Genomic DNA, 60,948 nt, shown 5'->3' with positions numbered 1-60,948 from the left:
TGTGCTGAATTCTGCCTCCCATTCATGTGCACGCTAGACAAACAGGCTACAGATTAAATAGTTGTTTCTGTTTTAAACATATATCTTCAGTTGAAACATTCAAGATTAACAGTTATTTATAAACAGAAAAAACAGAAACAGTAATCTGTGTTGTCCATAGGCCTGCATGAAATGCACACAAAGGCAGAATTTGGCACAACAGGTGTTGTCTACTGCAGTGTTTTCTACCATTTGCACCATGACAAACTCTGTTTTGTGTCAAAAAGTGGTAATTTACTAAAAAAGCATGGCAGTCCTTTAGCGCTTATAATGAGATCAAAGGGGTGGTTGCTGCTCTCTTGTGCTTTTCCCTCATTCATATGTATTTTTAGGTGTTTCCCTCTAAAAGAACAAAATACTGGGAGGAGATTATTGTAATAAAGGACTTACTCCAATTTACCAATGCTGAAATCAAACACTGACTGTGAGTTATGTAACCCTGAGAAAAGCATTATCCCTAATTTGATGAAGGAAATAAAACCAAATAGTTTTATAAATAGTAAAACTAAATAGTTTTAGAAAAATAACATTTTAAACTACTATTTCCTATAACTTTGGGGATACTGTACAACACGATCAAAGAGCAGGTTTTGAGTAAATACATACATACATACATACATCATCTAAACCGCTTATCCTTCTGGGTCGTGGTGGGGTGCTGGAGCCTATCCCAGCTGTCATTGGGCGGAAGGCAGGATACACCCTGGACAGGTCGCCAGTCCATCACAGGGCAGACAGACAGACATACACAGTCACACACACACACTCACACCTAGGGGCAATTCAGCATGTCCAATTGGCCTAACTGCATGTTTTTGGACTGTGGGAGGAAACCGGAGTACCCAGAGGAAACCCACACAGACATGGGGAGAACATGCAAACTCCACACAGAAATGACCCTGGTCGCCTGGTTTTGAGTAAATAGTGTTTTCCAAAAAAGCATATGTTAAAACACTTTCTCTGCAGTCCCAGGCTGTCATACAAAAAGCATATTAACAAAACATGGTTGTATTGTGCTAACTAACTAGATAACTCACCACATTGGCCAACCCCAAAAGTGTTGGTAGACTGTTGGTAATTAGTGCCTCTCTTAGTAAACATTCCCCTTGGGTGACTACTGAGGCCTAATGTGCTACCAATGCTGGCTTTGTAGCTACATTTTAAAAATGAAGGGGAAAAATATTCAATCAAAGCATGTCTTGATCGAGTACATCTGGAAGTGTGGAAAACTGTATGTTTGATTTTTCACCATATCATTTCTTTAAGGGGTTAACTACTTTTCACTTAATGAATACAATTTAATAAAACATTAATGTAGAATAGTGTGTGCACTTCCAAACGTTTGCTTTGTCCAAAGCAAAGGGAGAGCATAGAATAAAGTCAGTGAGGATGATTCAACCTTTACATAACCTTACAGCAGGCATAATCATAAGAGATTTTGTGACATGGCCATTTGAGGCCATAAAGAGAAACAGAGAGAGAGAGAGAGAGAGAGAGAGGAGGCAATGAATTGAAGGCCAGGGAAACACGACATGCTGTGAGTTTGTCACAAAGATTGGTATATAAAGGGGAATTCCCTTTCAGCAGCCAGCAGTCAGTCAAGATGGATGTTAACCTTCTGATGACAATGAAACTCCAACTGTAATCTGCTGGCAAGCTGTGGCTGATTCTGTCGTCTTTTACCGCACGACAAGTCACTGCTCCTGCCACGTCCAATACACACTGGCAGAGGCGTGGGCGAAACAGGTCACACGAGAGTCACGCAGAGATAAACAGCATGGCCTGGATTCAGGCAAGACTAAACAAGCAGAGTACCGACATGTGATCTATTCCTGAGATTAGCTGTGTATTTAGACCAATACTGCATTTCAATCTAGGGCAGCATCAGGTAACTTAGGAAAATAGGCTTCATGAGACAACTTGCCTGGAGCTGTAGAGGGGGCCTGCAAATACCAAAATCTGATACACCCCAGTTCTCCATTGTTCTGTATGAAAGTCAGTCTTTCCACACAATGTGACATTTAAACAAGCAAATTTCTTCATTAAAAATGGTCTTAGAATGATCTATCCGTGTTATCCCTTAATGCTTTAAGGGACTTATGGACAGAACCCTGTTAAATGCTAATAACACCGTCATATGAAAGAAATACATGACCAAATCAAAATACAAATGATCTTTGTTGAGATGCTTGGCTGTTTGTATGCCAGTTTTTGCACTTAATCTTCAAAAAGAAACCTGAACCTGAGTGAAAGCAACTCTTTAGTCAAAGGATTCTACACTAATTACATGAAAACAGTAATTTTATTTCAGCTTTACACTAAGAATCAAAATCATTAAGTGCATGCCAACATAGCAATGCTTAATATAGAAATGTATTCATTTGCTTAAGTAGAACAACAAAAAAGTGCTCTGATAATGCTATTTTTGCTAGTGACCCTGGCATTTTCACCGTCTGTTAGCACCAAACCAGACCCACTTTATTGGATTTTGAAATCAGCTCTACTTTAAATATGGACATTAAGGTCATAGCTGGCATGTAAGTGGCATTCTTTGCTTTGTAAATTTCAGTAGTACAATAACACCTTCTATAAAGGCTTGAACTTTAAGTTTGTCTTTTCTTATTGGAGCATCAGCCTGTTAGCCACTTAACTTTCTGCTGTCCTGCTCAACCTACTCTAGTTAAGGTGGAATATTGTTATGTTCTCTTTATATACTTATAAATAGAATATAACGACCAGTTAAAGAGAGTCTGTTAGCAGCAACCACCCTCTCTTCAAATTTGTCATCTGGTTGTAACAACTAGGCTTTTTCAAGGAGCCACATTGTCGTCTGAAGCACTGTGATTTCTTGAGAAGTTTATGCTTGTAAGATTTCTGTTCTTGCCATACTTTCATCTTCACTAAGCTGTAATAACAGCTTCAAACTGCACATTGTCCCAGAATGTTGCAGAGACATTTAATGGGGTGTATAACAATACCCAGATAACTTAACAAGTAAGCACACTTCCTTTTACTTTGCTAAAAAATAGCAATGAATGACACTTCCCTTGCCGACCAGATATAATCGGCAATAATCTCAAAAAACAGTGTTCATGTGAAAAATAACTTTTAGATAACTGATCCTTAATCAGCTCACGAATGCATTATTTTTAGCCACTGTTGTGAGATTTGACAAGCTGTACAAAATGTTAGGAAAAATTCCTTTCAACTTAATGATTTTAGATTGGAGTTCAGAGTATCCAGTGTAAAATACTATGCAATTGAGTTGAACTATGTTGTTGTTGCTAATATAAATTCTACAGCACTGGCTGGTTTTACACTAAATCTGATCATTGTATTCTCTGAATAGGCAGCTGCTCTCAGGCTGGTGTTGGGGTGTGTGTGTGGCCGTTTGGCTGCTTGTGCGGTAGATTCAGGGCCTCTGCAAAGCTGAGTGGCAGGCTGGTTATGCAGCAGATTCCAGGTGAGAAGAGAGAGGCTGTCAGGTGTGGGCAGCTGCACCCAGCAGAGCCCCAGCACCTAATGACGGCTACTTTAATGAGAGTTGATACATGATGAATGTGGCCATATGGTCAGACAGCCTGCCCGAGCCAGGAACACACTTATCTTTTAGCATTTGCCGAGGTAAGGGAACGATCTAGCTCCAAAGTTACTGGAACAGCAGGGAAAGGATGTGACCTTCAGTCGTCAAGTGGAGAGGCACTCTTCCACCTACAGTTCATAAAGGTCTGACTGCCATAAATGAACTCTTAGAATGTTAATCTACTTGGTAAATGTACTATTAGTGCTGACTCTAGTGCTACCTGTAACTCAGTGGGTGATAGTTAATTGCCTATCGCTTTACACTGTTCCAAACCAGTGAGTGTGATCTATTAATTCAAGTTCATTCCTCTGCCCTATTAAATGATCTAGTCTCAGTGTCTTGGAAACAGTGAATGTTGAGATGAATGAAAAAGCTGTGGGTCAGCTTTGTGCATACTTTGATGTAATGCATTGCTAAAGAGCACAATCTTTAGAACATGCAGAAAAGATCAAAATTCTAACATCTTAAAATAAGTCATAGTTACATAATGTCCCACAATTTGCTTTGACATGACGTATTGCAGAAGAGCACCATCTTGAAAAAATACAGAGATGCAAATGTAATTTACAATTACCATATGTCTCATGCTTCAGAATTCAGTCTGTATATTGTAAAACATGTTGTTTCATACAGCAGTTTTCAATTCCATACTTTAATAGACTGGAACGGGCGCTGATTAAAAGAGCAATTTGTTCACTTAGCCATGTGTGACCAGAAAAGCACAGTGACATTGCTAGTCTGATCAAGTCTTTATTTTTTCTACCCGTTTTCTGACTGATTTTCAAGTTGCCCACCTAACTGAGCACATTCCATACAACTTTGCTGCAGCAGATCCATGGAATAGGAATGATGCACCCAGTGTGTCCACAGAGGAGGTGTGCTATGTGACCCAAGGCCCAGTGGACCCACACAAAAAAAATCCGATTATGGGCCAGGTTTGGGCCAATTTTTCATCTACAATGGTCTCATTTTTTTCATCATCTTCTTTTTTTTTTTGGCAAAGAGTGATTGTTTATGTGGTAGATTTTTTATTATTGTAATTGTATTATTGAAAGAATATGCCAAGAATTCTGTACACTTTGATTCATTGCTTGCACTCTGCGCACACCTTTTCTCTAGTATAGTCTATGTACACAACAAAGCCTTGCTAACTTCTTGCTAACTGTTCACCATGGCTTGAATAAAAAAGAGAGCATGTTGTATTAATGCATGTGTGCAGGTTTAGGTTGGGTTCTGGTTTCAGATTTAGCAGTACTAGTTGTGCCTGATCGGGTCAGGTCTCAAAGTCGAGGGCACTGGTATGGTGCAGGCTTCAATTTCATGCCAGTGCAGACCTCTAGTCCATACAGTACATGGTCACAGAACATGTGCTCATGGGCAAATGTTATATCTGTGTCCAATTATTTCATTCCTTCATTTTGCAGGCATTCACAGTCATATATTCAAAGTACATTCACACTGCATACTGGCTAGAGAAATGGAGAAATGCAGAGTATCTGCAGGCTGTCCACAGGCAAAGTGAAATACTGTGCATCGCATATGGTTCCATTAAAACCTCCATATCCAAGTGCATCCACAAGACTAAATAGCATTTCAATCAGATCAGAGCTGTCCTCAATCATTTCTCTCTGCTCTTCTCAGATCTCCCCATAATCCTGTTTAGTCAGGCTGTGTAACTTTCAGTGTGTGTGTGTGTGTGTGTGTGTGTGTGTGTGTGTGTGTAAGAGAGAAACAGAGAGAAGGAAGATAGATAGACATAGTAAGATAGCAAGAGCAAGAGAGAGCAAGAGAGAGTGAGGGAGAGGGAGAGAGAGAGAGAGAGAGAGAGAGAGAGAGAGGGAGAGAGAGAGTCATTCAGCTGTATCAGAGTGGCTGAGGCCATATGCTGTCCCTGCTCAAATTTCCTAGCTTGCCTGTTCTGGCCCTCTGTGCTTTAGAAGGAGACACACGCTAAGGGTATGTGAGCGGAGCCACATTGTCCTCTCACACCAGATGTTATCATGCTCACTAATTGGCTCAGCAAAAACAAAGGAAGGGCCTGGAATGCCCCTCGCTCACAATAGCAATGTACAGTCCCTTGACCAGGCAACTCACACCAGCAGACTCTCAGTCTTCTCCAAAACAGTAAGGGTGTAACGATACACATATTTCCAGGTTTAATCCAACTTTCAATTCTGTGGTCAAGATTTGAGTCCATTTTTAGTTGATATTTTATGGTTAAAAATTCAGTGTTCCAGAGGGGCTCGACCATCTATAGCACTATCATCAAATTTGCTCCCTGGTGATGGCACAGCTATTAGTAGTAAGTAGTCCTAGAGAGCATAATTGGATGGGTAGCATGGTCCTCCTTCTCCTCTGTCACTCAGTGCAATGCTAGCCAGTGCAAGCATTTAGCTTTAGCATTTAGGCAGTTAGCTTTCTCCTCAGAGCATGTAAGGCTGTCTAATAATATTGGGATAGATAAGATTAAAAAGATGTGTTGGCTGGCTTCATGTATATTGTTGATAACGTAAAAAATGTTCTGTGCTTCATTGCAGTATGTTACTAACAGCATCATGCAGCCAAATAAAACGCCATAGTGACAGTGTCACATGCAAAAATTGATGATTATCAAAGGAAATCTTTAGAAGTGTTGCAGTGGAGAGCTCTGTACTCTTTTCTTTTTTGGTTGTATAACACTGGGTGTGCCGGGACTTCAACACTGAGCCATTTGGAGTCCATGAATACCAAAAAAATCACCGTCCGGTTTATTCCACCACTGTGGTTGACAGCGAAATTTGGGAAAACTGAACCCTTGATGGAATGTTCCACTGTCAGCTGCGGTACGTTGCTGTTGCCGCTGATGGTGGTAAAATTTTCAGTTGCTGCCCCATTGAAAATAATAGAATGGTTTTCCATCAACGGCTTACCGCCAACGCGTAAACACAACATCATGCTCCCAGCTCCGTATTGTCGAGTGATAGGAGGACCTAGCTAGCAGACGGAATAGGTCATGACTAAATTGGGTAGAAAACTAGGTATAAATACAATTAATTCTACAATGCTGTAATCATATTACACAGACTGATTTGGCTCAGAACTTTTTCAATGCCTGCTTTGATTTTTTGATTTTTGATGCTGTATTGGAAATGTTACACCTTTATAAGACTCCTTACCTCAGTGCAGTCAGTTCATGGGCTTTCTGTATGGAAAGCCTGTTCCACTAGGCCCCCTGTTTGTGAGCGTGTATGTGTTATCACATGGAGGCACAGTCAAAACTGCATCAAAAACCTTCAGACAGACCTTGCGGACCCCTGAGAGGATCAGTCTCTCAAGTGCGAGAGAGCTGTTCTACATTTTAATTCAAAAGCATTTTACCCTGAGATCAGTTTCCCATGGAGTGGATTTCCTCACCGTCCTCAGGTTTCTTGTTATTGTAACAATTAAGGTATTTTCACAGCCATCCTGTGCAGACGGAACTGTTAGAGCCATTAACTGAAGTTGGAACTGAAAGAAAGTAGGAGGCAGAAAAAAATGGGCCACTATATCCACTTAATCTTTATTTCAAAAGAAAACATTTGGACGGAGAATATTTCTCAGTTCTCACTGCTCCCTTATTTAACTTCCCAATGCATTGTTTTGTATGTAGGTAACTCATAAAACAGAAACACCAGGGGCTATTTAGGTTACCTAGTTGGGTCTGAAAAAAGGCTTTCTGCAGGTCTTGTTCTCTGATGTTGTGTCAAATATTATGCGCTGCCAGATGTGCTAAGTGTGATCCAGGCTTGGCACTGATATGTTACGTCTAGGTCTGTGCTGTATGGTACTGTAATGCTCCCTTTCATAGTTACTACTCATTATTTTCAGTGGATTTACTTTAAAGCAGTGCTTGGCAAATTCTCATTCGCGCAGTGTTGCATGGCTTGAGGATTCAAGTAAGTGAACATAATGTGCTTCTCACTGCAACAAATCATTGAGCATATTCAAATTCTTCTCGGTTTGAATTTATGAAATACCTCACTTCACTGTTCAATTTTCTTGCATGCTAGACAGTTCAGAACAGAATAGTTTTCCAGCCTAGTTTTGGTGTATCCTAGGCTTTCAGTCATGTGATATTTCTGCTGTGGCTGCCATATTTAGGACTGAATTTCTGGCTTCGCCACTCTGCATGAACGTAACTAGAGGTAAAAGATGGCTAAAATTACTCACCTTTACTTTGGAAGAGAAAAACATTACCTCAACAAAGTCGATAAAATAGACTGCAAAGCTACCAAATTTGTGTTTTCCTGACATTTATATTTATCTCATACACATCCCCTCTCCCTATTCTGGAGAGTCTCTCAAAGCATTTAAAAGCATAGAAGCCCACCGGCTCTTCATGTCAGACTGAGTAAAGAATCCCATGGTGTTGCATAAGGAAGAGACAAAACTCTTTTTTGTCTTCATAGGAAGGGTAAGGCTACATCAAATAACTAACAGATGTGAACAATGCTAGCCTTTATATAACCTTTGCTAATGTTAACAGCTGAGAGATAAACAGTTGTCCCCCTAACGGAGCTGCAAACAGCCGGGTATAACTGAACTTCTCTGTTTCTGGAGATTTAAATGATGTTTGAATGGTGAAACATAAATGTTAAATATAAGACTGAATGTCGTTTGGGTCGGAAAACTACGTCGTACTTCGACAGACGTGATTTTTTGAGTTTGCTAGTGTAGTTAGTTCAGAGTTCCCCACCTCCAGTCCTGCAAGCCCTGCACTGCATATTTGTGGTTTCCCTGGTTAAAATATCTTATATTATTAGCTATTTTATTCCTTCTTGAGCTGAACGAGGTGTGTACAGCAGAGAAAAACACTAAACTATACAGTGCAGGGCTCCAAGTCTCCAAGAAAACACACAGTTAAAGGTCTGTATAGTCTCTTGTCATTCTCGGCTTCTTTCGTGTCTTGCAGGTGAATCATTCACAAAGCACAGCAAATTGAAGGCATTGTGCTAACGCAGTCACTCCTTGATTCAGCCCTCAAAATGACGGCGACTATATAGTGTGATGTCACACAAAACCTAAGAATTGTACACTGCTGTAAGTACTCACACAAGTCCAGTAGGTGGCAATATCACTGATAATGCTCAATGTGTCTCCTACAGCTAAAACATTTGGCCTTTTTACATCTTGAATAAATGTGCATTTTCAGTGATTGGATCACATTCTGATTTCACTTGATCTCATGAAAAGCCAGGCATAAACACACCAGGATGCAATGGGCCTTATTCACCAAAATCTTCCTAAGTTTTGACTTAAGTCTGTTCTTGAAAAAGGTCCTATGAAAAAGTCAGATTCGTGACATGTTCTTAAACTGCAGAATTGTTCGCACCTTTGTGCTCTTGAGTGTGTAGATTCTGTCCTTACTAAGAACAAATCCCAAATAAGAAAACGATGGTGAATGTCAGAATTTGTCGTGAAAACTGCATAAGTGGGTTTAAGAAGAAACGGTTGGTGAATGTAATCAGATTAAAGCTGGATCACTCAAACCACATACTGAGGTGGTCAAAGATGAATTTTGGCATTTAAACAGAATGTGTTTTCATGATCCCTATACAATTACATGAGCAGAAATGCATCTGCTGAGTGCTGACTAGCAGTTGAGAGAATAAGCAAGGAAACAAAAGATGGAAGATATGCAAGGCTGGAGTTCCCCGAACCAAGTGCCTTCATGAAATGAAAGTGTCCAAGCCAAGTTTGTCAACTCATATCGTTACGGGCGGAAAAAAAAGCAAACAAAAGTAAAACAGAAATTTGGTCAAACTGGGGATGCATTTCAGTGAGAAGTGTAAATGAAATCTGGCTAAAGTAAATCCAGATACGATCCGGTTATGAAATGCATGTTAATGCAAGGTGTGAACATCCTCATTAAGCCATGGCCATGAAAACATAATCATTTACCTCTATGTTTGGCTACATCATCCCTAGTCATCCAGGGGAGCATAAAAATAGTGAATGAGGTGATATTAAGATATTAATGTTTTGGGACACTTTTGATATGGTGATGTTGCGTGTGTTAATACAAAGTCTGTAAACATTTACAGTTATAAAGTTGCAAAGGTGCCAGTGGTTCATGCCAGTCGTAAATATAGTAGTGTGTAATGCAGAAAAAGTGAAATTTGGAAGTATGTGAATAATCAAATGTGTTGAAATAAAAAACAATGGTAAGTGATGAGTTGGCAATTAAAAATGGTCAGTAAATGATCAGTAAAGTAATATAAAGAGACCTCAGAAAATAATTCAGATCTTTCCATTTTACTTTTTTATGTTCAGATTCATTTAAAAAGAAATGATTTTTCTTTTTTTTCTTACTGAAACAGAAACATCACTGTTAGATTAGTTGATAAATGAAAGAAAAAACACAATAGCTTTATTGATTTCGAAAGTAATGGGTAGTTGAATGTGCTTTGAATGTTTGAAATGAGCATTCCCATGTATTTGTTCAGATAAATCGAGATTCAGAGGAATGCCTGCTCAGAGAAAAATGCAACTTTTTATTTATGAGCTCATCAGCAGGAAATATTCAGCATCATTTCAAGCCACAGCGTCAGCTGCTTTTATTACGCCTGAGTATCATTCACAGTCTCTATTCACCTTATTTTATAATGAACTACAGTTTTACTGTATAAAACTTAAACAACTGTGTAAGGTCTGCCTGCAGTGTTACTGAATACACCGAATACAGCCTTCACTATAACACACTGTCAGTGGAGGATTGGAGGCTTTCAGCCCTTTTTAGTCTAGGGAAAAAATGGACTCTTTACAGGTCACTTTGTTATTCACAAAGTCTGTGTACAACCTTAGAAATAATTTGTGAATAAGAGAAACAGATTGTAAAAGTACCCTGAGTGATACTTTCATTTAGCATTTTTGATCATTGCTCGCTCTTCCTATATGTCCTTGAAACCTGCACAGGGTCAATAACCAATGTCCATTGTATACTGGCAGAAAAGAGGCCAGCTCAGTGCTAACATGTTTTTCTCTAATCACTCTGAAAGAGATGGCCCTGAAATGCCTGGATGAATGGTTGTTATAAACTTAGTTACCTTGCATAAAAATCACTGTTGATTTCTTTTCATGGAAAAATTGTACATGAGAGAGAGAGAGAGAGAAAGACATGAACAGTGAGACACATGCAATGTAGCAAAAGACATTCACAAAAAAAGGTTTTATATAGTACCAAAAGAGGTTCTATACGTTGCAATAATAGCAGAACTCTTTTTGGTGCTATATCGAACCATTTTCCAATGGTTGTTTTAAGGACCATGTTGTTACCTTCAGAACACACAAAAAATAAAATAAAATAAAATAAATCTCCAGAAAAACCTCCATAAAATAAATCTCCAAAAAGGTAGCTTTACTGCTAATGCAACATGATTTATTCAAGTTATTTTAAATCATCTGTCCATTCACCATGAAATTCAGACATACTGTCAACAGCAGCTGGCATTTTCAAGCTGTGTTAAAAAATTAAAATGTCAAAAATACAGATACAAGGTTCTGACAGTGACTATATACAACATGTTGTCCGTCATGCACTATAAAAAAGTGCCCTGACATTACTTGATTCAAATTTGTAATTTCCACATAAATAAAGATAAGTTACATAAAACAAATTCTTCTTTTTTTTGGCAAAAGTTGATGTATTTTATTGTGGATTCAGTGTACACATTTGACTCAAGTAAAGTCAGCTTTCTTTTTTTCAGTGTGAAGAGTATTCATAATAATAATAATAATAATAATAATAATGGAGAATGTAATAGTGAATTTAATAGACTCATTGCAACTTACAGATACATTCAAATTCTAAGTATACATTCTCCATTATTATTATTATTATTATTATTATTAATGTTATGTATACTCTCCACAATGAAAAAAGCCCCTTTGAACACTTGAAGAATGTAGGAGAAATGTTTGAAGAGAAGAGAAGAGAAGAGAAGAGGAAAGTGAAAGAGTGACACAGACAGCTGGATAAGTAGGAGGTTGTGTTGTGAGAGAGAAAGGCTCAGTACAGCTGCTATGCTGGCAGTAAGGTTCAGGCCCTCTATGGGCTGGAGGGGAAAATTTCACCACAACTACATCACTGCCAGCCATGAACAAACCCCAGCTGCAGCACACTAGCATTAGAAAAACGAAAACTGCAGCTGAACATTTTGATCTGTGCTTGTGTTTCCATGCTTATGTCACTTTTTACTGTGTTGTTCCTTTAAATAAGGGCTTAAGATAGGGCCCACTGGGCCACAGGTTGTTTAGTCTTATGTTACCATCTGATTACACAACTTATGTGTGACAGAGCTTGATCAGAACAAACATGTGAATATGCTGTGTGAGGAGAGACACTGTGGGATGAAACTGTTATCCATCACAGCACACCATCTTTCAGAGGGTTCAGCAGGCTTCATTTTGGCATGTTAACACTGCCTCCTGCTGGTGGAACACAGTACCATCAACAAATAAGGTCACGTTCGTTTCCAGAACATTGACTGGATCACAGACAATGGCATAACTAGGATAATAGGGGCCGAGGCCTGGAGTCAGGGGGTCATTTAGAGGGACAGTGGCCCACTGTCTAATCATCATGCCCCACTAAACCCACTACTTTTTATAAACACTTCTACAGAGGCAGGCGGCAAAAACAAAATGACACTAAAGTTTGTGCGTGTTGCTGCTCTTAGAGGCACACATAAGGGTTTGCATGCATGATTTTGTATTGTCTGTATTATAGAAATGCACTATATGTTGCAGAAAGATATATCAGCAGATCTCCTAAATGAGCAGGCTTTTGATGATTTGTCATAAATGTGGCTCTCTTGTTGATTCCTTCCTTGATGTGTAGCTCCAAGTCTACCGTACATTAATTGTCCGTATTTTCATTTTTCTTAGGCTTATTTTCTTTTTCTTAAGCACCCCCCTCCCCCTTGTGCCCTCAGTGGTTTTTATGTCCCTCACTCAGGGTTTTGTTCTAGTGGTGGGCCTGTTGGGGTCCCAAAATGAATAGATTCCCCATACAAAAACATTCAATGTATAAATAAAGCACCAAACTATTTTACTTGTTTACTTGCTATAGACCTCTGAAGTCATGCGTCATTTTGTTGTCTGCGTTTTGCCCATAGTAGGAACTGCAAGTCTAAGCAGATTTTCTCTATGAGCATTTTCGAAAATCACCTCAGTCATGCCCTGTGGTTAACTAAAATGTTCCAAACCTTTTCTGTCTATGTACCACCCCACCCCTCCCCCCAAGAGTCACTGAATCCTCTGAATTACAAGGTTGTTTAGCAGTTGAAATACAAATAACAAACTTTAACACTATTAATACCAACACCAACAACTCAAACTATAGGCTACTACTGCCAAAGCAATTTAACTGCCACACTTGGCAAAGCTTAATCTGTGTTGGGTATTTTGGTGAGACTGCCATGATGTCAGTTCAGTGTGCAGCAACAATCAAATTTTGACTCCTCAGTGAGCTCATTATTAAGAGGATCCAGAAACATTTAGAAGAAAAATGTACATACAGCAAAACCATACTTTGGCTTTGGAACGTTTTTGTCCAGCAACAGCAACAACTCCATATGTTTTTCTCATAGAGAAAAACAGCTCAGACCTGCAGTTTCTAATATGGGCATGACACTGATAATGAAGCATATTATTAAGTTACTGCAGCTACCAAAGAGGTACATATCATAGCTTTTATTTCATAACTTACATTACTGTACAAAACTGTATATTGGAATGGTGCAACACTGGTGTATACTAATGTGTATGTTGTGTATATATTTTTTGTTTCTTTTCTTATGTACTTTTTGTATATTTAAGTACTACAAGGGGGCTATGCACCTAAGGTTTTCACTCACCTTCACACCTGTGTAAATGTGATGTGATAATAAACGTGATTTGATTTGATTTGATTTATTAAGGGTCCAATAAAGCTGTTAAGAGGCCTTATTGCCAGTGTCCACCCCCATACTATAAGCCCTCGATGTGTTTGCCCAGCCTGCACTGCTGGCTGTTAAACTACTGATTACAACAAGTGTAAGAGCCATTCTTTATATACAGTGTTCTTCAAAAGAATCAGGAAACTTTTTATACAAAACGTCCTGCTATGTACTATAAAAGTCAGGATTAAAGTGAGTTTAAAGACGTTCACCTTCAATTTTGGAATATTCCTTTATAAATAATAATGTAACTGTTGGGCTTCACCATAGGTTAGCATAACTACTGGGACAATTTGACTGATTGGCAGGGATGAGGGATGCTCTTTTGAAGGCTGTCATCTCTAATCAGAAACGCTAATTACACCTTATTAAGTGCTCACAGAGGCATGCACACACTTCCTGAAATGCACTGGAGCGACGTTTAGGGTTTGCATGGCAGGATACTACACAAAACACATTCTTATACCAACATGCAAGAAGTGCATTAGATTCATGCATCGTGAGAGTAACCAGTGACAGCAGTGCTGATCACAGCAGGAATCTGGAATAGCAGGGGGTCACAATGCAGTCAGAAAATGATTAAAGAAACGTATTATTTCCATGCCATGTTGCCTTCTCTCCTGAGATCCCTGGGTGTGTTTTTTTTTACACCTCTCTGCTTTTCCTGTTTTAATCAGCAGGATCTATTTACAAAGTCTGTGTCTCATGAATAATTCCACAACCACTTCGGGACAGAAACAGAAACACTGAAATTTCACAGTGGCCGTGCTGATTTTCTGTCATGAATCATTTAGGAGGGGGCAATGTAGAGAATGTTCTGATTATTCTGTACGTTTCTCTCACTACAATATATAGTATTTATACTTACAGTGTATGCCATTGTTAATTCTCTTCTTTGCAGCCTTATAATTACACCACCATAGCCAGCTATAATTGCATACCAGCAAGTTTTGGGTCATGATTTATTGTATGGAGCTGCAAAACAACAATTAGCATAATAGCTTTGGCAAGCTTATGACCTCCTATATTGTGCCTGCAAATTGCAGATTGGCAAGTAAATTATTTTCATATTCTTCGGGTAAATAGGAGAGAATGAACAAGGAGGGTAAATTTGATGTTTCAAGTCGTGATTATTTTTGTAATTTGTTGTAATGAATCTCTGGATTGTTCGGAGTGCCAGTAGTGCAAATGAGCACTTAATTTAGAAACTAAACATGGACATGCATTTTAATGGCATCATTTGCATACATTACATTGTGCTAAATGTGTGTACTAACAAACTGGAGTGCACAGGATTAATTGGTAGGCTGACCTGCTAAACACAGTTTAGAAGATGATGTTGGCACCTACTTATCCTCTCTGCTTTTCTTGACTGCTCAACTTTAACCCTTTGAGAGCTCTCACTCTATTCCCTCCCAAATCAATTCAGAACATGCAGGAGTGATACATCTGAAGTTCCTCAGGCATTCCTGCAGCAGTTTGTGATGCAAAATATCTGGCTCTTTTTTTCCTTTTCTCCCCCAAAGGGAGCGAAATATTCACAGATGCTCTTTCTCAAGCACAGTGGCATTGCTCATGCTTCATAGAACAGAATAAAAACTGTGCACTAATATTGAACAAGAACAAACAACCTGACAAACAGTGTTCTCTGATTCTGCTACTGCATATACTGAGAATCAACACTGTGTCTAAGATGTGATGAAATAAGATGTGTGTCTGTGTTTGTGTGTTGGGGCTGCTGTGCATGTGTTTAGGGCAGATGTCCTATCTGCATAATTACTGTCACTGTGGCGGATACCAAATCCCATAAAATGATTTCTCTAGGTAGCAATAAAATAAGGAAGGACAAAACATGTTTCATACACCCATCAGGCAAGAGATATTGTTCCGGTTGAGTTTATAAAGTGATTACATGCAAAATAATTGAAGATGTGGCTATCGCTTTGGGGGAGGGCACTGAAAAGAAGCAAGCTTGATAACATACAATAATATAATCTAGTATAAAGAGTAACCATCATATTAAATAGTGAAACAAAACATAGATAAATAAATTTCAGTGACAAAAATGAATATAAACATCAAACATGCCAGCTGCCTGAACATTTTAGCATGAGTGGAACCAGAAATGGTACATGGAATAAAATCTCATGATATTACAAGCAAGGTTATTAATCAGGAGTTTGTACCCCTCTAGCTGAACTGCGGCTGCTCTAAGCACGCCATTCTATTGTTAATGCTGTTCTGTGGAGATTATACAAGCTGTATACGTGTTATTGAATGGATGGATATTTTTGCACATATAGGGCTGCTTTTCCTGACCAAGATTAAGCCTAAGTATAGACTAAACAGAATTTCCATTGCAATTCACCATTAGCAATGTAATACAAGACTTGTCTTAAGTCATGTCAGAATACAGTTACTTTTTACATTTTTAGGAGAATACTTTTGGAATACTTAACCACATAATAATACATACATATATATATATATATATATTATATATATATATATATTATATATATATATATCTGAGTAGCTGGTTATTAATCTGAACTCTTCTGAGGGATGATGTAACTGAACAGTCTCCTCTGTAGTGGACATGTTCCCGAGTGATAAGCCTAGCATTGGTGTTGTGCTAGACTCTAGCATGCAATTTGTGGCAAGTTACGTACATGCCTTTAACAAAAACACATCACATAGCCACCCACTTTCTAATCAACTTTGCAAGATTTTGATATGGGGTATAGCAATTTGTTGGCTTAGTTCATGAGATGGCACTGAGATTGTGGGAGCAGCAGTGGACTGAAGCAGGCAGTTATTGATCTGTTATAGACTCATCTGAGAATATGTTCATTTATTGTTGAGTACTGTGATCTGTAAATAGAATCTCTGAAAAGTTCTCCCAGACATTTGTCTTGTGGTAATTGCAAAGCAAGACATTGCTTGGTTAGCATGTTAATAACCCCGCAAAAAAAAATACTTAGACCTTGAACATTAACAGTGCCTCCACTTTCCTAATATCATCGACATCTATGCTCTTTTGTTTACAAATGAGTTTACAAAAGTGCTTGCACAAATTTAATTCTCTAGGCAGTGCACTCACACTGCATTCTAATGAGATCAACATCATAACATTTAGCCTCATCGGTCTGACAGAAATGAACACTGGCTAGTAAATGGAGAACAGCTTCGCTTTCTAGAGCCTTTTAATCATCTGAAAGACATCCAAGCTCCAAATTCAAGGTGTCTTTGAAGAGAAGGTAACCCATCACAACCATTATTAACAAGATTCAAGGGTAGCGTAATAAATAACTGGATTATGTACAGCACAAAAAGATGCAATACTGGCAGAGCTGCAAAATATAGAATAGAATACAAATAAGGTTTGAGGAGCGTTAAAGTGTTTAAAATGTGGATATGCACTCATTAATGAGAACCAGACCTCTGACATCGAGGTGCTGTTGCTGTTTTCTTCCTCTGAAGCATGTTCTGAGACAAACTTGTAGAGATGCAAACACACTGAGATCTCTGAATAAAGTGCTACAGATGACAAGGACATAAATGCACATGTACTAATGGGACAACAGACAATATGTTTAATACACAACAAGTATAAAAACAATAAATAGAGCATACAATAAGCAGACTAGAGACACAGAAGTTCACTGCTGCATAGACAGGGTGTACAACGTATGACCAAAATGTGCAAAATATGTGCAGCATTCTCAGAAGTAGGTCCAACGTATAAATTATACCCATTGTAAATAATAATAGTGAACAATAAGTGTATCAATCAGTGATACACAAAATACATTTTGAAACTTTAACAATGCATACTACATCGAACTCGTGTTCAGCAAAGCTCAAAATTCAGTTTTGTTGATATGGATATATATATATATATATATATATATATATATATATATATATATATATATATATATATATATATATATATATACACACACACACCAATCAGGCATAACATTATGACCTCCTTATTTGTACACACATTGTCCATTTTGTCAGCTCCACTTATTATATAGGTGCACTTTGTAGTTCTACAATAACAGACTATATATATATATATATATATATATATATATATATATATATATATATATATATAATTTGCTGATATTAAGAAGGGTGTTGGAGTAGTGACAGATTAAGAACTATATATGTAGTGGCAGTAAAGCCCCACCACCTTAAATATCTCCAAGATTGCTACCAGATGGAGTTGGCAACACTAACCACTAAATCATTTATGAGTGTGGTTAAAAAGACTCTTTTCTGTCACTATCTACTCATTCTCCATTAGTTGGATGATATTGTATCCTTGAGTTACTTCATGCTAACAAATCTATGATAAATGATACAGTAGCACCACATTTGATGTTTTGTGTAATCATCCACGGCTGAGTTTCCCAAAAGTATCTTAGTGTTATTTAATCTTAACTGGTAGAGAGAGTATTCGGTGTGATGCTCGCTCTACCATTTGACAATCGTTTGGGTAAGATAATGTAACTAAATTGAATAATAACAACAACAACAACAACAACAACAACAACAACAATAATAATAATAACAGGTTTGCATTATTATTATTATTGTTGTTGTTATTAATAATTTTATATTTACTGATTTTATTATTGTTGTTGTTTTGTTGTGTTGTTACTAATATGAATAGAAATAATTAAATTAAAACAGAATTATGAAAAATCTGGATGTTAGATGTGTTAAATGTTCTTAAACTCACTAACAGCTCGAAAATAAACAGGACTTGTATCTTGAAAGTCATTAGTCAGCCATGTTGCTATGATGTCATTAGAGTAAGCTTTGAAGATGGCCAGCAGCGACAGCGCACCGACAGCAGAGCCTGTCCAAACACAGCAGAGCGACACTTACGATAAAAAATGTATTTTCTGCAAAATTGTGAACGGGGAGATGGACACTGAGCTCCTGCACCATGTAAGTGAGAGAGGGAGTCTGCGTGGTTTAACGTACATGTGAAGCCAGCAATGAATTCCTGTAAGGTGATTTTAGCCAGCTAGCCTTACATGTAGCTCATAGCTCCTTTAGCTAATCAGAGCTTTATCCACCTGCAAAACACACAACCTCTACCAGCTGTTGTTCACAGAATTTCTTACCAAAAACCCCATTGCTTGTCTGTCAGTTGGTTGACAGGTGCTGGACAATCGCCTATATAACTAGAGCTTCTCTGTTATGAAAAAGAACTAACATTAACGTAGTAATAACTAACACAGGAATTTCTCCAGGATTCCCATATACAGTAAATCCAGACAATCTGTATAGTACACTACACTATTTTACCCGTGTATTATAGATTACTATAAGGACTATTTTAGGTGTAAATGTTATTATAGAATTATTATAGTAACGTTATAGGTAGTCTAGTATTCATATAGTTTCTTATAGGATTACTTTAGATCTTTTTGTTAAGGTTTTTACAGCTGTGACTTCTGTAATAACTTAATATATAAGGAAGGATACTGGTATTCCTTAGCTGTCTCCTTACTGTTGAGAGTATTTATGAAGAGGTAACTTAGCTATTTAGATGGTTCAAGGTGATTGACCTGTATCACTTTGCTTGGTTGGTGTGTTAACTACTGCGGTCATTGAATCAGACCAGAGCACATAAGTATTTTTGTAAATACAAATGGCTTTTAAGTGACTGTACAGAATAAGTGCATTTTGTGCATTTTATTAAGAGTAAAAGCTGATAAAGACAAATACTGCCAACTACAGGAAAACAGTACACAGGGCTGCCTGTAACAGTTGGAAGCTGGACTTTTCTTCCAGATGTCATTAAAGGCATCATGTTATGTTTTATATTTTACATGGCATGCTTGTGTTTAGTATTCATTCTTTTTCAGGATGAAGAAATATCCTGTTTCAGAGACATAAGACCTGGGGCTCCTCATCACTATCTCATTGTGCCAACAAAACATGTAGGGAATTGTAAATCGCTTCGAAAAGAACATATTTCACTAGGTAAAAGCACAATACTGGCCAAAACATTTAGAAACCGTAAAGACATTTACCGCTACAGTACTGAGCTTACCAAGTTATTAAGGATGTTACAGAATAAGATCTATTTAGTTACAGACTCTGAGAGTACCTATTTGTGTATCTCTTCAACTGTTTTTCTTAGTGGAAAAGTTGGTGGAAACTGGGAAAGATATTCTTCAGAAGAACAATGTCACGGATTTAAGTGATGTCAGGTAAAATGAATTAAGTTTAATACTTTTCCACCTAAAAGTTCCTATTTTACTCTGTATAATCCGTTCTGTAATGTGGTCTTTTTTGTCTGAAGTGTAACATGTATAATGTGCGTTAGGTTTGGGTTCCACTGGCCTCCATTCCACTCTGTTGTACATCTGCATCTCCATGTTCTGGCACCTGTCAGTCAAATGGGCTTCATGTCTCGCTTGATCTTCCGTCCGGGCTCCTATTGGTTTATTACGGTGAGCACTGTAAATAGACACTGTAAGGGTGGTTTTAGACTTTCACTTGAAAACGTTTTTATACAGTTCAGTTTAGAACAACTCTGTCAGTTTGTGTTGTGTGAGCTTTTGTCCAGATTACAACAAGCACCATTATTTTAAATTGAGTTGTGGCATAGAATGAAAACCTCTTTTGTTTACAACTGCCCTGAACACTGTGGCTTTAGTTAAATCCATGTAAGAGCCCTTCAGCTGATCTAGTTTTCGCCTTTTAGTAGGGATGTCCCATTATACCCATTTTTATAAATACACGGATTCATAGATTCAACTCTTGTGGATACTCGAATATCAAAAAGAAACAGGTTTTTGCATGGTCAGAAATATGTGTACTTATCACCTTAGTGGGGATCCTACGTACACTTTCCTACATATGGCCCCATTATAAAAGTGTAATTATAAAAGTCAGTACACCAGAAATCAAGGCTAGACAGTAATAGAGGTCACAGTTCACAGTGCCCTCCTCAAAGACATGTTAAGCTTTTCATCAAATTCTTACAGATGTTACATAGATAAGAAGAAAAAACTAAGCAAAACATTACACTGTATAAAGAAAAGGCTAATGTTAACATAACCATACACTTTGGTTTAATGTCATGTTTCCATACTGCAGGCAGACCAGTTGCTCCAACGACTGAACTCGATGGACTAAGAGGAGTGAGAAAACTATCACTTATCTTGATGCTGGGGATGTAAGTGGATCTACTGTGTGGACAAGAGGTGATGTTTAAGTGCCTCAAACCTTTAATGATTATTTAGGCATTAGTGTTTGCATGTGAGCCAACAAGACAAACTAAATTTGCAGCTACATTAAAATCCTGTTTAGAGCTGAACTTGAGTAATAGTTATTTTGGCTGTTAAAGTGAACTGTTTAATGAATGCTTGAGATTATTTCCTCTTGTATATCACTATTCCTGATTGATGTGTAATTCAACTATTACTCATGCCTACGTGAGCAACTACACACAGAGAATAGTTCTTACACAGAGATAGAGATGTACACATCCTCCCCATCTTATCATCTTCCAAAATACTTGTATATCAAGGGTGTGATGAGTTGATAAGTGTTTTAAAAATGTAACTCATTCCAATGGAAATCAATCTGAATATACATGACCTAATTAGAATAAACATTAACATTACCTAAGAGCAGTTAATATACAATGTAACCAGGTTGAAACCAAGTTGAGCCTGGTCACCATCACTACAACCTTTTTTTTTAAATAAATGACCATTTATAAAAGAAAAAAAAACTGTCTTTTACAGGATTGAGTGTTGTCTAGTACTTGTGAATGCTGCCTTGTAAATATAACAATCAAAACATCATAACCAGTGAAGGATATAAACATATGACCAGAACACGTACTGTAGTATTCCAGTGTTTTTACAAGCTTTCATATGAGCCAAGAGCCTTGCTATTATAACTATTTAACATCAACATAGTATACCAGATCCTATTTGTGTAGTGCACCTCTACTTGTACTTGATTGAATGGATATGTGTGGGTGAAATAAGTACTGCTTACTCATTGGATGCATTCAATCCTCATTAGACTTTCATAGTCTAGCCTGAGTGCTGTATTGCAAAACATGAATGATTAATGTTGTTAAAAATGCAAGAATGTAAATTGATTACTTTTGTGAATGTATATATAATAATTTAAATTAAATTGACTTAAAACCTGAAATGATTACTTTTTTATTTTTCCAACATACTCATGTAAAATAGCATTACTTTGATACTCTCTGATTCAGTAACAACGGGTCCACTATTTGTGTCAAGTAGAGTCTGCTCCAAGCATGTATTATATTCACACAAATCTACAAATAATCTTGTGCTTTACAGGTTCAGTTCGCGATTCAGGATAAAAGAGTGGTCACATCACCACTGGATTTGCTGTCAAGCTTATAGAATTAACACGAAGAGACTAATTTCAAAGCTTTAATAGCTATGTTAACACTATTGTTGTAGGTAAACATTTTACATTTTATCAACCACAGTGTCATTTTTATAATGTATGCTTAAACTCTTAGCAATTACAAGATAATTAAGGCTAATATGTCTAGTTTAACTAATGTTCTCAATCTTAAAAACATGCTCTACGGCAGGGGTGTCCAATGTTGTCCACAAAGGGCTGGTGTGGCTGCAGATTTTCATTCCAAACAAGCTGAAGTACACCTGATTCTACTCATTAAATAATTTGGTCTCAGTCATGAAACACTTGGTGAGATGTGTTCCTGCTTTGGTGGAATGAAAACCTGTAACCACACTGACCTTTGCTGATAAGAATAGACATCCTTGCTCTATGGTATAGATCATTGATACCAGTCCTAGAGGGATGATGTCCAGCACAAGTTTTGGTGTATTTCCCTACTTAACCCCTTATTTCCAGACTGTGCTGGACTCTGTCCCTCTTTGATCAGAATTGATGACCTCTGCTCCAGGGTCTAGACATGTCGGCTAATTGTTCATTTGCACAGCTTCTTCTCTTACATACACAGCGTCACTCCTCACATTCAGTTACTGAAGCAGTGAGATTAGCACTTGGTCATCTCTTCCTTGCCACAGCATCTCCCCCTCAAAATGAACCAGCCCCTGCCTCCGGGCTCGCAGCAGCACACCTACTACCTTGTTAGAGACGCTCACATAGTGTTCAAACAGTGCTCCGAACTGCACGGCTGGTCTGCCGTCCCCTTGCCTCTTGCCAATTTCTCGGATGACCTGACACAGTTCCTGAACCTCCTTGCTGACATGCGAGTGAGCGTCCTGCCCTCTCTGCTCTGTTTTAGAGCCTTCCGGTGGCCTGCCGTAGCCCTGCTGACCCCGCTGCAGCTGCACAGCCGGTGCCTTGTCGTTGCTGAAGGGATTTTGTTTTTGATACTCCTGATGATCACTGGACCATTTCATCCAGCTCTGTGTTAATCCCTTAACAGAAACCTCACCAGTGTCTGCTGTGCCCTCACACGGCTCTGGTGACCCATTTGTCTCCATGGTTTACTTCACAGTGCATGCAGCCACTTTTCACAGCAGCCTCCTCTGGAACAAGAAACAGTGTGAACCAGGTAGTGTTTCTTCAGCTCTGCAGAGGATGGATTCAGGTTTATGGATCATACAGTGTATGAGGGAATATGGGTCACAAAAGTTGCTCCTGAATGATAAAACCCTTCTTCTGCTTCCAAATTAAATAATTACTTAATCAACCCATTTAGAGTATTTCTTTTGGCTTATTTAGAAATAATTCAATAGTTAAGATGTAAACAAAGTCATTGAGGGGTTTGAACTTACGAAGTCAGAGTTGTTCACAGGAACCAGACAGGCAGAAGAGTTTACTGCTCTAAAAACATTAAATGATTACTAACATGCTGCCTGATGTACGAGACATTATGATAATGTTTTGGCAGAAAATTGATTTTTTAAACACATTCATGGTGGAGAGAACCATGCAGGATATTGCAAGGCGAAACAGCAGCCAAAGAAAATGTATTCTTTCAGATGTACCAGTATTTTATCATTATAAACCCTGCATACAGAAACTCAGAAGACGTGTGGTGGTTTTGTATAGTAAATAAAGTTACTGTATTTGCGTTACAGACATTGGACCCCTGGTTCCTGTTACCTTAACTGTAAAACAAAATATGAGTTGATAAGTTTCTCCACAGTGCCCCATTTTACATAAAACCATTCGGTATATCTTTGTTTATATTTTAGCGCTGTAATTATGCAGAAATTTTGAAATTTAGAAATTGAATTTAGAAATTGTCCTTTAAAGTGTCCCAACCCGATGGCCCACATGCCGAAATCCAGTACAGTCTACGAGTAAGAGATCGAACGACAGTGACCCTTTAAATAATTTAAAATGTAAAGTACAACCAAGGGCGACAGACTGTAAACAGCACTTGTCTTTGTTCTTAAATAAAAAGTAGGCTGTTTTAGTGAGCTACTCGTAGACTAAAGTGCATTTTTTACCCATTTATGGGCAGTTGCAACACAGCCTACTCCAAAAGAAGACACGTTCATTAAATAAAAGCATACTTTAGTTTTATGTCCAGTAAACATATTCAGTGTATAAAGTAAGCAGTAACTTAGCAATAGCTAAAGACAGTGCGCAGTCACACTCGAGCAGTGACTGAATTTATATACGAAGAAAGTAGTAAGAGATAAAAAGGGAAAAAACATGAGAAGTATTTAAAAATAGCGAAAGAAAAAGAGTCGTGTGTGTATATGTCAGATCACAGAAGTGTAGAGGAGCAGATGTCCACTCACCTCCTCTGTGATCCAGAGCCGCCCTGCCAGCGCAGAGCTGAGCCGAGCTGCGCAGACACTGATAGAGCTGCAGGTTCACTGACTGACCCGTAAAAACTCGGTACTGACACAGTCAGAGCTGCTGATCCGCTTCTAGACCTGCTGTTTTTACGCGGTACCGTGACAGGAGAGTCTCGCCTAGTCTCAAAATGTTTACGTTTAAATCAGATTAAGAGATAAATTTAGTACTGACATCCTCTGAAACACACGTCCGAGCATATCTATCCTTTATTCTAACAGCAAGCGCGAATGACGGCAAGTAAAACCGTCTCGTATCGTGAATAAAGATGTTCCCAAACTGCGCACAGTCGTCTTTTCCTTGCAGTGGTTTGAGTTTGAGTGAAGCCGCACCTCAGCAGGTAGGAACTGTGTTCATGAAGCCGCGGCGCTCAGCCGAACAGACTGCTGCACTCAAACATGGCGCTGCACTGTGGAAAAACATGCCGACGGTATTTACTGCATTTAGCACACGACAATGTGGACTTCAGATTACCGGTAATGAATCTAAACCCCTTCAGCACTGTACTCTCTCAATACGAGAGGTTGTTTCTTTTTCACAGCTGAAAGCATGTAGGAAAATACTGTTAGCTTGCTAGCTAACATCATTAGACGTTGCTTCTTTTATGAATGGAATCTCTTAACATCAGTTCTGGTAATGATTTCCATTACATTTACATGTGCTTGCTTTCTTTTCAGGAATTAAAAGCATTGCTGGCACTTAGGGGTCGACAGTGTGATCCATCAGAGACCTTCAGCGAAAAGGTGAAAACAGCTGCCTTCATTTCACAAATCATCATCAGTAGATAGAGTTTTGTTTTATGTTAAACTCACCCCTTAGCACTGTTTAAGGTTAAATTAAGTATATGTAGACATGGATTTAGGATTTTTAAGTGGCAGGACAGTTTGTTTTTCCTCTGAAACAGTGAAAATGGACCACTGAAAATGCTGATGCTGCCTTCATTTTCACAGTTTGAATTAAGGTGCACAGTTCATAAAATGATCAGCAAAAAATAAAAAAGCGATGAAAAGATTTTGCAAGTAATTGCAACCAGTATAATTTTTTCTTCCTCAGTCTCCGTTTTGGCGGCTACATGGCCTCTCAGAGGAAGATGTGCAGAGTGTCATGTCAAGAACGGTCTGCGCCAAGTAAGTAAAATTCATGACACAAAGAATAAACATTGACAGAATAATTTGCGCTATGCTTTTCTTCATAGATCATTTGATCAGGGTTACAGTTATTTGTATTTTAATCTACCGCTGAGAAGCCAGCACTGTAAGTTCTTCCCTTACTTGTGAAAGATAAAATCCAACCCTTGTGCAAAATGTTATTACATTTTCAGAATATCAAATATCATTACGTTTTTTAAGAGGTGTTATTTGAACTTAGTTGTGAAACTTTATAGTTGCGATTTTGTTACAGATGTGTGCATTTAACTTTAAGGTCTGTGTTTGAACTTTGGGGACATGGGAGAACGGCTGCAGAGCTGAAGTCATCGCTGTTGGAGTATCCCACAGAGAAGATGGTTTGTGTCACTTGCTTGATTGCCAAATTACGCCACTTATTGTTTCATGTGCATTTCTTCTTAAAGTTCCATGCATTTTTGTACACACAGACTCCTTTTCTACAAGAAGAATCAACATACAAGATTAATGTCTACACTTTCAATAAGACATTGTTGTTCAAGGACAGAATAGAGAAGATAGACGTGAGTATTCTGTTCTTACACTGTTCAGTTTTCCAGTATATTATTGACATAACTCGGCTCTTAATGCTCACACTGCTGACTTCTCTTTTTTCGTCTGACAAGCATTAAAAATGTTTAACTGAAACTGCACTGTGATGTCAGGTGTGTGAGGTTTTTAATGAAGTGTAGAGTGTAAAAGTTGCTGTCTCTCTGTAGGCTTTGGGTTACCTGCCTTTTAAGGGGAGAGTAAGTCTGAAGGATCCCGATCACATTTTTTGTTTATTAGAAGACTATGGACTAGATCCTAATGACATCCCAGAGGAGCCATTCCATATATATTTTGGGAGATGGGTGAGTCAAAGTTCATTTTGATATTCTTAAACCACAACAGTAAGCAGAATAGTATTTATACAAATTTGGAATGAGAAATAAAATACTACGTTAATGATGATTTAAAAAATTCTGTCCCTCATTGTCTTTAGTAGCTGTTCATATTTGAGAGCATCACATTTTTAACTATTCCCTCAGATTGCAGATGGGCAAAGGGAACTGATCCGCTCTCACAGTGTGAAGAAGAGGCATTTCATTGGGAACACCAGTATGGATGCAGGTCTTTCTTTCATAATGGCCAACCATGCCAAAGTAAAGGCTCATGATCTGGTCTATGATCCTTTTGTGGGAACAGGTGAGGAAAAAAATCACCAAATTACAGTTTTTCAAGGACAGCATGACGTTTAATTAATCTATTCATGCACACTCTGAAAGCTTGTCAAACCTGTCTGGAAACTCAGCTGTAAGCTTTTGAAACTATAATGATCAAACCTCATTCTCATGATGTAAATCCACCTTACTTTATACATGATCACTTTATTTGTGATGGCTGAAAATCATGGCTATATAGTGGCTGAAAAATCTGGTTGGGTAATGAACAGAAATGTCGTCCATTGCTGTTTTGGCAAGTCAAGGAATGTGTGTTTACATGTTAAGTTCGTTTGATGTCCCGCTAAATGTCTACGAGCTGTTCTGGGACAGGTTGCAGTTTTGCGGTGGTCACTATAGCTGAGTAAACATGAAAGTACAGCAACCTCTGAAGAAAGCACAGTTTCATGAATGTGGCTTCATAATCACTGCTTGAAAAGCAGTTGTTATTGTTGAAATCCATGCCCTCTAAATATTGCTATGTAGCAACATTGCTTTGCAATTTTCTGCCTGTACCTGATTGTGCAAATTGATTACAAAGATTTCCATGCAAACAATTGAGCATCCCAACCATAAAGGCTTTTTACATTTTTATTTTTTCCCACATTTATATCATGTTAGGATGTTACTAGCATTTAACAGGTCTGTTTACGCTTTTCTGGAAGTTCTGTCCACTGCAACTGTTTGACCAGAAAATTCAATTTATTCTGTACTAGTGAAGTGGCTATTTAGTTTTTTTGAGGAGCTCTTCTGTCCAATGAAAAAGAAATATATAAAATAAAAATAGTTAAATTGGCACTAGTCACTACAAAATGCTATTTGTAGGAGTACATTAAAAATTAAATTCACTGCTAATTGTATGAGTATACTTCTCATATATGACTCAGTCCATTTTGTCATACTGTACATTACTAGATTAATGGCTAATTTTTTATTAAAAAAAATTCAGTCTCAGTTTCTGCATTTGATGAGTCATGTTGAGTGTTTTATGAAATATATTGTGGACTAATAATAATTAAATATAAGCAGCAGATCTAAGATAAAACACATTTTCTTAGATAATGTCTATAATATTATACAAAAATAATACATAAAAACCCATTTCCCATTTGCTTGCCTTTTTTATTTTAAAGCTGTGCGATGCAGGCATTTAATTTGCAGCTGAATCAGGAGTTTGTTTGGTGACTCAGTCTGTCTGGATGATGAAGGAGGCATAGTTCTATTCACTGCTTTTCATTCTCTCTTATCAGGAGCCAGGAGCTGACGTCTTTCTCTATAGGTTATTTTTGACTGCTCATGGAAACGTGAATTCCATATAGTCAGTCAAATGTTTTTCCATCTCATGGCCCACATATTTTATTTTTTCTTTTTTGACCTCAAAAGCTTGTAGTCTGTGTCATCAATCACATTAGGGAATAGTGTCTGTGCAGCGTTGAGTTGCACTCTCCTCTCCCTTCCTGCCTGGCCGTGCCACGGCTCCATACATAGCGTGCTGTGGCTCCTGTCTTTCTGCCAGACTTTATCATAAGCGTCTGCCATCGCTATTTGAGGTGTGAGATCTGCTGGCCAGATGTGCTAATTTACTACCACTTTCAGTGGAAGGGCTGGGCATGCCCGGGCAGAGTTCTCCTCACAAGCTTTAGATGCTGTTGTGTTTACAGCTGGAAAGGAAATGTCTAAATTAAACTAAAGTGCTATTGTTATTGATTTCAGTTTTACAACTCCGTAAAAACAGCCTGTGGAAGACCACCATTTTCTTTCTTGATTTCTTCATTCTTTCTCTTTTCCATTCTTTCTCATTTAGGTAGCCTTTTGGTGGCATGCTCTCACTTTGGGGCTTACGTGTGTGGGACAGACATTGATTACAACACCATCCATGGAGTAGGTAAATAATGTCCAGTTAATGGTGACACACTTCTCTTTAGGAAACTGAAGTCCTGTAATTTCATAAATGTTCTTAGGTGGCTAAGAAGCTGCTTAACCTAACCCTGCTGTGCAGTGTTTTAATAGTGTCTGTGTTAAATGTCTTGCAGGAAAGGCTAGCAGGAAGAATCAGAAGTGGCGGGGTCCGGATGAGAATATCAGAGCAAACCTGCGTCAGTATGGGACAGAGGGCTTGTATGTGGATGTCATGGTGTCTGATGCCTCTAAGCCTGTATGGAGGAATGGAGCACTGTTCGATGCCATAATCACAGACCGTATGTTTACAGTAATTTATTTCCCACCTTTTCACAACATATTTTGTCCATTTCCATTGCTGAAAATCTTGGATTTTTTAAAAAGCAACCCTCTACCCCTTGTTCTCATGCTTTTTTGTATTTTTGCATGTGTTTTCTCATAAATAATGCAAATTAATTCAAATTAATGGAATGGATTTTTTTGTAGTCTTTAAAAGTGCTATTTAAATTAAGGTGACTTCACCTGACTTTGTTCAGATATTCAGTTTTTCACCTTATTTGCACATCTTTATTTGTTTATTTTTTTGACATGAACAGCACAACTTTCAGACAAACTAGTAAATCAACATATGATGATTTTGATATGTTTCAGTCTTACACATACAACAAAAACTGCTTAAAATTTCATTTAAATGGTAAAAAAATGTAAAATTTGTTCAGATGTCTGACTAATTTTTATTGTTGAGATCAAGACAATGATTTTTGATGATATTTTTCAAGTGTTTCCTAATAAAATATTTTTAGTTCAACTTATGCGAATGCTGATGGGTGCTGTTCTGTCTGTTTTGCAGCTCCTTATGGCATTCGTGAATCAACAAGGAGAACAGGTTCTCACAAAGAGATCATGAGTCCTCCTGAAGACTTGTAAGTTTATCTTCCTTTTCTTCATGCATTTTTAAAGTACACGGTTAACACTAAGCTTGGCTATAAGCCATCCATCCAGTAAGGGTGATGTTCAAACTCTTGTTTTGTTTTTCTATTTAGTCTTCAGGAACTAGTACTGTTTGGTGCTACATGCTGTGCACTGTGTATGATTTAACTTCATTTTCATCAATTCATCACTGGTATACACTATTAATACATTATTATAGCAATAATGAACATGTTGCAACATGGCCAGTAGAATGTATTGCTTGCTTCTCTCTAAAACCTGAAACAAACTGCATGTTAAAATTTGGCAGCCATATTTACTTATTAGTGAACTCGTCTGTTGTGTTTTTTTTTAATAATGATTTTACATTCTTGTTATTATGATTCTTATCTTCCTATCTAAAGTTTTTTTTGTATATTTCATATTACGTTTTTAGCCCTTTAAATCCCCTTGTGCTGCATATTTTATGTATTAAATATACCATGTCAATTTTTATGTCTCTGCTGAATGGTGCTGTGTTTTTTGCTCTCTTGCAGTTCTGGTGAGAGTCATGTCCCTGTTTCCATGGCGTACCATCTAAGTGACATCTTTGCTGACCTGTTAAATTTTGCAGCGCATCACTTGGTCATGGGTGGACGGCTGGTTTACTGGCTTCCTATTTATAGACCAGAGTAAGTAAGCATAATTATCCTCCTGCAGTTGCAGTACTACTACAATGCACGGCTGTGGTCTGTTCTGTTGTTTCAGCACTGTGTTGGTCTTCATAGTCCCTTCGGTTTTCACAAAGGTTTTTTTATTTATTTTTTTTTTTTTAACTTTTTTAGCTCCACAGACACACTCCGTTGCTTTATGATGAGACAGCATATGGACATACAGAATTGCATGTTTTGTTGAATATAGATCACTAGGGGGCAGTCTGACACTTCGTGACAGTTGTAAATTGCATCAGTGTCAGTAGTATGAGCCACTCATTCTAAGTTGGGTGCTGGACTTGCTGAGGCCTGCTGGCTTGAGAGCAGGTGGAAAAAAGGGACATTCCGCTCAGCTTCTGCAGTTGCTGACTACACACGGTCCTGTCCATGCAGCCTGCAGTCTGAAACCCACTGATTACAGGGCTGGTGAGGCCCCACAGCCTGTGATCTGATATACAGTCAGCACTTACCTCATCTGTCATATACAAACCAACACCAGGCTTGCTGATTCAAACAGTAATACTTTCAGCCTGCTCTGTATTATTTAAATACTTACCTGTTGTATGGGGTGAATATATCCCAGGAATGAATATATGTAGCTGTGAAAAAGTCTTATTTAAAGCCATTTATTTTGATAATAATTCTCAATTATTCAAAAGTCAACAAATGCAAATAAACATAATCACAGTAAAAAGTAATAAAACATATATATATATATATATTTTATAAAAGTAGTTGATTTTTTTTTGTAAGCTAACCCTTTAATATATGTATAATTACTACTTATTGTTTTAATGGTAATTGTATTTATTGTAATCTGAGCAAATTTATTGTTTTCTGAACAAATAAATGCCTACTGACCACACATATATATTTATATGATATATATGTGTATATGTATATGTATGTATGTATGTATGTGTGTGTGTGTGTGTGTGTGTGTATGATGGAGCTTTTTGCATATCAGTTACAAATTCATGGGGTTGTTATTTTGGGTGTTTATTTTGTTAGAAGGTGGTGCGGCAAGTGTTGAAAAGGTTATATTGGAGAACTTGTATTTATCTCAGCCAGACCCTCCTGTGTAGTATAATTAAGAGCTTTGTAGAATCGTTTTTAACATACAAAATATAGAAAATCCACCTGAATCTCATGATCAGAACTGAAAATCATGTCAAACCTGACTGCGCATGCATGTAAACTGTATGCATGTAAACTGTACACATAGTGCAGTTAACATATTAACGTTAGTATATGAACACAATGCACATATTTAGGTACTTCTTATTTCCATTGTATGTATCAAAACAGCACTGTATCATATTAAATTGACTTTTCAATTTTGTGTATTGTTACATACCTAGCATATCTAAAATTTGCATGCCTGCTTTTGTTCAATTAGAAATGCTTTTGGTGCCTGCTTTCAGGATTCCATAAAACCGATCTTGGAAGAATGCTGAAACCTACTGACTTATAGTGCAGGCGCTCCTGATCCCATCTTGTCCTATGTGACTTATTCAGGGCCTAATGCCAAAACTAATGCATATTATCACACATGCAGACTAAACAGAGCTGAACACCGGTGTAAGGTCAGGGTTTGGGGTATAGGTATCTTGTTACCACTGACCTGAATGTGTGGGGCTGCAGTGATGGACATAAAGGGCTTAAAGAGAGATGTGACCACATAGACCTCAGATCCTCAGATTTCACTACAGATGAACTAGATTATTTTGATATCATTCAGAATTATGAAAAAATACACAGAGCATGCTAATGAGACTGGAGGACTTTTCACACAGTAATTGAATATGGATAATTAAAAAAGGATTACAGGATTTTTAAAAGTAGCTCAAGATTTTATTTTGGCCAAAAAATTAGGACATACTTTACTGCATGTTGGTATAATTGATTATAATAAGTAATCACATTCTAAAATTGATATAGCTGAATCACAATCTTCAGATATATGTACTTTACCCCTCTGCTGAACATGAATGAAAAGCACTTCTTATTAGCACCTTAGAGCAACTCTAATGCATCCATAAGGGGGCACTATCCCCTGGTGGTTGGTGTTGGTGTTCTGTGGGCCTCTTTGACTGACTGTCTCTGGAGCGAGGATTTGTGTAGCAACACTGTTGTTTATAAACAGTGGTGTCGGAAGAGGGGACGACTGCCGCAGGAATCTGGACCTGTTGGGCCTCAGCAGTCAGCGGTGTAACCAACGTAGTTTCCCCCAGCAGAACACACACGGGCTTGTGGGGTGAGCTCACCATCAACCCCCACACCAATTAAACACCTCTGTCACTGTAAGGAGCGCAGCCTCTGCTGTGCATTAACACACTCTGCCTTTCCTTGAACTCATTAGCCAGTTTCCTCCTTTATCTGTATTGTAGCTGTTGCAGTGTTCCAGCTGCCACACTTCTAGTCCCTTCCACTTTTTGTAATGATGGAAAAGCATTACAGGGGTGGTTATCTGAAGCATGTTAGCAAAGTTAAGCAGAAAACTAACACCACACAGCTGAGTTTCCATCATTTTCTTGGCATGCAGGGTCATTAAGTCTAATGACATCTGTTACATCTGCTGTATTACACCATTGTGATGTTCCATGTCTAATTTGAGCCACAGTAGGAAATAGTTTTAAGGGTGATGATTTTGCTCTCACTGACTGAATTTCAGGGTTTATTTGAGGCGTATGGGTACGCTTTGCAAAATATTCAGAATAACATTTCAGCCTAACAGCTATTTAATCTTAACAACAGATGTATACAGTAAGCAGTGTATAAATTCAGTATCTGTTCCATGTCATTAGAAAGACAAATACGAAATACAGTCCATTTTAGCTACAGGTGAGCATGTTCATACTCTCGGGTCAATATCAGAGGGTGAAGCTATGGCTTTTGTTAGTGAAATAATGACGTTCATTCAGTGTATGTTAATTTAGTGTAAGTGTTATTTCCTGCTTCTATTTATGCTTCAAAGGACAAAAATGTTAAATATTGGTCCATTTTTGTTTTCTGACACTTGACTGATTTGCTGCACAACGTATAGAGATGGTGCACTCCTAGTTAGGGAGAACAGTATGATCTAAATTCGGCAGTGGCATGGAGTAATATTTGGCAAGGCCCACATCAGCCGACTAACTGAACTTAGTAAACATGGCATCACGAATGAAAGGTGAGCCTTTGAGCTTGTTCTCAGTCTTAGAAAAAGTCCCTTAATTCCTCCTAGCTGCTCATGCTAGCGTGAAACAAAAACAAGCAAATGCATGGAGAGTGTGAAAACTTTTCTCTTGCCAATGTTGTTTTGGATTTTGCTCAAGCCTAACAAATGCTGGCTCGCTTGAAGTATGTCCAGGCCTTAGAAGAGCACGGGCACCACAAGGTTAAAGCCGAGCTGAATGTAATCCATATGAGCTCTAAGTTAATCAGTCTCATTAAGGCATACTGGGATCGGTGGCATCCTTTCACTCTGACTCACAGCTCTATATTCTGAAGAGCTGTCAGATGATTTCTGTGGAGAGCGCTCTCCGGAGTGCCCTTTCCTGGAAAGAAACGATGTTTTTCTCCTAGGTGACAGCAGTACCAGCGGGTAAACCATTGGATGGAGGTGTATGTGTATCTTTAAGTCGGCTGTATAAACACTTTGCTTGGTAAGGGCACACTGGAAGGAAGATATGTACTAGTAACGTGAATAACGTGTAATGATACGTGTATTTTAAATTTTTCGATTCTAAGGTCAAAATTTAGTTTGATTCTCGATAATTAAATAAGCCCTCAGGCTATAAGAAGCATTAGAAAAAACAGCCCAGTTTATGTGTGCATGCATAGCATAAGTCACTCCCCTCTCCATTTTACATTGCTACAAATGGATGCACCCAGGTGCCTAGTTTGATCATTCACAGTGGTTTCCATGAACTATGGCAAATGACTGACCATTGGGATACACCAGTGATCCAGTTTAAAATTTTGATACACTGTTTTGAGCATTAATTATTTATTTTAATGTATTGAAATTATAACTGTCAAATGATTAAAATAATCATAATTTATAAAATTATTCTGAGTAGTTCATTGTGATTATTTGCATTTCTCTTAATTGCTGAAATTATATTCTAAAGCACAACTTAAAAACACTTGCCAGCACATGACTAGCTGACACAGCTTTGAACAGTTCTGAACAGTTGTACACACATAATATAATAATATTTTTCATTAAAACACAAAAAAACGTTTACGGCGGGACGCAGGTTCAATTCAAAAGTCCTCCTTTGTAATTGTATCCTCTTGCTTTCACGTTCATTCATACAGCTCATGAATGAAATGTGTTTTCCACTTTGCTGCTGCTTTTGTTAGTTTGCTGCTCATTTATTTATCTACAGATCTCCTGTGAGCACCATCCAGCACAGTCTGCCAAAGGTGCCAAAGGTATTGCTCTAAAGGCCAATTTAATTCTGTGTTGGAATAAGTGGTGCTACAATCGCGATTTGGTTATAGTAACATGCAGTGCGCAAGCACCTGGGCTTCTGTCTAGACTACTACAAATGGTCCAAAGAGTTATACTAGGAAAATGCATTAACAGCCTTAAATAACATTATTACATTATGTTATTACATTGTTTACTGTGAATTATGCAGGTTTGCATGGAGCATTGCTTTTGGTGTTTTAATTCATGTTTTGCTAAAGCATGATGCCTTGTGCCCTTCCACCTGCAGGTACTGTGAAGAGATGGTGCCATTACACCCTTGCCTCTCTCTCGTCAGCAACTGTGAACAGACTCTGTCCAGCCACACATCCCGAAGGCTCATCACGATGGAGAAGATCAAGGAGCCTGAGGTGTGTGGGTGCAGTTGGGCATACACACATATGCAAGTTTTAGGAGAGGCTTTATTTAAGATGTTTACTGTGCGTTAGTTAAGAGTAGAGCTTCTTATACGTGAGGCTCAGAGAAAACCCACCATCTGGTAGCAGTTGGCTCACTTTTTATACTACACTTTAATGACTTAATCACACATTGTATGGAAAATAATCCATCTTTGGATTTGACAACCACTTCACTTCAAAACCCCAAATTGTTCCCATAAAGACCAAAGTGAATCATTTACACGCACATACACACACACACACACACAAAGGCCTGTTATTTTGTCTGTGCAGACTGGCATGTGTCTCAGGCTTGTGCATCAAACCTGGAACACATGAGCTGTACGTGTCACATTTTCATAGCTTATGCTGCTGCTTTCAGCACCCCCCTTTTCAGATTGCTTTCATGTGATCTTGGCTGCAGCTCTCTGTCGAAAATATTTATATTTTTGCTCAGTGTAATTGAGCATCTGTAGTTGCTTGAATTAAAGTTACTTTTTAGTTTTTTAAACAAAAGCTTATCTAATTGTAATCACTCCACTCAAAAGATGTTTGTTAAGAGTCAGCTGAAGATTTGCTCTCCACATTTGAAGCAGTAGTACAGTATTAACCCATACTGGAGCGTGGGTGAAATTTTACTTCTTAGTAAATGTTTTGTCCGTCATCGTGGCTAAGATTGCTAGTAAAGTTGTCCTGCTAAAGGCAAATATCCATCTAATATAATCTTACACTGTACTACTTCAGAAAGGTTAACACATGTTATATGAAAACATATATGGACAATGCATTAGAAGAACCTTTTGTAATAGAGTTGCAATTAATCCTGGTATTGTAATTCTACAAGGCAATGTAGAGACTGACAGCAAGCACAGGAGCCTAGACATGGGTCATTTATCTTTCTTGTGTTTTGAAACTACCACAGATTCTGTTGGAAAATCAGTCAGACAGATAATTTATTAGTGCAAGCCTACTTATTTACACACATTTGTATTTAGTGGAAAGAGATTTTGAGTTTCCAAGATTAGTTCTAAATTAGCCATTCCTATATGCTAAAAATGTGACATTTAAACTCAATAAACCACAGAAGTTTCTTGTTTCCATACTGACATTAATGTAAATCCTGTGCTTTTTGGCACATATATGCGTGTGCAACTTTGCTGTAAGGAAGGTGGAAAAAAATGGCTAGTGTGCTATGTTATGTGCGTTTAGTATGTCATTATTTACAGTATATTCTCATGTACAGGTGATAGAGAAATGGAAACTTGTGCCTGTTTTGTAGCACTGTCAGATATACAATGTGCTGTTAAGTTGTTTGAAAAAGAGAGGAGCTCCACTGGGTTAGGACCGAAGCACAGTCAGCATTGGTCTAGCTCTGTCAAACAACACTCAGCCCAGAGGAGAGCTTGGTTTTTGTCCTCCCCACACTCACTCTCTCTCCATTTCTCACTCTTTCTATTTCTCTCTCACTGCAGCTTAGTGAAGACATTCTCAAAATCCTAGTATAATCTTCTGGAGGTTAACTCCCCTCCCCAGCTTTCTCCATATTGTTATTCTTGTTTTATTCTTACTGAAATCAGGGATGAGGGGTGGGAGGGATACTTTTTTGAGAGGAGTTCAAATCGGACAGCTGAGATGTACATAAAAAGTCAACAAAAATAACACCAGCAAAAAACCTAGAAACCTAATTGGTCAAGCATCCTAGGCTAAAGCATACTGCCATGGCTGGCATGAAAATGTTTATGGGCCATTTATTTTACCTTTGATGACTCAGTGTTCAAAGTAGACCATTGCTTTGCCATTTCTGGAGATTATATTTAAGCAATTTTACTAAAGAGTATTCTATTTTTGAGCACAAGCTTGGCTTTGGAAATGTGTAGAAAACAACACACTCTGTCTGGCTTTTGGGTCTTGCTTTAACTTGTCCACCAGGAACATTTTTTCACCTTATCTGGTGCTTTAAACTTAAAATATATTCACTAGAAACACTAATGAATATGCACTGATAGTGCTGCTGAAGAACTAAAAGCTTGACCACTACACAATTAGCAGACCTACGCTTCATCCCATATCAGAGCCAGTTCTGTTTCAGAAAGAAGTAGAACAGCAAAGATAGATAATGTGGTTGCTGGGCAGTGGTTGGAGGGCTCAAAAAGTAAAGCGAGGCTTGGGTTGGACGCTCAGGGATGATGTAGAGGGTGTCATGATGTGGATTGATCGCAACATAATGACACAATGGCAAAACTCATAGAACACATTACTGACAATTTTTGTGTCTATTTTAAATGATTGTCTTCTCATGCATCTCCAGCAGGCTTGAGTGTCTTTCGTGAGGGGGGCTTGGGGTCTTCTCAGGGCAAGCTACATGGTGTAGATATAAACTCCTCTGGGGTAGAGGTGCATGCTGGGTTCTGGTTCTGGAGGCTTTTAGTGGTGTGGTAGGACTGGGTTCAGACTGCCTGGCAGAAAGGGGCAAAAAGGATGGAGGGCCACAGGTGGTGCTGATGATTCACAGTGCTGGAATCATCACTTCCAGCTCTCCGTGTCCCTGGCACCTCGCAAGGTACTTCCATTCTGCTCTCCTCCAGTCAGCCCTGCCCTGCCTAACAACCTGGCGTAAGCACCATTCAGGAAAAACTGAACAGTTTAATACTTTTATGTCATTATGCACTTGGCTGTGAGCTCATGATGGAAAGGCACACAAAAGGAAGTACTCACTAGAAAATACCCTGCTGGTGACTAGGTGTAGCTTAGTGGTGTGCTGTAAGAAAGTGTTCATGGTTTTGTTTCTGAATTAATGAGTTGAAATGCAAGACTCTCTAGAACATAGAACACCTAATAACCAAATGAGATCATGACATTTCAGTTTGGAAACAAATCGTAGGTAATTTGATCCGTCCAGCTGCATCAGGACAACCTTTGCGCAACTGCAATCCATTCTTTTGGATAATAGCAGACTTGTTGTGTGAAACAGACTTAATATGTGTAACATCTTGCAGTTTTTGCATGAATAACCTGTTTAAAATGGTAATAATTGCCTTGATCAGTTCCTTAATTACTGTTGTATTTCCTTTCAGAAATCAGACGTGCTAGCACAATTAGCAGATCCTCGCTTCAGCCCATACCAGGGCCATAACTCCTTCAGAGAGAAATACTTCAGTGGCATCACCAAAAAGAACGGGAAAGGCAGTGAAAGGACTGCCACAACCGAGAGTGACGGATCTTAGACAAAAATAAAGATTTTTAATCAGGTGATTTATATGAAATACCGCTTTGTTGTGCTGCTGTACTTTGTATACTCTGTAATTTAAGTTTTACTGTAACAAACATTGCTACAGAATATGATTTCAATAAAAAAATCGTACTCCTTTTCTTTATCTGCTTTCTTTCCTATCTCACCTCAGGTGAAAGTAAGCTCAAGAGAGCTGCTTGTATTTATGACTGCATTAACTTTGAGTATTTAGATAAAGTGTGAAGGGGATTTAAATAATCCTTGTGTCTCAGAGTGGACAGAGATGATGTAGAGGGGGTTTCACCTACTGTACACTGGGGGAGGATGATGGACTACTGTTTCCTGTTGTATGAACTTAGTTAAGACACTTGATTAATGAATCGCTCTTAAATTTAAGTCCAAGAAAATCATCTGGGAGACTTATGTTCAACATAAATTGGATCCTTTAACATTAAGCAAAGCATTTGCACGACTTGGGTTGGACATAAATTTAATATTATAAATAAAACGTGTGCACGTCCAGGTGTTTCTGCAAGGATTCTCTTCAGACAGAAGTCATTTCATTATGTGCTTACATTACAAATAGTACATTCCAGCCGTCTCTGAAGCTCCTCTGACGTTCTTGTTGTTTTCATTGATATAATTTGTTACTTGAATGGTTTTTGTTCATGATTTCCTTTGTTGATGCCTGATGGTCTGTTGTTGCTTCTAGATGATTCTCTTTATCTGTCTTCAAAGACCGCAGCTTTCAACAGAAGTAGTGGAGGGGAATGCTTAACAATTGAAAAAAGAGATTCTGTTGCAGTTGATTGTATTCTTTTGAAGAAGGCTTATGCAAGTATACAAACTTTGTTAGTGGGCCCTTCATAGCCATGGGAATGTGTTTTGTGTAGGAGGTGTGAGGGTCCGGGGGGATAAAGGGGTTGGGGTCCTGTATGTCTTTTTTTTCTTTTTTTTGTTTGTTTTGAGAGTAAAGAAAGGCAGAATTAAGCTGCATTGATAATGGACAAGTGGAGTATCACTATGCATTGTTATCGAGACTAGGTGCAAGCTGCTCTGCCCTGTAAGCAACTTGACTGCTTCAAGCTGATTAATTGAATGTGCTATAGAGTAAGACTGCTGCCCAGGCTGCAGTCTTATTGAAAATATTTCTTAATATATTGTTTCTGGACAGATATCTGTATTAACAGATATCTAATTATGATTTTTTTGTCTCCCTCATTATTGCTTTCCATCCTGCTGCTTCTCATTTTTTTTGTGTAGTCATCATGTTAGATTGTATCTTCTTTCCTCTTGTTTTAGCTTTATTTTCAGCCTTTCCTCTTATGTCCACTTCTCTCTCTCTCTCTCTCACACACACACACACACACACACACACACACACACACACTCACTCTGCCGCTCTCTCTCTCAGTACTGCAGATTTGTTTTCGACCATTTCTTACTGCTTAGTTTGTGTGTGATAGCCTGGTTTACTAGTTATGCAGCCACATGTTCTGCACTGGACCTCAAATCCACTCGGCAAATGCTTATTCTGCCATTTATATCACTGTAGTTGTATTAACACCTACCAGACTTTTGTTAAGAATATTTTATGTACTTTATTACTATTATTTATTTACTTTTGGTCAACTTTTTGTTACCTCCCTCAAGGAAGGCACCCAGGGCAACCCTCCTGTGCTGGCTCTGCCTCTAGTTGTACACATTTGATTAAGATACATCAGTCAAAGCATAAATGTTACACCAGCTGTTCAAAATGTCCCCTCCCTAGAGAGCTCCTCTAAGCCTGGCCTAGAAGAACACTGCTCTTGCTGTGGATGGTAGATTCGTGTGGACTATGTATTTATTGTGTTCATTGAACAAGTGCTGAATTTATGCCAAAGATATTTGATTCGTGCTTATCTCTGCACAAGGATTTAATGAAATGTCTTAGATTGTGATGGAATTATGCAGAGAAAGGTTAGTTTCACATTGAACATATTTTCAATGAGCATTGCATGATGGGAAGATCATTTTTATTGGTCCATTCATCATGACATTTTCAGAAAAAATGAAAATGGAGATTCATCAGGTTTTCCTTTTTTTTTGACAGCGACAATAAATATTATAAAATATTGATCTTTCATAATGTATATGTACATACTTTATTTGTTAATGGGTTATCTAAAGTGTGCCTGTAATCTGTAATGCTTCTTACTTGTCTGGCTGTGTTACTCAAATGATGCATGTTAGGATGTTGCTTGTTTAACCTTTGTAGCTGCTGTGGCACTATGATGTGCTTTTGCCCAAAAAAGAACCACATCTGTTGATGACTTACGATTTACTTCTTAAGTGTTTTTCGTGGGGCTGGGCTTTCGGTCTTATAAGTGCCCGAAATATCCTAATTGATGTTAATCTGCAATAACTCCCCTTTGTTTGTAAATGAGCTGTGCAGTTTAAATTGGGTGCTCATGAACAGCCAATAAAACTAATAACCAGCAAAAACAATAAGCACATGCTCCTTAGCCTAGTAAGGAGGCCAAGGAGACGGCTTTATTAGATACAGATGGTAGCAAAAAACAAACGCTTCTCGTTCACCCGCACACTCCACAAGATGTTTAGGCGAAGAAAGGAACAAATAGCCAGGGCAAGACCAAATGTCCACCCTCCAGTTCCACTATTCCTCACAGTTAGTCAGCAGCTTTTGTGTTTTCCAACCACGGTTTACGTGTGGCTATGCAATTATTCATCTCAAAATTCTCCACCTCGACTCTTTGTGAGTTGTGCTTCCACAAATGTTTATCAATGGGCTATGGCTTCACCTACACTGGCCAAAAGAGGGGCATTTGCGCAGTGCTGGATCCAAAGGGCTTTTGCTGTGCATAGTTTCAAATTCCCAGTCTGGCTCTCTGGGATTTGCCATGAGGACTCCCCCTCTCTCCCTCACTTCATCCCATGTAAACAAACAGTCCCTGCAGAGGAACAGATGTGCAGTCCAAGCTTGTTGTTTTTTTTCCAGCTCCACTATGGAAATTTGCCATCATGTAACAACTAAGGACAGGTCTTCCGGACACAGATTAAGCCTAGGAGTAGACTAGTAGAGAAAGAGATTTGTGGAGAAACCCTGTTGAAAGTCTAGGCTCTTTCACCTCTGGGAATATCAAATATTTACTTTAAATGGTTGGAGCATTTATAGTTCTCTCATAGAGGTTTCACCATCTGCTTTTGCTGCAAATTGGACTGAGCTTAGACTCTGAGCTTTGAAATGAAGTATACAGCAACAACTCTGTCTTCTTGCAATCAGTGTTTTCTGATGGTTGTGAAAATTCTCTGCGAAATGCTGAGTCAGATGCGGCTGTGAGACGGTTCGGCATGGTTAAGCAGCAGACACTAGGGGCAGACTGATGTGGTCACCACTCCCTCCAAGACGCAGGGAGGGCAGCTCTAAGTGAAAGGTAATTAAGTGCCCCACTGCCAGCCTGATAAAGTTCCTCTGCTGTTGGTTGTGACTGTGGATGTGTTGGGAGGAACAGCAGGGGTCTCAGCTAAATTCAAAGCAAACAAACCTCAAAGCACAAAGACTAGATAAATGTGTGAGAGCCTCTGTTGTGTATTGTTTCCGTCCAAAGATAACCCTGCCTTTCTAAAGGGCTTCTTGGCCTGATCAATGCACAATTTATACTCTTCCTCATAGGGCCTGTTTCCCAGTCCCAGATTAAGCCTAAGCCTACACCAAATTTTTAATGGTGACACACAGTGGGTATTACAATTTAGTCCAAGAATAGATGTAATCTATGTCCATGAAACCCTAACCTAACCTAACCCTAAGCCCTTACTGGTGAAAAGGAGATCACCTAAAGCTGAATGCAGCTGTAAGTCTGTATGAAAGATAGAACTTGTCTGAAATGATAATTTGCTTCTAGATGTGGTCATTTGTTAAATAGATACCCATTCTGGTACAGATTACTGATTGCCTACTAAAAATATACGCTGCAACTTAAAGTAATGCAATCTAGTACTGTAATCTCCATTACTTTTGTATTATTTCTTTTCAAATCAGACAACTTAAACAAAGTCAAGATAAAACAAATTTCAACAAGATGTCTTTAAACAAGGCAAACAGGACAATGTGCCGTTTTATGTAACAAAATAATAGAGGTGCTGTAAAATTGTCTGCCAAAACTATTGGACACGCTGTGGGAAAGAAAAACAAACAAACAAACAAACAGAAAACTTGTCTTTAAGTGAAAGATATCCTTTGCCCCCCTACAAAAGGGCAAAGGGTTCCAAAGGGTGGAAAGTAGTCTAAATAATGGCACTTTTTGCATTTTTGCCCTTGTTTATAAGATGAAACTTTGAATATTTACGCATATGGCTTACAAGTCCATAGCTAAGTTTTAGCTTTTAGCTGCTTTTGGAAATGCACACCATATCTGACAAAGCAAAGGACGAATTATTCCCTTTGATGTTTATTATAAGTTGCTGAGTTGCTGTCTATATCAGTGGAGTGAGTTTCTTTGAGTGTGTCACTTTGAAAGTTTGCAAAAATCAAAGGGGCAAATAAAATAATCTGGAAAATCATGTTTAGTGTGCAAGAGTGGTGTAAATGTAATCCTGCTAGTAAGCACTCTATTTTTATAATATTTTCAATTATCTTATTACTGCAATCTGTATTCCTTTACTACCCAATTCTGGTGGCCAGAGACCTATAATTTTAAGATGATTCCTCAAACTTCCTGCAGATTAGAGCATGTATTTCAGTATACATAATCTTTCAATTTTAAGGCAAATCAAAAAAGGACAGAAACTGAACAAATATGACAGTGAAAACTGCTAAAGCTGTGCTGGTCTGTAGTTACTTTCTCCAAAGAACCTCTGATATGCTAATGGTAGATCTTGAAGATCACAAGACGTTCAGGAGTTTCGCGTGATAATCTCTAATCTCTGTAGCAGGCTCTGTGCTGCTCTGCATAAGTGTCTACCATATGTTTTTGTCCTTCCTCATGCCATTATTTGCCTCAATGAGGCCCAGATTTTTTCTCACTTCCCTCCTCAAATGGAGCAAACAAATACTTAGAGTGCTTGAGATACAAAAATAAACCTTTAAGTTTATTTTTGAGAAAGCACAGATCACTAAAGAGCATATTACTCACTTTCAAAGATTGGACGTGGACAGTGTCAGTGACCTGGAAGTGTAGAATTACACTTACTGAATTACAACTACTCCTGTTTCTAGGAGCGTTCATCCTGGCTCAATTACAATGCCATTATACAACACGATTTGGTTAGTACCAAGAGAGTCTGTTTTCATTGTTGAAAGACGATATCATTAGCGCTCATGAGATTCCAGTGTTATGCAACAAATCTTCACATCCTCCTCTGAAAATGTGTATTAATAAACATCAATGAGTGAAACAAAAATGCTTTACTGACATTGATTAGCTTTGACAAACAGCTGTAAAGGAAGTGAGAGGAAAAAGTGGTTAAACAGCAGCTAATCATAATGAGACAAACCTCTCTGTATGAGCTCATACCGCCCCTTTTTAATGACTCCGGGATGCCAAGTGGGCAAACTGCAATGACCGTGACTCTATCCCCGGCATATTTCTTTTTCCATTTTGACAAAAATAGAGTCCTATCGCTTATAAACAGCAGGGAATTTCTATGGCCAAACATTTGCAGCAAAAACAAGTCATTCTTTCCATTACCAGTTAAAATGGTTTTGCTAACAGCTTGATTAATTACACTCATATTCATTATCAATTTAATATGCATCTCACATAGAAGTATATAGCAACTGTACTTCACAGTGTAAATGTGCATGCCTCTAAGTGCATGCATTTACATCTTTGATTTCTCTGATATTCTTCAGTTATTTTTCTTTCTTACTGATGAGCAGGGGTGGTGCAGTCTACTCACATAGATGTATTTTTTTCTTCTTCTTAGAATGAGGGAGGTGCTATTTGCTTGGATTGTGTTGCCACTGGTTTCCCAAGAGCACCACCTTTGCTAACTGGCTAGCTACTACCTTGGACATCTACTGCTGGTAATCAACTAGCCCCTTCAATAACACTACCATCGGCTCAGAGTTATCACTTGTCACCTTCATTGACAAAGCATCACCTGTTGGTTTACCTGCCTTTGGACACTTTGGTGCTTAGCACAAAACCACTACCCTTTGGCTTTACTGGTTGTTATAGCAGCTTATCAGCCTTTTGGCCCACAGCATGTTTAACTCGGCCCATTTAATTGTGGCCTGTCCTTAAAGCTTTAGAGCAGACCTGGAGTGACTTGTGCTTGTACTGTAACTTTGTGTCTCAGTTATAAACATGTCTTTCTGGATTAGTCACTACCCTTTCTGACAGTTTTTTAAGCCAATAAGCAGCCAGCACCCAGCATCATTTATTAATAATACCAGAGGGAGATTGTTTTTGACCTAGAGAAAATACCCCCAGTGGACAACATTCATGGCCCTTCTAAAAGTTTCCCCTGATGAATCAATTTGCTCTAACTTGTGCTGCCTGAATGTAGAGTGTTGATGCATAGATGACTCCCTGGTTCAGACCATGCAGCATATGCTACTCCTTGTTCCAAATTGCTGGATCTCCTTGATGCCTTTCTTCAGGCACTGGAATACATTGTTTGAGACATAGGTAAGCCAGCTGAGATTCTGGCCTTGTACTCTCTTGCCTCTGTACCTTCAGCTCTACTCCCAGCACCCCTACTGCCCCCAAAATAAAGCAACTTTGCATTGCAACACTGGGACTAGCAGTGACACTTTTCTGAAAATAGCACAGCTCAATCAGACCCATGAAAGAATATAACATTATTTCATCAGACTACAAATTTTGCTTCACCGCCAGCTTTCATGCGGGTCTAAAGGTTAAGGTTATTACAAACCCGGTCAACGCCCTTCCTGAGAAAGTTTGTTACCTCCTCAACAGAGGGAGAGGGAGATCCTGCTATTCCGTTCAAAGGGTTGTATTTGATTTATTTTTTGGTTCCCAAGAAAGATAACCAGTTCTGACATATTGGGTCTTCAACATGTCAAAAATTCTTTGTGCTGCTGCCTGAAACAAAGGGTTCACCTATAGATCTAAAGGGCTTTTACTTGTATGTTCCCATCGCTTCCATGTCTCTTTGAAGTACAAGCATATCAAATCAAAGTTCTGCCCTTGGGCCTGTTTCTAGCCCTGAGAGTGTTCATGAGGTGCCTAGACTTCATTAAGAGAAAGAGACATGACAATTCTTCTTTATCTAAATTTGCCTCCTCACAAGGAATCAAACCTTGACATACCTGCTGGTTCTTCTGGAGTTTATGTTGAACATGGTGTTGGTCCTAAATCAGGATGAGAGCTTCCTTACACCAATTTAGGGTGTCTACTATATCCAGAAATTATCTCCTTTTTTGCATCAGATCAGCAACAGAGACATTTTCTCCTTGTTGGTGTACTTTTTGGATCAGTTCAAGTTGGTCTTCAGCAGTGGGGTAGCTATCAGGTTGGGAGGGCATTTGGGCTCTAGTGGGAAATTGCCCATTCTCATTGTCTTGGATTTCAGCATGAAACATGCTGTTAAGGTGTTCAAATTAATGACCAGAAGAGTGAGGGTCTACTTTTACCATTTTGCTTCACTGCAAGCTGGTGATCCTTCTGTTCTGCACAGCCGGACAAGTCACTATGTAGACTGACTCTCTGACTCCTCACAACCAAATTAGGCATTCGAAGGATGTGATTCCATCCTGCTGGTAAAGACAAAAATCCTGCCCTTATTAAACTGCATACAAATAACTCATGATGTCTATTATTAATATTTTAAATATGTTATGTCTATTGTCTATTATACTCAAAAGTTCTTTCAGAGGGAATATTTGAAAAAAGTTCTTTCAGAGGGGAAAAAATCATAAAGCCATTTCTGTAACTTTGGTAGAATTTATATTTTGCTGTTTATATTCATGATTGATTATTGTTGCTGAAAGAATATGATTTTTAAAAATGATGGTATTAAAAAGTATGATAATTGCAGATAATCTAGTCACAGTATAAGATGAGAGACATCTGAAAAAACGTTTCATTTCCTGCATTAAAAAGGTAAATAAGCAACCTGCCCCTCCCCAGGCTGTTGAACCCACCATCTCTCTTGGAAAACTTTTACTGTCTGATCACTGCCCAGTGGTGGTACAGATGATCTGAATCAGAAACAGTATGGTTCTGGGGGATTTATTTGCTAGTTCACCTACTACCTGCTGATTCTCCCTGTTGTATCTATGTAATCCAATGGACCTTATGCAAGACTGGACAGATCCCTTTTTTTTCACCCTGTTCTTCAGTGGTCAGGACCCCCATGGACCCTCACAGAGCAGGTACTATTTGGGTGGTGGATCATTCTCAGCACTGCAGTAACACTGATGTGGTGGTGGTGTGTTAGTGTTGCGCTGGTCTGAGTGGATCAGACACAGCAGTGCTGCTGGAGTTTTTAAACACCTCAATGTCACTGCTGGACTGAGAATTGTCCACCAACTGAAGAATAGGGTAAAAGGGGGCTAGCAAAGTATGCAGAGAAACAGATGGACTACAGTCTGTAATTGTAGAACTACAAAGTGCACCTATATAATAAGTGGAGCTGATAAAATGGACAATGAACATAGAAACAAGGAGGTGATCATAATGTTATGCCTGATCGGTGTAAATATGTATTCCATTCGACTGCAAGAGTTGTCAGTCACTTTCATATGCAAGAAGATTCCTTGAGGAAGTCTTCTATGTGAGCAGCATACAGCTACAATTATATAACCACATATACAATTGTAACAAGCCTTTGTTATATTACTGGCCTCCAGTTTGCACTCAAGTGTCAGCATTGGCTTTTTAATTGTAGTGTGAAGAGATAAACAATTATTTATCTGAAGATATTTGCACCTTCCTCATTAATTGAGAAACAGACTTTGCCTTCTACAACATGTTGCCTTCAGCTAGTTTTCAAATCTTTGGGAAACCTTCAGAAAACGGCATCTTCTAAAATGCAAATCAGTTTCTTTGGGCTGTAAAGTGTTTGCTGTGAGGGTCGTTGGGTTTGAATTTCGACTTTGTGCCTGAATGCACACAGGGAGGGTGCGCTTGCGCTGTGGGGGTGTATGATGTGTGGGGAGGCATAGCCGCCAAACACAGGCTCTCACGGCTGCCTTGCACAGTGGAATGCACTGCCGATGAGGGTGTGCGTTAGCCGAAGCCAGGAAATGCACAGGCCGCTGAAATCTTGTTTTCTCTTTCACAGCTCCTCAAAGGCTGTCACCCTTATCGAGGTAGGTAAATTTGTGCAGGTAAACATGGCCCTAGAGGTCCTCTCCTGGCTGGAGCAGTGTCACACCTGTCTGTGGTTCACAGGTGAGAGTTAAAGAGACTTGCTATATGACAGCCCGTGTACCTGCAGCCTCTGCCAAGACCTAGGCCAACCAAGCTCTGTTGCAGCCAGAAAGGAGAAAGTTTGTCCTCTGTGAACCCATTCAACTTGTAATAGATGGACTTGGCTCTTGGGCACGCGAGGCCAGATGCTGTTCAAATGGGAGGAATGTCTAGAAATAGGGGAACATCTTGATGTAGGTGATGATGGAAAGTTTATGTAGGGCCAGGATGTTTCATAATTTCAGTTATATGTTAAGCGAATATTTGTTGGTGTAGACAAAACCTGACAGTCTCCATTAACATAGACAAGAAAGCTTTTTTTTTTCCAAAATGAAGAGCAAGTATACTTGTGTAGCACCTTTAAAAAAAATAAAGCTTATGACATCCTGAGATGTAGCATTTCAGAAAAGCATTTGCAAAAAATTACAAAAATATAAAATAAGTGCCTTGCAGAGATAAAGGACAATAAATTAAAAAAATAAAATAAGGGATTAAAAGAAATAAAGATACTGTAGTGCCCTGATAAAGTGCAGTGCAAAACAAAGGCACAAGAAAGATGATTACATTTGGAGCATATCAGACCTCATCTGGGAGTTGGCACCATAATAACTGAATGCTGCCTAACCTAGTTTGGTTCTGATTCTAGCAACTACTAACTGACCAACCCTAGTGATTGGAGAGGCCTATTGGGTTTGTATACTTCAAGCAGATCAACAATATATTTTGGCCCAAGGTCATTCAGTGATTTATATACAATTAGATGTACTTTAAAGTCTATTATCCAGTTAATTGGTAACCAGTGCAGTGAGTTGAGGACTGGAGTAATGTGCTCAGATCTCTTAGCAACTGCATTTTGAATAAGCTTAAAAGCCAGTAAAGAGACAATTGTCTAGTCCAGCCTGGTAGAGTTAAATGCCTGAATAATGTTTTTTCTATGTCTTATTGTGACAAAAAAAAAACCTACATATTCTTGAGATGGTAAAAGGCAGCTTTCATTATTACTTTAACATGGCTGTTAAAATTGAAATCTTAGTCAATTGTTATGCAAAGATTTCTGACTTGATCCTTAGTCCTCAGAGCTCTGGTGTCAAGATAAGCACTGACCTCAAGTATTTGTCTCTTACTATCAAATACAATTACCTTTCTTTCTTTCATCCACTTATTTATTGACTCTAGGCAATGGCAAAAAGAGTCAATGGGATTGTATTCATTTGGCAAGAGAACTAAGTAGATCTGGGTGTCATCTGTGTAGTTATTTTAAGATATTTCATTATTTTTAAGAATTTGGCCCAGTAGTAGCATATAAAGATTGAACAGTAGGTGCCCAAGAATAGAGCCTTGAGGGACACCACTGGTCAGTTTTTCCCAAAGCAGTTTTCAGCAGCCCAGGGAAGATGCCTGAAAGTAGTGATCCATTCACTATTTGCAATAAGTCCACTGCTTTCAGCTAAGGACTTCTTTTAAAAAAAGAAAGGACAAAAGAGCCAGAAAGCATGAGGATGATTTTAGATGCTAAACTGTTACCTCAGAGGTTTTCAGGTTAATAAAAGTGAAGTGCATCGCATGTACCTTCATGCATGTCAAACTACTTAATGTACATATATAAATAAAAATAAAATCTATTAATATCTGAAGAGATCATTTACAAAAATGGATACATCCATTCCAATGAATTTTCACGAATCATGTTTTTTATTGTGCATTCCATGTAATATCAATCAAACTGCAGTTGGGTTGTTCTGATTAAGTTAAAAGTAATTCAGTAAAATACAGGTAACTTACAAAATTAAACTTGATTGATTTTTTATTTTTTTTTGGCCAAAGCAGATAACTCCAATGGTCATTTCATGTGAGTTCAAAGTTAAACAAAGCCATGTATTGGATACAAGTTTCTTTTGAGTGCAATATTTAACATTCCTTAACATAAAACAAGTAAGTGAAGTGCTGAAAACTGCAACAAAAACAAATAAGCAGATCAAAGACTGCATTACCTTTTCTGCCACCTTGCCACTTGAAATGTCATACCTGTAGCAATTTTAAAGGCCCCCTAAAATACATGTACTGTATGTTATTTGAAGATGCACCATGTAGGCATTGATAAAACAAATACATTTTGTTTAATTCTTAAATGTCTGAACTGACCTATTTCATAAATGAATGTTTGTTTAACCTACTTAGCTAGTCTAAGATCCATAGCTACCATTGTCAGATCATCTTTTGGCCATTATGTTCCCCAGTTGCAATGTTCTGTTACTCAACCCACTGAATATTTCTCTTTAAAATACTGATATTTGTTGTACTTCACTGGTTAGTGTGGTACACTTTCATACTTATTGTCTATTCTGTACATGTGATAAGTGGACATTACGTTACCCACCCTTCTGTACTAATATGGATAGTCCTGCATGTGATTAGGGATCCTCTTTGATTGGTCAGTTTGTGTATGTTTTGACAGGGTTAAAAGGGAACCTATCAATTTAAAAAAAAAATTCATATGTAATGCTGAAGATGGTAAAATAAAAGTAAATCTGAGAAATAAGTCTTCTTAAGGGACTGTTTAGCCTTACAACACCCAGCATGCAATTTTAAAAAAGACAACTTAGGGCAACACTCTGTAAATTTAGCATAAAGCAATGTCTCAGACAAGAGACAGCATATTTGTAAACATTTGGTATGATAACGTTCTGTTAGGTAGATTTTAAAGGCAATGAAAAAATCACCAAACAAAAAATGTTTGGTTCCCGTCACCACCACTATGAACTCAGTACATTGCAATAGAATGGAACATTTCACATCAAACCACCCTGAATGTCTTTGTTTAAATGTTTAAAATATGCAGAAATTTTGAAAAATCTGTTTAATTCCCCTTTAATTACCAGTGATAGTGGGTTACTGTGACTCATGGTGTCAGCGTTTTCCAAATATTCCCAAAACAAATATTTTGTCTTTCCCAGATTTTTACACCACTGTGGGTTGTACCTTAAAATGTTTTTACATGTGTAATATGATGACTCACTAACCACACATTACATGGTAATCTGTTTTCTGTTTATGGATAAGCCCTTTGTTTGAATCCTACATGGAATAAATGATACTACTGAATACTAGAATTACTATTGAAAGGAATTTATAAACAACATTAGATTTCATAAACAGCTTCTTTTTATACACAGCTTTAGTGTTTCCCAGCTGTGCAGTTTATTTACAGGCTGTCCATTTAGCTGCACTGCTGCTAAACCATGTTGCTAAGACTCCTTCCTGCCAGACACCTGTAAACAAGGCTGTGAGCAGTCTAACATGTAAAAAGAGCTGGCAAGAGATGGCAAATCATTCTAAAGCTCCTATATTTAACCATTCTTGGCATGTGGGCTGTTTCATTTGTTAAAGATTTGTGTTTTTTGTATATAAGATAGAGCACTGGACACACATTTAGGAGGCTGACATTTAGCTTTCCTTATTTTATGAGATAATAATAGTGTCACATGCTTCTTTTGTGTCTGAATGATCTGTAGATACAGCACTTATCCCTGCAAGTAGCAAATCCAAACTTAATTCATTTCTGCCTAATTTTGTATTTGTTATGGACCTCTTGACTTTCTTGATCTTTAAATTTGTGGCCTACATCAATATATTTTGCTGGTGAGATGTGGGAAATATGTGTGACCATTACAGACTGGTCAGTGTGCAACATCTCTGAGTCTTTCTCCTCTTCCTCAGAGAACAGACCAGCTATTGTTGCATTATGGTCTCTGTCAGTCATTTTTCCTGCTTTTGTTGGGTCCTTTGAAAGCTAACAACAGTAGCTTTCAGGGGTACAATAGGCATTTTGGGCCCCTGAAAACATTATGCATGAACCTCAAGAAGCACTGAATCCACTTTTTTCTTCCAATACTGTTACCTGGTTCTTGAATATACGCAGATACCAAGTACCGATACTGATACACACTCTAAAATAACTAACCTATAAGTCATGATACATGTACAATTACATTTTTAATTTACATTTTTATTTTGGTAAATTCTGTGTTCTGTGTCACAAATAAAATATAGTCAACTTGACTAGGTGGCATTTACTTGTTGGTTTATATTTATTAGATGCTTAAGAAAACCTATTTTTGTTTTTTACTATATATATTTGATATAACAAGATTAGTAATAGAACCATGTTTAACAACCTAATGTAAAATATCTTTGTTGTGCAAAATAGTTAAAAACAGACCTGAACAGGCAACCCCAGTGGGCTGCAATGCTAAAGGCTAAATCAAGGGTAAAGACTGTCATTATGCTGAGAGTCTGGAGGTTCCTTACGCTCCATCAATAACAATCTAGACTAACATTAACTCAGACTGTAACTGACCACAGCTGAAACAACTGTTTTTGTCTGGTTTAGGGCAGATATATCTATAGATATCTCCACAAACAACTTTGTTTAGCCAGCTATAGATCATAAAATTCAGTTGTGTGGCCAGATACCATAAGGATATAGAATGGGAAGCTAAAGAGTGTTCTTAGCCATTACATGCACTCTTAAAAAAGATGGTTTTTCAAGGGTTCTTTAGTAAAGAAAATGGTTCTATATAGCACCATGAATACTCGAGGATCCCTTTGCATGTTTAAAGGGTTCTCTGCATCATCACAGGGTTTTTCAGACTGATGGAGAATGTGCTGTAGATGGTTCTATATAGAACCCTTTTAAAAAAGTTCTATATAGCACCAAAAAGCATTCTTTTATCGTTACAGTGTCAAGCTTGTGACAACGGAAGAACCCTTTTGTGTGCTATAACACTTGAAGAACCATCTTTTTTAAAAGTATAGCCAACAACAGCCCACTTTCTACTTCCCCTTAACTTTCAGTCACATTCTTTGCATTTCAGTTGTGGAGAACACATTATCACACCAAAACAGAGGGGGTATTGGACTAGTTATTTATGAGGGAAAAACTATGAGCTAACATGCTATATATTTGCTGCAGAACGTGGCTTTTTGTTTACACAGCTCTATCACATCATTTGCAGCCGCAGTTACTACAGTATAAACTTCTTTATATTATCATCTCCATTATATCTTTATAACTCACCTTTACCTCAGAAAAACTATGTGACACTGCATTCCCTGTTTTTTCTATTCTTTTTTCTGCTAGTTTGAAAACCTGATTTTAATTTTTTTTGGCTGCATCTTCTTCTGTATGAAATGAAACTCTTATTCTTCTTGCAGACCATGACCAGGCTGAACGACTGAACTTTTACACAGGCAGGTCACCGGAGGGGTGACTTAATGTAGGATGCAGTGCAGCTGGCACTGTATCTACAGCTATCGTTTCGATTAAGAATCGCCTGAAAGCCTAAAAGTCACATGGCAAAATAAAAAGGTACAATCTTTGTGGGCCCCTGTCTCTTCTGAGCATTTGGAATCATCGTAATCCACCCTCCCCTTTAAGGCGCCCCTGGTAGCTTTACCTTACGTTATCCCCATTACAACACCACTGCTTCAAACTAAGCTTTTTTACTGCATCCAGGAACCTGTAGGAAAATCATACCAAAGAGGAACATTTGAAAATGAAATAAAATTCAAACAGAATAATTTGCACTGCTGGAACAGGATGGATTAGTGTTTGGATCCTGTGGCCACGCTGATGGAAAGGAAGGGCTCATATATCATTTTGCTCTCAGCAGCCCATTCGCACTCATACAGACTTATGCTGTCTGTGAGCCATAGCATGAGCCTTTTCATTTTCACTCCTTCTGAACAGTATTGAACTCTACAGCTTTATTGATGTTGGCTTCCTGTAATGGGCCTCATTTTTTTCCTTTTGGTTTTTTTTTTCTTTTTTTCATCTGCGGAGCGCTCACGGCTCCAACTTTCCGCTTTCTAAATAATTATTTTTGGGGTTTTACATCCTTCATCGTCATTGCTTATTAGACCTCTGATCAGTATGCAAGCCTCAATCATGGCACAAAAGTCTTTTTGTTGTGTTAAGTTGAAAAAAGATTAATTATTACTGCTTTGTTATGCGTTATTGATATATACCACATGGAATCCTCCTAAATCAAATGAAAACAGAAAACAGGAAACTGAGGCAGAGTTTTAGGAGCTGTCTGTCAGAGTTAATCAGAAGATGTATGAGTTCATGTGATTCCCCGGAGCAGAGAATCATCAAACTAATAGCTCACTATTTCAACAGTTCTCTTGCTTTGTGCAGAGCGATGAAATTTACCAAGTGAAAGATGTCTTCAGATGATGCATTAGAAAGCATGATCCGTTAAACATTAGCAGGAAGTGTGATTATTTTAGCTTTAGTTAGCTAGGAGGTCTGGTGAGGTCTGAAAGAGCCCTCACCTGATTTAGTAAGTGCTGATCTGGCTTTATGACACACTTAGCACCTCATCACCCTTCTCCAGATGGAGCAGATGGGGTCTGGAGCCTTGCTAACCACACATGGTGCTCTGCTGCCCATGGCATGTCAGATCCTCGTTATCAGGCCTGTTCATTGTGCTGATCTACACTATAAAATAGAGTGGTTTTGTTTTTATTTGAATAGTTTTAATAGTTTAAGGAGAAGAAGAATCATACAGTACTACAAACAAACTTGCATTTTCTTTCAGTACTTAAGGGAAACTCAAACTTCACCATCAGAAAGAATGGTAAAATTATATCTCAATAGACTATATGTCTACCTACACTCCTAGCAAAACGGGTTCTATGGAGTACCACAAAGGTGTTATTTGACTTTTAACAATATAGTGGAACCCTCTTTTGAACCATTTTTCAAAAGGTTCTTTAGAGAACCATGTATAACAGGTACTCAGTCGTGGTGAAGAACACTTTAGCTATGCAAAGAACCATATTTGTGTTTATATGATTTTTTTGAGCTGGCATATCTCTATATGTAACCATTGCCTTTATTTAGAACACCGTTTTTTGTAGTGTACAAGGGTGTTAAGGTATGGAAATTGCTCCCGGCTTGGATGTACAGTTCTATTAAAAAATAAGCCTTTAATTGGAATAGAACCTTTACATTATCTGGAGGTTCTTTAAACTTTAAGGTTCCTCACACTCAAATATTTCACTTACAAAGATTATTTAAATAACAATCCATCAAAAGGTTCTTAAGTCAGTCAAAAGTGGTATATTTCATCACTCCAAAGGACTCTTTTTGGGGCCTTCATTGTGGGAGTCATGATTTTGCCTTTGCTGTGTTGTTGGTTTTAAGTGGGAGATTGCACTGCGATGCTAATCATTTTGCTTTTACCTCCGGAAGGTAAATGTGGGACTGTGAAAGACCATTTGTGCTTCCAAAAGTCATGCATTACTAATACTTGCGTCCAAAATGGAACAGTTTGGGCAATGAAAGCAGGAAAGAACTGAACTATAATAAAAAGCAGACATGGCAAGCACGGCAGCCCTGCTGAGATGCCATCTCATGGCTTGCCAGGATTCCGGTGTAACAGGAGGGAAATGTTGCATTATAAGGAATTAATTAAAATTTGGGTGCAAATGTTTTAGTGCTTCCGCTCTACTTTTGATTTTGTAAAGACTTCGTGGGGAAGAGATCTTTAGAAAATATCTTGGTGAAATGGTACATGGGCCATGACCCTGGATAACTTAACAAAATAATCACAGGTCTAGTGAACGACAGGGTCAGCTCAACAGGATCACTGGCAAAAAAAGGAGGATAAGTGGTTGTATTTGGAAACAACACATTTTAAATAATCCGAATGCATAAGTTCAGTATTTTTAAGAAGTCAGACATTTCCTGGGTCTGTAACTTCCCTAACTTCATTTAGAAACTATATTTGTTACTCTTGGTTGGTTCTGTACCCTTGCACACTTGTACATTACATGTTGGACACAGTAAAACTGCAGTAATATTGTTATTGAACATGCTTGTATAGAAGTACACTTTTACAAATAAAGGTGCCAAAAAGGGTTCTTTGGAGTGATGCCATAGAAGAACCACTTTTGTCTCCATAAAGAACTTTCCAATTGATGGTTCTTTAAAGAATCATTTTTGTGAACGAGATGTGTGAGTGTAAAGAACCTTTTTAACCTTTCACATATTGTGAAAGTTCTATACTAATTAAAGTTTCAGTAACACTGAACACTTTATAGATCAGTAATAAGTGTGTAATAATATGGTAATTTTATAGTCACAAGTCATATTTACTTAGAAAGTAAAGTATTTGCTAATTTTCTAGTTAGGGTTAGTTACTTAATAATAAGTTTGTAATTGTAGTGTCAAGTTAGTAAAATAATGGTAACAAACTGTAACTACTTAAATGAAATTTAAAAAAAATTAAATAAAAAAATAATTAGTAACTACTGCAATACTATACAATTAGTCACTGTACTTTTATTTTATTTTATGTTTACAATTATAGATATAAGTTGTCTAGCTCTTACAGCATAACACCTGCTTTATCAACATATCACACATTTCTTCAAAAATCATGATAGGGTTTCAAAATATTAGAATTATTATCCCAAAACAATGTAGCAGAGCTATGAAATACTAATTCACTTGTTTCTATTTTGTTTCTTACCTGTTTTGTCTTGTTATGCTGCAGTGTGATGTGTAGGCACACTTATAGGCTCTAATTACAGTAAAGCTAAATGGTGTAAAATGCAAACTTACTTCTTTCTATCTTGTTTTCTCAGTTACTGCATCTCACATCAGGTCTTAACATCAGTTCTTCAGAATAATGTACATAATTGCACTGTACTGATGACTAAATCACTGCATTTTAATCGCCCCATGGTTGTTCTATTACTTTTATGCATAGACCCACCTACAACCAAGTGTTGTTAGACAGGAATAGGTGAGGTAATTATACTGAATACTTACTATAAAATCAGGAAAATCCATTACATGTTCCTTTTGTGTTACCTATTAACAAACTACTGTTACTCTATTATAAAGCACAGATCAGGCAAAAGGCTCAGAAATGAGTTCAGTGATGAAAAAGACTCACGCTGCACTGCATACATCTTTGTACATATTTATCTTTCTTTATCTTAACTAATTATTTATTAACAAGCAGACCATTAGCATGCAATTTTAGGTTAGTCCAGGTTGTTGCTGGACTAGTCCGGCCACCATCTGTTCCAGCTCCTTCCCTCAGGCTGGCACTTCAGCCAGATGAGGATCATCCAGGTTACAGAGAAGCTTCTTCCCACAAGCCATTACTCTCTTGAACAGTTAAACTATTACACCTAAAACATTCCAGCTTCTAAATTGCACTTCTAAATATTTTGGTATATATTATCACACTCAACAGTCCATCCTCTGAAACCACCGTCACAGACCAGTGTTTCTTCTAGCACCTGACTTACCTGCCTTATTACCCCATTTATTTGACTGTTAACTCACTGATCCCTTTCTTTGCCACTATACACCCTTTAACTGCTGCTACACTCAGCACTTTAACCTAAGACTCATACTTTGCACATTGTAAGGTTTACAGGTATGACTCTGTGTGTATGTGTGTGTATGAGTGAGTGATGGTAGGAATGCTTGTTTTATTTTATGTTATTTTATTTTATTTTTATTTTATTTACTACATGTGAATGTTTGTCAGATACTGTGCAATGTGAGCTCCTGATACCAAAACCAAATTCCTTGTATGTGTAAGCATACCTGGCCAATAAAGCTTGATTCTGATTCTGATTCTGATTTACCATTTTCTTTACCATCTTGTTACTACTACGATTACTAACTCCTTATTCAGTAAAAACTTGAAAATTAGTGTATATATTTTCAGTTAAGTACAATATTTTATCATAATATTACCATATCATTACTCACATATTACTGATATGTCAAGTAAAATGCAACGCAAATAGTAGGAGTTGTGGTGATAGTAATACAGCTATAGTGTTTAAGACTATGATTAAGTTTTATAATTTTGGACAATATTTAAGAGTAAAAATATTCTGAAACTTTCTAAAGCAGACATCAGTTTATAAGAGCTTTGTGAGCTACTGAACGATGATTTGATGCTGGTGAACTAGAACTGAACGTTCCAATAACCCACTGAGCCATAAACGTTACTCAAAACTGAACTCTGAGCACCATATCTTTTTTCCTTACATGAACAGATGTTATGCTTGTTAGCATCTTCGAATGGTCTGGACTTCAGAGCGCTGGGAGTGTTTTGGCCTGTTGGCTAGAGAAAAAAGAAATTCATAAGTTCTTATTTTGAAAATAGCATTTATTAAATTTCAAAAGACATCTTTAAAGTTATTAATTATTATATGTGTACTGTATGCAAGGTATCAAAAGCTTTCTTGTATTTGTTCAGGATCTAGTTTCTTCAGTAATACTATTAAAGAGACTAATGTGCTTTAGGAATCTGGAGGTGTTTAGGCATGTGCACTGCATTACAAGTTGAACACGACATGCCAGTACTGGACTGTAAAGTATTTGAATGAACACATTTCCACACAATATTTACTCATTTTATTAGGTTAGTTTGAACTAAATGTTAGCTTCTTAGTGTTTCCCAATGTTCTTTCTCATTGCATCAGATCATCTGTGTGTTTCTTTGGGCAATAAAGAGAGCACTTTGATTATTTGTTTGCCAATTGAATCTGATTTTCATCCATAATTCTCAATAACAGTGCTTTAACTTTTTGATTCCTATCATGAAACCCACTAGTACAGCTTTTAGCATCAATGTTAGCAACTCTCATGCTACTCATTTTCTTTTCTTGAATTACTACGGGCTCAAGAATTTGGACATGAAGTTGAATCATTGGCTGCTCAAATAAGGTGCATGCATGTGTTATAGAGTGTGTTCTGGCAGATCATAGCTTCTGAGAAACAAACCTTCAGATAAGAGTCCAGTAAAGCTTTAATGCTCATACACTAAATGCTGAAATGTCAGTGTCAGTGCAGCAGTCAGGTAGTATACAGCAAATCACAGGAAAGAACCCATGTGACTTATGTTAGCCAACTAATGAAAAAAGTCTTTACACTGATGTTGCTCCAATTTAAACACGTTAATCATGGTCCTGCCTGTCCCATTAACATCAGGTTGAGTGCTGAGCAGGTAAAAAGATGCAACTGACATATGAGACAACATGCAGTGTCAGCTTATAAATATTTTTCCTAGTGTCCAATAACTTGCATGAGTTGGCCATTAACAGATTATTCATTCTGTTAGTGCTTGATGAGGTGGTCTGAATCATGCTTTAAAGAACCTGTTATCCTCCATTCTAACAAGAACAGACAGTTTTGTTTCATTCCTGTCCAGGCAGCTAAAGATCTTTTAAATTATATCTGAGTAGAGTTTAGTGATCTCATTTTTCTCTGCCCTGTATGCCTGGTCGTAAGGTATATTATGGAAAAACACCACCAGATTCTTAGTATGGAAACTCTGATACAAGACCCTGATTAAAGAGATAAAATGAGGTAACAGGCCATGTGTATACTTACATTCACTTCTACACAGATGTATCTGTTACTTGAAAATCTGAATTTAAAGTTAATCAGTTCATTCCATGTCAAATGCAGGTGACCAGTCCTAGCAAATTTTTGCAGACAAATGGGCAATAGCATTTGTTAGGATTTTCCGCACACCATAATGGTTGGATAGGCTGATACACTATATGGCCAAAGGTATGTTGACACCGTCCTAATTATTCTTGATTTCAAGTGTTTTTAGCCACACACCTCTTATTAAAAGATCTGTAAAACAAGGACATAGACATACAGTCTCCATAAGCAAACAGTAGAAAGTAGAATGGGTCATACTGAAGAGCTCAGTGGCACTGTCACAGAATGCCACCTTTGCTGTGAGTCAATTTGTGAAATTTCAACCCAGTAGGCCAAGCAAACTCATAGAGTGGGGCCACCAAGTGCTCAAACACATAGAGCAAAAATCGCCAAACCCCTGTTCCATCTCTCTCTACAGAGTTCCAAACTGCCTCTGGAAGCAACATTAGCACATGAACTGTGCATCAGCAGCTTCATGAAATGGGTTTGCTTGGCTGAGCAGCTGCACACAAGCCCAAGATCACTATGTGCGTTGGCTGGATTGATGTAAAGCACACTGCCACTGGACTCTGGAGCAGTGGAAATGTGTTCTCTGGAGTAGTGAATGATGCTTCACTATCTGGCAGTCTGATGGATGAATCTGAGTTTGGTGGATGCCAGGAGAACATTAAGTTCCAAAATGCATAGTGCCAACATAATGTTTGGTGAAGCAAGAACAATGGTTAGGGTTGGTTTTCAGGGTTTGGACTCTTAGTTCCAGTGAAGAATAATATTAATGCTAAAGCATGCAAAGACATTTTAGACAATTATATGCTTCAAACTCTGTGGCAACAGCTTGGGGACGGCCCTTTACTTTTCCAGCATGACTGTGCCACTGTGCACAAAGCAAGGCCCATAAAGATGAGCTTAAATGGAATGAGGATGAAATGGGACATCAGTAGTGAGCCAGGCGTGCTCATCCAACATCAGTGCCTGATCTCATAAATATACTTCACAAATGTTATTATATGTAAGAACCATTTTGAGATATTTGTACTTGAGTTTTTCTTCCTTACAAATCCACCTTTCTCAAGGTCTCAATATGTTTCTCAAGGCCTAAATATGTTTCTCCTTTTCAAAAATTTTGTCTTGCCAATCAATCAGGTTCCAATAGATTTTAAGTATTATTTATAACACCTAACCAAATGTCAAACTTCTTTCTAAAATAAAACTGCCACATTTTTCATTTTTTTTAAATTATCTTTAGTAGGACCAGTACTGCCCATTTGTCACTTCACCATACACCACAAAACAAAGAAAGCTTCTAATTAATTCATGAAAACATTTGCTTTTATTATATATATATATATATATATATATATATTTATATACACACACACACACACATAGTTTTTTCTGTATTTTTCCACCCCTGAGGACTTCCATGGAACTTTAAGCTATTGGGATGAATAGATATAGTTGATATATTTTGGTCTCTGTATATGTAATCACTCTTTGGTTCAATATAGACCATAAGATCCATAGAAATAAATATTACATCACTCAGCAAAGTGGAGAGGGCTTTAGAAGTGCTTTATTGTTTGGTCTGACAGAAAACTGTTAGGGCCATCCCTTAGCGTTGTAGCTTTGGGCCTCACTAAAGGAGAGCAATCCTGCAGCTTGCAGAAGTATGTGGAGTA

General features: G+C 38.0%; 3 protein-coding genes across 6 annotated transcripts; 2 read left to right on the top strand and 1 right to left on the bottom strand.

The window, feature by feature from the left end:
* Window positions 1–18,407: 18,407 nt before the first annotated feature.
* Window positions 18,408–21,789, top strand: hint3 (histidine triad nucleotide binding protein 3). 2 transcript variants are annotated; one of them, XM_036587645.1, is made up of 6 exons: window positions 18,408–18,549; window positions 19,476–19,593; window positions 19,754–19,823; window positions 19,940–20,066; window positions 20,716–20,784; window positions 20,828–21,789. In XM_036587645.1, exons 1-5 carry the CDS (start codon window positions 18,424–18,426, stop codon window positions 20,752–20,754), a joined length of 480 nt encoding a protein of 159 aa, XP_036443538.1. In that variant the 5' UTR covers window positions 18,408–18,423; the 3' UTR covers window positions 20,755–20,784; window positions 20,828–21,789. The 2 variants fall into 2 exon arrangements, with proteins under 2 accessions (XP_036443538.1, XP_036443530.1); XM_036587637.1 differs by having other exon boundaries at window positions 20,716–21,789.
* Window positions 21,790–22,127: 338 nt separating this feature from the next.
* Window positions 22,128–24,760, bottom strand: si:dkey-29b11.3 (actin-binding Rho-activating protein-like). Of its 2 annotated transcripts, none has more exons than XM_036587653.1 (2): window positions 24,366–24,760; window positions 22,128–23,181 (listed from the first exon to the last, which is right to left on the bottom strand). In XM_036587653.1, exon 2 carries the CDS (start codon window positions 23,091–23,093, stop codon window positions 22,623–22,625), a length of 471 nt encoding a protein of 156 aa, XP_036443546.1. In that variant the 5' UTR covers window positions 23,094–23,181; window positions 24,366–24,760; the 3' UTR covers window positions 22,128–22,622. The 2 variants fall into 2 exon arrangements, with proteins under 2 accessions (XP_036443546.1, XP_036443551.1); XM_036587658.1 differs by having other exon boundaries at window positions 22,128–23,138.
* Window positions 24,761–24,780: 20 nt separating this feature from the next.
* Window positions 24,781–38,475, top strand: trmt11 (tRNA methyltransferase 11 homolog). Of its 2 annotated transcripts, XM_036587615.1 has the most exons (13): window positions 24,781–24,899; window positions 25,101–25,166; window positions 25,477–25,550; window positions 25,846–25,927; window positions 26,018–26,110; window positions 26,306–26,440; window positions 26,618–26,774; window positions 28,593–28,673; window positions 28,822–28,986; window positions 29,538–29,610; window positions 30,154–30,288; window positions 35,019–35,139; window positions 38,241–38,475. In XM_036587615.1, exons 1-13 carry the CDS (start codon window positions 24,822–24,824, stop codon window positions 38,388–38,390), a joined length of 1,410 nt encoding a protein of 469 aa, XP_036443508.1. In that variant the 5' UTR covers window positions 24,781–24,821; the 3' UTR covers window positions 38,391–38,475. The 2 variants fall into 2 exon arrangements, with proteins under 2 accessions (XP_036443508.1, XP_036443517.1); XM_036587624.1 differs by lacking the exons at window positions 35,019–35,139; window positions 38,241–38,475 and adding an exon at window positions 30,442–30,941 and having other exon boundaries at window positions 24,782–24,899.
* The last annotated feature ends 22,473 nt before the right edge of the window (window positions 38,476–60,948 follow it).

This window comes from Colossoma macropomum, unplaced genomic scaffold (assembly GCF_904425465.1).
Source record: "Colossoma macropomum unplaced genomic scaffold, Colossoma_macropomum, whole genome shotgun sequence".
Lineage (NCBI taxonomy): Eukaryota > Metazoa > Chordata > Actinopteri > Characiformes > Serrasalmidae > Colossoma > Colossoma macropomum.
The sequence above is the reverse complement of the archived record's forward strand: the minus strand, read 5'-3'. Positions and strand labels throughout refer to the sequence as shown.

What these genes read in the sequence shown, in the direction of transcription:
- hint3 (XM_036587645.1), top strand. Translation starts at nt 18,424, where the DNA reads ATGGCCAGCAGCGACAGCGCACCGACAGCAGAGCCTGTCCAAACACAG. An exon ending in AAAAGAACATATTTCACTAG is followed by an intron (nt 19,594 to 19,753) that starts GTAAAAGCACAA and finishes TGTTTTTCTTAG; the next exon opens with TGGAAAAGTTGGTGGAAACT. An exon ending in GCTCCTATTGGTTTATTACG is followed by an intron (nt 20,067 to 20,715) that starts GTGAGCACTGTA and finishes TCCATACTGCAG; the next exon opens with GCAGACCAGTTGCTCCAACG.
- si:dkey-29b11.3 (XM_036587653.1), bottom strand. Translation starts at nt 23,093, where the DNA reads ATGGAGACAAATGGGTCACCAGAGCCGTGTGAGGGCACAGCAGACACT.
- trmt11 (XM_036587615.1), top strand. Translation starts at nt 24,822, where the DNA reads ATGGCGCTGCACTGTGGAAAAACATGCCGACGGTATTTACTGCATTTA. An exon ending in ATGTGGACTTCAGATTACCG is followed by an intron (nt 24,900 to 25,100) that starts GTAATGAATCTA and finishes CTTTCTTTTCAG; the next exon opens with GAATTAAAAGCATTGCTGGC. An exon ending in ATGAGTCCTCCTGAAGACTT is followed by an intron (nt 29,611 to 30,153) that starts GTAAGTTTATCT and finishes GCTCTCTTGCAG; the next exon opens with TTCTGGTGAGAGTCATGTCC.